At 43.9% G+C, this 72,089-nt stretch overlaps 2 protein-coding genes across 3 annotated transcripts; one reads left to right on the forward strand and one right to left on the reverse strand.

Annotated features, from left to right (window-relative positions):
• Positions 1 to 34,734: 34,734 nt before the first annotated feature.
• Positions 34,735 to 45,696, forward strand: zgc:65811 (uncharacterized protein LOC393524 homolog). Of its 2 annotated transcripts, none has more exons than XM_056287783.1 (9): positions 34,735 to 34,838; positions 35,454 to 35,581; positions 36,845 to 36,950; positions 37,053 to 37,150; positions 41,380 to 41,454; positions 41,560 to 41,658; positions 42,021 to 42,116; positions 42,859 to 42,942; positions 43,833 to 45,696. In XM_056287783.1, exons 2-9 carry the CDS (start codon positions 35,516 to 35,518, stop codon positions 43,923 to 43,925), a joined length of 717 nt encoding a protein of 238 aa, XP_056143758.1. In that variant the 5' UTR covers positions 34,735 to 34,838; positions 35,454 to 35,515; the 3' UTR covers positions 43,926 to 45,696. The 2 variants fall into 2 exon arrangements, with proteins under 2 accessions (XP_056143758.1, XP_056143756.1); XM_056287781.1 differs by lacking the exon at positions 43,833 to 45,696 and adding an exon at positions 43,237 to 43,819.
• A 135-nt stretch (positions 45,697 to 45,831) lies between these two features.
• LOC130119257 (zona pellucida sperm-binding protein 1-like) lies at positions 45,832 to 51,704 on the reverse strand. The gene is made up of 9 exons (XM_056287704.1): positions 51,428 to 51,704; positions 49,792 to 49,890; positions 49,280 to 49,455; positions 49,000 to 49,091; positions 48,069 to 48,199; positions 47,710 to 47,890; positions 47,059 to 47,197; positions 46,770 to 46,839; positions 45,832 to 45,836 (listed from the first exon to the last, which is right to left on the reverse strand). The coding sequence occupies exons 1-9, from the start codon at positions 51,702 to 51,704 to the stop codon at positions 45,832 to 45,834; spliced, it is 1,170 nt and encodes a 389-aa protein (XP_056143679.1).
• Between the last annotated feature and the right edge of the window lie 20,385 nt (positions 51,705 to 72,089).

Here is a 72,089-nt window from a genome sequence, read left to right on the forward strand (position 1 = left end):
TTACGAGGTTCGGTGGGCAAGGCCGTGTCGCCTCCTCACCGAGCATCCACTTCCCCTGAGGTGGTTGAGCGCCGATACCCTCAGAGAGAGAGGGCACCTCCAAAACGACTGTCTTTGTAAGATCAGCCGAGTTCCTGAATAAAAGAGTTCCTGAGAGACTAAATTGTTCAACTCCTGTTCAGAAAAAAATGTGAAAAAGAGTTCCTGAGACTGATATGTAAATGGGCAAATGTGGGTCGAAGTGGGTTGTGTAACCAGTAATGACCAAGTAAAAGATGCTGAAAGTAATTTGCCATATCAGCATGTTTTAGAGTGATAATATTTTATTAGGGGAACTTCATAGTTTAAGGGGGAGGAGTGTAGTAGACCAACAGCGCTACCTAGTGGTGGTTAAGCTAGGCTCTCATATACCCCGGATGTTGACTGCTGCGACAGTCGGAGAGTTACAATAAAGAGGACAAGACGTTGGGAATTGGTCTCCGGCTCAAATCACTGTTATGGATATATTAGCAGTATAAGATACATCCAGATAATATAGCGAATATATTACAGTTTCATGGTATTAATTATTAATTACCTCTGAGTGGCAATTGTGATATTGTTTAGTCAATCCATGCCACGCCAATATCGAACAATTTTGCTGTGTAACTACCAAAATTCCCCCTTTCTCCACACTTCAAGCAATTGAGTTGAGTCAAGTCTGGTACGTTGGCTCTTAACTGTTATTCATTTTGCATCTCCATTGGATGCTGCAGAGGTAGTTATCTCATTAGATGCAGAAAAAGCATTTGACAGGGTGGAATGGGGATATTTATTTGCCATCTTCAAAAAATTTGGTTTTGGGGAAAAATAAACCTCAATGGTCCATCCGCCTTCTCTATTCCTCTCCACAGGTTTGCGTCTGTGCCAATACGTTCTTCATACTTCCCTTTCTCACGAGGAACCTGTTAAGGCCACCCCCTATTGCCTCTTATTTGCTATGGCCATTAAACCCCTCTCCATAGCTCATTGATTAAGGGCATTCGTCGTTGTGGTATTGAACATTGTTTGTTCTTATATGCAGGAGACCTATTATTATGTCACTGACCCTGTTGTCTGTGTACCAGAAATATTAGATGTATTGAAAAACTTTGAAGCTTTCTAAATTAAATTTCACAAAGAGCAAGTGTTTTCCGGTTAACAACTTTGCATTAATGATCAGCCAAGGTGAATTTCCTTTTCATTTTTCTAAAACTAGTTTTAAATATTTTTTTCAAAGACCCTGTGATGGCCTGGTGGCCTGTCCAGGGTGTCTTCCCACCTGCCGCCCAATGACTGCTGGGATAGGCTCCAGCATCTCCGTAACCCTGAGAGCGGGATAAGCGGTTGGATAATGGATGGATGGGCAGAAGTCCAGTTAGAAGATTGTAAGGGGAAGAAGTGCCGCCAAGGTCAAACAAATGGATGTTAACCAGCTGACTAAAGGGTCCAACCTGTTAGCCAACCGGCTAGCAAGTCTACTCATTCATGCTTGTTACAACACTATGATAAGTACACAGAATACCTCACTCCCAAGTCTAACCCAATATATGCCAGAAAATGCAAGTAAACAAGACATTTGAACACATCGTAAACAAGCTAAAACTGTTAGTTAAAAACTGTGGTTACCGGGCATCCGGGTGGTGTAGCAGTCTATTCCATTGCCTACCAACATGGGGATCCCAGTTCGAATCCTTGTGCTGCCTCCGGTTTGGTCAGGCATCCCTACAGACATAATTGGCCGTGTCTGCGGGTGGTAAGCCAGATATGGGTATGTGTCCTGGTCCCTGCACTAGCGCCTCCTCTGATCGGTCGGGGCACCTGTTCGGGGGTGAGGGGGAACTGGGGGAATACCGTAATTCTCCCACGCACTACGTCCTCCTGGTGAAACTCCTCACTGTTAGGTGAAAAGAAGCGGCTGGCGACTCCACATGTATCGGAGGAGGCATGTGGTGGTCTGCAGCCCTCCCCAGATCAGCAGAGGGGGTGGAGCAGCGACCGGGATGGCTCAGAAGCGTGGGGTAATTGGCCAGATACAATTGGGGAGAAAAGGGGGAACCCCCCCCCAAACTGGTTACCCAAATAGTGATGGTCAGAGATCACATTGTTTGCCACTAACTCCCCCTGTGTGCGTGAGAAGCTGCTCAGCCAGGGTACAGAGCTAATACTTTGGTACAGAAAGGCAGCATTCCTGGAGTTCCAGGGTGCCTAGAACACACTGGAATTGTCACCCAGCTGATCAAGAAGGCGCACGAAGGGAAGGGTGACCTAGTTGTGATCTGGCTTGACCTTGCCAACGCATACGGCTCAATACCCCACAAGCTGATCGAGACTACTCTGGACTGACACCATGTACCCAGTAAGATCAAGGACCTCATCCTGAGCTACTACAGGAACTTCAGGCTCAGAGTCACTTCTGGGAACACAACATCTGACTGGCACTGGCTTGAGAAGGGGATCATAACTGGGCGTACCATTTCAGTGACACTCTTCACCCTTGCCATGGGCATGGTGGTCAAGGCAGCTGAAACTGAGTGCAGAGGCCCTCTGTCCAAGTGTGGTGTTCGGCAGCCCCCCATTAGAGCCTTTATGGATGGCCTCACTGTCACCACATCATCGGTTCCTGGTGGTAGGTGGATTCCCCAGGGCTTGGAGAAGCTCATCTCCTGGGCAAGGATGAGTTTTAAACCAGCCAAATCCAGAGCCATGGTGTTGAAGAGGGGAAAAGTTGTGGACTGGTTTTGCATCTTTTTGGATGCCATTGCAATCCCATCCATTACTGAGAACCAGTCAAGAGCCGAGGCAAGGTCTTTGACTGTAGCCATAGAGATACAGCGGCAATCCAAGCTACCATCAAGGAGCTTGAGAATTGGCTCACCACAGTAGACAAGTCTGGCCTACCTGGTAGGTTCAAGGCTTGGATTTACCAACATGGTAAATAATAATAATGATAATTAAAGACTTGAGATGTGTGCTAGCTAACTGCTGCACAAACACACACACACACACACACACACACACACACACACACACACACACACACACAGTTTTTGAGCCTGCTATATTTGATGATTTTGGATTGTCTTGTTTTTATCTGTTTTTAGAATCTATGTTTGTTTATTTTAGAATCTAAACTGAATATAAATTAAATGAAATAATCTAGTAGCCTATGTCTTGGATGAATGAATGCTCAACTTTTTAAATGTTGTAGAATAAAAAGGTTATAAAATATGGTATGGTGTATTTTCTTACTTATTTTCCTTGTTAAATTTTTAAATGTATATTGGCTGATACCATCTGACCCTATTTCACTATTATGTACTCATAACGTTAAATAATGTAATTTTTTACCTGTGCAAAAAACCTGGAAATAATAACTTAATTGAAAAGTCAAATAAACCCAACAAAGAGGTCAATATAAACCAGTAATGGGTTGATAGATCAGACCAAATTTCCGGGTCATTTTAAGCCAGCATCCTTGTCAGAATGAACCAATATTTGGTTTGTTGAGAAACCCAGCTTCTGGTTAAATGCCCATCTCGTTGAGTTCTTTTAACCCAAGGTGTGTTCTGTCCAGTAGTTAACCAGCACCTGGGTTAAAAACAACACAATTTGGGCTGTTTTCAACCCAGCATTATTTAGAGTGCAGATACTTTAATTCAAACCCAAGTGGTACCGATAACCCATAATTTGGGTTATATTTTTCAACCCACTTTTTGGTGGCTTTAATTCAACAACATGGTAATTTTTACTCATGGGTAGAAAAATATAACCCAACATGCTGGGTCAAACCCATAACCCAACCCTGCTGGTTTATTACAACCCAGTGCTGGGTCGGTCCCTTTTTGACCCAGCACTGGGTTACCTAACTCAACAACGTAGTCATTTTTGCCCATTTTTGGGTAGAAAATATAACCCAACATGCTGGGTCAAACCCATAACCCAACCCTGCTGGTTTATAACAACCTAGTGCTGGGGCGGTCCCCTTTTGACCCAACACTGGGTTACCAAAATAACCCAAATTGGGTTAATTTTAACCCAGCAGTTCTTAGAGTGCAACAAATAGTGTCTCTGGACTGTTCTTCAGGAGTTCCTCTTGGTACTTTTTCCTTGCAGAGTCATTTGTTATTTTTGCGGAAACTGTACATTGAGGCTTTTTGTGTGGAGGTGTGTGGAGCCCAAGGTAGGATTAGAGTCATTTGCATATGTGGAGGAGAGGCTGTGAAGCTCTGCTTCCATTGTTGAAGTTTAAGTGCTTTAACACCTCTCCACTTTACACCTCAGGGTTACTTGGGGTTGCGGCCAAGTCTAACGTCATAGAAGGCTTGGTATCCAAGTCTTAGTTTTGTATCCAAATTCCGAAGTATTCAAGGATAACTTTGATATTGTTAACTTTTTGGATCATAAGGTACGCCAAGCCAGCAGTACTCACTCAGATTCAGTGTTATTCTCAGGTGTCAGTTCACCAGTGGAGAATCAATCCTTGAGTTAGTTCCTTTGTGAATCCTTGGTTCAGAGTACCCTTTCAGGTAATTTTATCCAAAAAGTTTTTAACTCCCGATTTTGGATGTGTGGTTGAAAATATGTTAACGTTGGTATAATAGTCTTTAGGTCTTCTCCTGGATCACCACCTTGATATGGTGGAGAAGCTTGCATGTACCAATGATCCCAAGAGCTATGCTGTCTGGAGCTTGGCTCCTGGTAGGGTCATCCAAGGCGGCTTGGTCAAGAGGGAGGTTCCAGATGAAGCGCAATCCAACAAAGCCCTCAATGTTGGAACTGGCGGAAGATTTCTCCTGGTCACAATGGCAGTGAAGGTGGATGAAGGCTGCAACAGAGGGTGGTCCCCAATCGTCTTGTTCTCCATGCCATTGGACTCTGGCCACCCCCTGCCAAGGAGCGTGTGGTGGCTGCAGGAGCATCAGCCACTCCACGTAAAAAGCTGTCACTCGCAGGCGTCCTCCCATTTTGCGGCTCCAAGATCAGCCTCTACACCCACCTGAGGACTCAGAGGGATGACGGTCATACTCGACCCCGAGTGACCGCTGATGATGATGAGTCTTTAAGTCCTTGTAAAAATATCCAGGTTTATTTCACTTTAAAGGTATTTTTTTTCTAGTTTTTCAACAAGATTCAGGAGCTCATGCAAGCATGACCTTTCTCACTCGCTCGCTCGCACGCATGCACGCACACACACACACACACATACTCGCAAATCTATACTTGTGGGGCCCCCTCATTGACTACATTCATTTCCTAGCCCTTAACCCTAACCTTAACCATGCAAACTACATGCCTAACCCTAACCCTTACCCTAACCTTAACCTAACCCTAATTCTAATGTTGCACAATTGGACAAAGAGGGACTTCCAGGCGTGCGTGGGTTTTCACTCTTTTTAATCTGATAATTCAGAGACACAGACACATCGGTCACTCGGTCATTTCACTGCAGGCGATCTGTTTACTGACGCACGCATTCACTTTCAATATCGAACTTTAACTGTAAACCACTCGTTATCTTAACAACGCTCAGATAATCTCACATTTGTCACATCCTGCCATTTACACAACTCATATTTTGACTACACACAGTTTGGTTACACAGCTCTTAGCCGTTTGCTAATATGAGGTGAAGCACCGTCTCCGACATCATGGACGTTAATAAACTGACAAACAGTGATATAAATGTCATACTGTCTTATTAACACCCCACAACCCTTATGAACTCCATATATCTCTGTGTTGCTTCTCTTAAGCCTGTTTTCATCACTTTTGCTCACCTGATAATTCAGAGACACAGACACATCAGTCACTTGGTCATTTCACTGCAGGCGATCTGTTTACTGACGCACCCCGCCTTTACCTGAGGACCCCTGAGGACACCTAGCTGCCCTAAAGTGCCTGTATTAACTCCTCACATGTAACCCACATTCATATAGCCAAATATTAAAGTTGTAATAAATGGTCCAAAAATAAACAAACCAATTTTTTTTATTTTTTTATTTTATTTTAAGCAATATATTTATTGAATTTTGTTTGCAAATTACATCAAAACAAGTAATAGCACAGTCCAGCAAACATTTTCACCCTACCCCCCCCCCCATAACCCTGTCCCTATAACAAGTAATAAAATTCAAAGCAGGGTTAAAGAAGATAATAAAGATAAAAATTCAATTAATAAAAATAATAAAATAAAATAATAATAACAATAATTTCTTTCACAGACTGATTAGAGGGTGTGGTTTTTTTCCAGTTGCTTTTACGCATATAAACAGTCAGATAGAGTTGTTCTACTCCCCCAGAGCTTGTTCTTGATTAAGCAAGTTACCAACATTAGTATTACGTCTTAGGAAGTACAGAAACAATCCCCAGATTTTATCAAAAACACTTTGTTTACGTCTAACAATATACATTATCTTTTCCATTGACATGTTTGAAGCCATTTCTTTAACCCACATACCAATTCTCGGTCCATCAACACTTTTCCAATTAAGAGCAATTACACGTTTTGCTTGTAATATACACATATCTATAAATCTGAACTCATTGCTATGTAAATGTGGAGTGGTAGGATATAAACCAAGAATAAAAAGCTTTGGACTCAATGGTAATTTCTTTGACAAAATTTGATCAATCATATCAACAACATCTTGCCAGAAGGTTTTCACTTCCACACATTCCCATATACAGTGAAACAGCGTCCCCTTTGCCTCACTACACTTAATACAGGTATCAGGAATATTGTCATTAAACTTGTGCAATTTAACAGGAGTTATATATGTACGCATCAGCCATTTATACTGTAGAAGCTTTAGGTTGCTGCTAACTATCTGTCTCTGGGCCTCTTTACATGCCTCACTCCATTCTTCTAAAGATATTTCCTCCTCTATATCTCCCTCCCATAATCTCAGTTTTGTCTCTGATGATTCATCAGATCCAGATACAAATAAGTCATACATAGTTGAAATTAAACCTTTATCATAACAGTGTTTTGTGACTGCAACTTCTAATATAGAAATGGTAGGAATGTCTAATGAATGGCTTTGACAGAATGATATAAAACTCCTTAGCTGAAGATATTTGAAAAAATGATTCCTTGGAATGTCATACTTGGTAGATATTTCCTCAAAGGACATGAATACTTCATCCTCCTCCCTGTACATGTCTTGCACTTTCCTTAACCCCTTTTCAGCCCATAATTTAAATCCCCTATCATTTTGCCCTGGTTTGAAATTGGCATTACCCCAAATAGGACTGAAGCGTGACCGGGACATATTTATATTCAAATACTTACAAGCATCGAACCAAACATCAATCATATTCAATATTATAGGGTTGTCTGTATTTTTCTTCAGATATTTACGGTCTGCTGAATACAAATACAGGTGCAATGGTAAGCCTGGTTTAACAGAGCAGGCTTCCAGATCAATCCAAGCTGGGGGACTTCCAGATGAGAAGTAAAACATAATCGACCTTAATTGTGCTGCCCAGTAATACCATTGGATATTTGGACATTTCAGGCCTCCTCGATCATATGGTAGATAAAATAAAGATAGACGTAATCTAGGACGTTTATTTTGCCAAATAAAGTTGGTAAACAGTTTCTTGATTTTCGTGAACAAAGATGAAGGAGGGGGTAGGGGGATATTCTGGAACAAATAAAGAAATTTGGGAAGTATATTCATCTTTAGGATATTAATCCTGCCGATCATTGAAATAGGTAAGGATGTCCAACGCTCTATCGAAGCAATACTAGCGTCCAGGATGGGCTCATAATTTGACTGAGCAATCTTATTCACCTCAGGGACAATTTTTATTCCCAGATATGTAAATGTGTCTGTTGGGTTGAAGGTAGAAGCATAAACAAGACCATTCTTCCTCTCTGTTTCATTCAGTAACATTATAGATGATTTGGAGTAATTAACTTTATAACCAGATATTTTCCCAAATGATTCAATAAGGCTTAGGAGCGCTGGGATAGATTTATGCAGATTTTTAAGCATTAATATCACATCATCGGCGAAGAGTGCTACCCTGTGCTCCAGATGTCCCTCTCGAATTCCATAAATATCGCTGTGTGTCCTCACCGCTATAGCAAATGGTTCTATTGCTAGGATAAAAAGTAAAGGCGATAAAGGGCTCCCTTGAGGGCAATTCTACAAATGTTAAAAGGTTTAGAAACCTTACTATTCGTCAAAACTTCTGCAGTAAGCCCTGTACAAAGCAATCTTACCCATTTGATAAATGTATCCCCAAGGCCAAATCGTGTTAACACTTCAAACAGATAAGGCCATTCAACACGGTCGAAGGCCTTCTCTGCATCAAGTGAAAGTAAGGCCGTGTCAGGCGCCTCCCTCTGACTGTATAAAATATTGAGCACCCGTCTAACGTTATGAAAACCCTGTCTCCCTTGAATGAATCCGTTCTGGTCTTCTCCCACTACTCTAGATAGAAGATCCTCCAATCTTCTTACGAGAATTTTGCAGAGTATTTTTGTATCAGAATTTAGGAGACTAATTGGACGCATATTTTCACATTTTGTATTTGGTTTCCCCGGTTTTGGGAGTAAAGTGATTAGGGCGCCCCTCATAGATGTAGGGAGAAGACCATTCTCAAAGGATTCCTGAAATATCTCCAAGAGGGGTGGTATTAATTTGGTTTGAAATTTTTTTTATAAATGTCTATAGGGATGCCATCTGGACCCGCTGATTTTCCAGCCTGCATACACCCAATTGCTTCTGCAATTTCCAATGCAGTTACATCTTGATCTAATACTCTACTTTCCTCTTCCGAAATTTTAGGAATATTAAGATTGTCTAGGAATTGTGTTTGTGTGTCCAGATTAGGAGAGCACTCAGAGCTGTATAATTTCCTGTAGAAGTCTCTAAAGGCTTCATTAATCTCTGTCGGGTCCACTATAGTTCTACCACTTGGGACTTCAATACAATTAATAGACCTTTCTGTTTGTTGTTGTTTAATGCGCCATGCTAGAAGTTTTCCGGGCTTTTCCCCCTGATCATAGTAGGACTGTTTGAGTCTCATTAAATCAGCAGCCGCTTTATTAGCTGCCAGTTCATTGTACTGTGCTCTAAGCAGTAGCAGTCTTGTATGAACATCTGTAGGTATATTTCTATTATTATATATTTCTGTTTCCAGTTTTTTAATTTCCTCATCTAATGTCTTCATTTCAAGTCGTGTAGCCTTTTTCTTGGAACTAGTGAAGGAAATGATTTGGCCCCTGATAAAGGCTTTGAAAGCCTCCCACCTTGTGCTAGCAGAAGTCTGGGACTTGTTACATTCAAAATACAGGTCAATCTGCTTATCTAAGAAATCTATGAATGTAGGATCCGCAAGCCACCCGGGTTGAAAACGCCATCTCGGGGGGTCGCACACTAAGTTATTATCTTCATAGGTCAAGGATACTGCAGCGTGGTCAGACAGAACTATACTACTATAATGACATTGATGTATTTTGGAGACAAGTAGCGCTGAAACCAAAAAGTAGTCTATGCGTGAGTGAGTTCTATGAGTACCGGAATAGCAGGAATATTCTACTGCGTTCGGTTTACCATGCCTCCAAACATTAAACAGATTCAATTCCTTCATAAAATGGTGTATCGTCTTTCTGGACTTACTGTGGGTATCATCTAAACCAGTTGACCTGTCTTTTGAAGGATCTAACGTACAGTTAAAGTCGCCAGCTATTATGTATTTCCCAGGATGATTTGAAGCAGTCAAAAACAGACTATTATAGAATTTAGAGTCATCTTCATTGGGGCCGTAAACATTTATCAAAGTTAAGGTTTCAGATAATAACCTACCCTGGACTATAATATACCTCCCTGCAGGGTCCTTAACTACATGCTATACCCGTAATGGAACCGATTTATGAATTAGTATCATAACCCCTCTAGCATGAGTGGTGTAAGGAGCAGACAACACTTGACCCTGCCATCGTCTTGCTATTTTGGGAACGTCCTCATCCACCATGTGTGTTTCTTGTAAAAAAAACGATTTTTGATTTCAAGGATTTTATCCTGCTCATTAATTGCTTCACCTTTGTGAGTTTGATCAAACCCCTACAATTCCACGAAGTAAATTTTACCTTGCAACTCTCTGACATTGATTCCGGTATGTTATATTAGGAACCGTAGTGAAGAAGTACTTTGACAAACCACACCCACTGATGAAAGAATAAATAATAAAATGAAACCACAAAAACCCACCCTCAACCCCATACGAACCTAAAGTCCAGGAACTCTGGACATCCCCTCCCATCCCACGTTTAACTACCGCTAAAACGAGTTTCTCTAACTTTTCTTTTCTTCTCGCTCTAGCTCGCTATCTTACTTTTTCTAAATACTAATCACACATAACATCATTAATGAACTGTTCAACGCCAACAACATATAGGCATATATAAAATTAACCATCCGAGCACATACACAAACCTGGAACCCGTGCATGCAGACTGGAAGGCGAGGAGAGGGAAAAGTCTGTAGCCTGGTCACAAGAGTCCGCGATGCATCGGGCCTTCCGTCCTCCGACAGGCGCATAAACCGATGATGACTCTCTCTGTCACTTAGGTCTAGGCCTACTTGGATGTGCCCATGTCATTTCGGCTGGTGCTTGGACATTGTCTCTCATTCAGGGTTAAGTGCATTTCACAAAAGCTGAATAGTCTAGCTATAAACCACACTCCGTCCAGTCCAGGTAGAAAAATAAAGCCTAAACAAAAACAAAATGGCGACAGCCCGAACACGTAGCTACATCTTTCGTGTAAATGGAAATAAAATAAAATAAAGTGAGCTTAATAGCCTACTGCATCAGTCCTTATCCGAGGGATTGAATAAACCGCTCCACTTCTGCTGGGGTTTGAAAGGTGTGGGGTCTCTCGTCGTGTGTTACCAGGAGCCGGGCTGGAAAGATGATTCTGTGCTTGTGGAGCCCCTGGTCTCTCAGCTTCTTCCGGACCTGGTCGTAGTCGCGCTGCATCTTGTGCACCCCAGCAGAGAGGTCGATGTGAAAACGGACCGGCGTGTTCTTGTAAAGGACCTGTCCCTTGGTTTTGGCTGCCTTTAGTACTCGCTCCCTGTCCTTAAAGTTCATGAACCTCATGATCAATGTCCTTGGACGACCCGTGCGAGAGTCTACCGGAGCGCCGATTCTATGAGCCCGCTCCACTACCAAGCCCTCCCGCGGATCCATGTTCAGAGCCTCCGGCAACCACTTCTCCAAAAATGCAGGTGCATCCTGGCCCTCTTCTTTCTCCGGTAGGCCCACCAACCTTACGTTATTTCGCCGACTCCTGCATTCCAAGTCCTCCATTTTGTCAGTAAGGCTTTTGACGGTGTTTTCCAGCGCGCTAACTCGGGGTGTTAGCTTCTTAACGTCGTCCTCCACGTCAGAAATCCGTTGCTCGGCCTGTTCCATGCGGCCCGTGCATTCCTGTATTTGTTTCTTTACATCCGCAATTGTCGCTTGCACTCCATCAATTTTCTTGTAAAGTCCACTTTTCAAAGACTGTATGGCTTTCATGACATCTAGGTTGCTATTCTTATCTGTGTCTAACATTCCGTCATCTTCCTCGTGGTCGTCTCCTTCGTTAGCCATATTTTCAACCTGCATGGCGTCGCTAACCTTCTCAGCCTCCTCCTCGTGTCGCGATTTCCTTTTCTCCTTCTCTTTTTCTCTCTTTGCCTTTTCTTTCGGGTTTTTCCCTGACATTTTAGTTCTGGGTACTCTTACACACGTATTGCGTGACTTTAGACAAGATTCGGATTAGTATTGTAGGATCAATTTACACGGTAGCTGCAGAGCTTGAGATGTGCGACCCCCTAGTCCCTCGCCATAACCGGAAGTTTCATAAACAAACCAATTAATGTGACCAACAATGCAAACTAATGAAAATGGGGTGCCCCTTGTCCATAACAGTTCCAATATTACCCCGGGCCCCACACTCTCCCCTGCAAAATGAATGTCTACTCGACATTATAAATCTCCCAGTCTCATGTTCTCAACAGGTGAGTTATAGTGGTAGCTTATGGGAGTCAGTCTTTAGGGATACACTCTGTACAACAACAGTCTTTGACCTCACATGCATCTCCCTCTTTATGTCATGGGTCAGCAACAGACACCACTGGCGAGGTGATATCTGAAGTGCTACTCCACTCTTTAGGCAGGCTATGTATCTCTGACTGAAAGATTTTGATCCTTTTTCTACCCCATAACCCATTACACAGACCCACATGTACTGTTATATGCCTCACACATGTTTGAGTATCTTCTATGTGTTAGTGGTCTGAACTCTGATATTGTACTTTTTAAACAAACAAAAATCACTTACTATACTGCATGAATTTTCACATTTTTTCTTCAATCTTAGATACTATTATGAATTCTCTTTTAAATAGTCACAACAATGAACTCAACCTGTAACCATGAACTTGTGTCTTCTACTGTAAACATCATTTGTGTCTGTGTGTAACTGATGGTTGACCTAATGTGTTGTATGTGAGTGTCTTGGATGGGTTTCTGAGTCTCAAAGGATACTTTCTTGTGGGAGGAAATTGTGGCCCAGGGTCCCTCTCGTCTGCTTCATCAGATGACGACTCCTGCTCAGAGTGTGGCTCCTCTGCTTCATCAGATGACGCCTCCCGCTCTGCCCCTGCTGCTTCTCCACTCTCCACCACTGGCTCCATCCTGCGTCCTCATCCTCCTCTGGGTGTTCCTCTCTCTCTCCACCTTGCTCCACTTCTCTGTCAGCTGCTCGTGGCTGGAATTCCTCTGCTTCCACTCTCAGCTGGGTTCTGACCCGGTTGAATGGTTCTGATGGCCGAGTGGTGATGAATCTTCAGTCATTTTCATCCCCTGAGCTACTGTCAGAGCCTCTCTCCTTCTGTTTCACCTGCATTTTCTTCCTCTTGTCTGTAATTGACTTCCTCTTCCTCATTTCCTGCTTGCCTTCTTCAACTGGCAGGAAATCACAGGGCAGTAACAGGTTCCTGTGCAGGACTCGAGTCTTTCCTGTTGCTCTCTCGGGTCGTACTACGTAGACAGGACTATCCTTGTGCTTCCTCTCAATCACCACATAGACTTCATCCTCCCAGTAAGACCTGAGCTTCCCGGGTCCTCCTTTATCCTTGAAGTTTCGCACCAGTACTCCACTCCCTGGCTGTAGTTCCACTCCATATGTCTTCCGGTCATACTGCTTCTTTGCTCTCTTTTGCTCCTTCTGAGTTGTCTCTGATGCCAGCCTATATGCCTCTTGCATCCGCCTTCTCCATTTACTGGCATACTCACTGTGAGATGTGCTCTGATCACTTGGTGTCAAGCCAAACATTATGTCCACTGGGAGCCGAGGGTTTCTACCAAAGAGGAGGTAATATGGGGCATATCCAGTTGCTTCACTGCGTGTACAGTTATACGCATGTACCACTTTGGCCAAGGAGCTTTTCCAATCTGATTTGGCTTCCGCCGTGAGGTTTCTGAGCATGGAGAGGAGTGTTTGATTAAATCTCTCTGCTTGACCGTTTCCTGCTGTGTAGTAAGGTGTCGTGCATGAGCATTGAATGGTGCAGTATTCTTCCCTCTTGGAAAAGAGCTTATTCTCGAACTCTTTGCCTTGATCATGGTGCAACTTGGCAGGAAATCCCAACTTGAGCACAAAGTCTCCAAAGATCGTTTCAGCAGCAGTCTTCGCTGAGTTATTGGTGCATGCATATGTCTGGGCGAAGCGCGTGAAGTGATCTATTACAACTAGGATGTACTCATATCCTCCTCTACAGCTCTCCAGGTGCAGGAAATCTATTGACTCCATCTCAAAGGGGTATGTGGTCACCACATTAACCAGTGGTGCTCTAGTCGGCCTGTTTGGGCGCTTCCGTTTCAGGCAGCTACACATCTTGGTCACATAATGGTCCACATCCCTCTGCATATGTGGCCAATAGAATCGGTCACGGATCAAACTGAGTGTGCCTCCACTCCGAGGTGCCCCATTTCCTGTACAGGATACCATCTTCATTGACATACAGCTTGTTTCTGTCCCTTATTAACACAGAGACGTCATCACGCCGGTCTCTTCCCCCCGGACGAGGCCACTGCCCTGTCATGACATACTCTCGCACCTTGCCAATAACTGGATCCTCTTCTTGTGCTCTCTTTAGGCCATCTGTGGAGATTTCTGCCACCGGGGATGTTATTCGCTCTTGTTCAGCATCAGTACATGCTGCAGTGATGGTGACTGGACACAACCAAGGCTCATGCTCGCGGGACTCAAGTAGGAGTGCCTGTGTGACAGTTGTTATTACCTCTGGCTCCATTTCCTGTGAACATGTGCGCATGTACTGCTCCATGTTGAGTGGCATACGTGACAAACCATCTGCGTCTCCATTCACTTTCCCGGGCCGATACTTGATTGAGAAATTGAAGTCCGCTAGCTCAGCATTCCACCGGTGTGTTGTGGCATTCAGTTTCGCTGTGGTTAGGACATAAGTTAAAGGATTATTGTCGGTATAGACAGTGAAGGAGGGTGCATAATACAGGTACTCACGAAACCTTTCACAAATTGCCCACTTCATTGCTAAAAACTCCAACTTGCCCGAATGGAGGTGGTAATTCTTTTCAGGGGCAGTTAGTGTTCTCGACCCATAACCAATGACAACCAGGTTGCCTTGTTGTCTCTGGTACAGTACTGCACCAAGCCCCTCTTAACAGGCATCGGAATGTAGCACAAATGGCTTCTCAAAGTCAGGATAGCCTAGAAGTGGTGGATGCAGCAGGTACTCTAGAAGCTGGCAGAGCTCTTTCTGGTGTTGTTCTGTCCAGGTGATCAGCTGGCTAGAGGAGAGCTGGTCTGATTTCTTGTGTTTCCCTCTGCTCTTACTTGTACTTGACCTTTGGGCTCCACGCTCTGATGCCTTTTCCATGGATAACAACCTGTACAGTGGCTGAGCGGTGCGTGAGAAATTTAGGATATATTGCCGATAGATGCCGATGAGAGGAAACCCAGCATCTTTCTCAAGTTTCCCACAGTCCCAGGTTTGCGGTCTTTGAGCGCTTGTACTGGTGCTATCTCAGTAGGATCCATGCAGTAGCCATCTTTGGATACAAATTTTCCCAGGAACTTCACTTTATCTTTAAACACATCACACTTCCTTGCTGTTAATTTTACTCCATGTGCTTGATAGCGGCGTAACACCTCTCTCATATCACACAAATGATCATCAAAAGTCTTACTGTGGATAAGCTTGTCATCCAGATACAGCTGTGATGTCTCATCTCGCAAACCTGTGAGGCACTCCTCCATACTGCGCTGGAACTCTGCTGGAGCCGAGGACAGGCCAAATGGGATCCTTACCCACTCGTACAAGCCCCATGGTGTTATGAAGGCTGTCAGTGGTCTGCTGTTCTCCTCCGTGAACCACTGATGATAGGCCTTGCCCTGGTCCAGTACTGAGAACCATGCACTGCCGCTCAAGCTGTTCAACAGATCTCGGACTCGAGGGATGGGGTGGCGGTCAGGAATGGATTTCTGATTCAGCTCACGATAATCCACGCAGAGACGCAAACTCCCATCCTTCTTGCGCATGCAGACTATAGGTGAAGAGTATGGGGACCGGGATTTTTGAATCCATCCTCTGTTCAGTAGGTCTTCCAAATACTGCTTCACCTCTTTGTGGAGTGGCTTGGGCACAGAGGTGTAAGTGCGCCTTACTTGAGTTGTGTCACTCAGTCTGATCTTTAACTGCAGAGATGGAATGCAGCCCACATTGTTCTCATTTTTCAAAAATGCTGCACACTCCTCTCTGAGCATCTGTCTCACCTTTACCTGCTGGTCTGGTGTCAGGTGATCAATGGGCACTGGAGGGTCCCATGAATCAAATGAGCCTGTGTCCAGCTGTCCATTTTCCTCTTTGTGCTTTCCAGCAGCGCTGGCTGTGTCTGCTGTGTTTTTACTCACACTGGATGTTTTGGCTGTGTTCTCACTCATTGTAGCTGGTCTTACATCCACTGGGTAAATAGCCTTGACTTGCTGTAGTTGTCCCAGTACTGTGCGAGGGGTGAGAATAATGTCATGGTGGCTCTCATTGGTGACAGGGATAGCTACCTTAGATAGGTTTCCCTTCTGCAGGCAGATGATGGTTTCCAGGATATTCAACCTCTCCGGCCACTTTGGCACCTCCTCTGGTTTAAAAAAGACTTCCTGCTTTGTGGACAGGGGACCCGTCCTCACACTGCATTTCACCTCCTTAGTCTGCCCTGCAGGGATCACTGTCTTTAATCTTCCCATCTTAACTACACCCTCATCATCATTCTGGTCACTGCTCTGCACTATGTTTATCAACACATTTGCTTTTTTACAATCAATGGAAAAAGCGTCTCTTACTACAGCAGGTGTGACCTCTGGATGCTGCTCCATTCCATTCATCACCAGATGCTCAATAACATTGTAGCTGATGATTGGTGGCTCTGCTACTCCTGGTTCATTAGAGACCAGCACTGGCACGATTAGCTGTGGTTGTGGACTCCGATTTGATCCAAGCTTGAACTTTATCTCAGCCCAACCAGCAAAGGGTATAACTGTCTGATTTGCTGCTTTGCCAATAAGGGTCTCGTTCTCACTCAGGAGTTCATCCAGGCTCCGCAGCTGTATGTGTGGGAAGCTGGATTTCCTCCATCTGTCATTAATAATTGTGACCAGTGAGCCTGTGTCCCACAATGCTTGTGTATCTACACCCTCGAATGAACAATCCACTATACACTTTTTCCCAATAAGGGCCTTCAGCTTGGCCTGGTGGTGTAATGAGAGATGACTGGCATAGGTGGCACCCACAATCTGTTCAGCCTTCCCATTTTCCTCTAACTCCACCTCCAGCTGCCTGATTCTCTCACACAGAAGCTCATTCACCTTGTCATCTGGTTCAGCCTGGCTTGTAGTGAATGGGTTTTTTGCTGCAACAGTCTGAATTGTGGCTTGCATGCTGTCTGGTTTCCCTGTCAGCTTCTTTCGTCCTCTACAGCCCCTTGAGAAGTGCCCTGCTTGTCCACACTTAAAGCAGTGTTCACACTGGTCACCTGTTCTCTCCTCCTGACATGCTCTACATCCTCTCTTGACAATCATTCTCACTTGGTGGGTGGGCCCTTGGGGGTTTATAATGCTTTTCCTTATTTCAGCCATTTCTTCTCTTAGCAGCCTGACCGTTTCATGAAATTCTGATTCTCTTGAACTAGCGACAGCCGATGCCTTACAGCTCTTTGGCTTCATAACTTCAGCTGACTGTTCTTGAACCCCTACTCTGGTCTCATCTGCACCCTGGTCCTGCCGACTGGTCTGCATCTCTGTCTGTATTTCGTTTACTTTTGTGACTTTGCTGCTTGTGTTTTTCCTTTGCTTGGATTGTCGCTCTGATTCAACACTAGCTGCTTCACTCATTCTGTCTATGAGTATGTCCTCTGTCACTTTATGATCATCGAGATAGGGCTTCATCTGAAACTTGATATGGTCACTTAACAGCCCAGTACCCTCTAACCTCAAGAATTTCTTCTGAATGTGCTCAGGACTGTACTGTTCATCTGACCCAACATCTATTGAAGCAAGCAGCAGTCTCTCTTTTAACTCAATGGCTCTAAAGAGGAAGTTTTGAGGTGACTCACAGCTGTCTTGTGTTATATTTATTAGCCTGTGATACAGATCTGTTGAACTGTCCTCTTTGAAATGTCCCTTTAATATGGCCTTCAACTGGGGGAGGGTCAGATCACTTTTTACTTCAAGCATGTCACGAAGACTCAAACCTGGAATGGTTGACTTGATCACAACTTCCATGACTTCAGCCTCACAGTGTCCTCTAGTCAGGCCTCTGTCTATCTGATGCATCAGGTTTGTATATGAGAGTTTGTCCTTTTGTCCCTTCTCCCCAATCTGACCACAGATCTTGAAATCTCTCCTTATTGTCACTTCTGGAAGCTGGTTCACAGCTGTCGGCATTTCATTTTGTGGAGCTGAAGCTTGACTTGAAGGTGCATTGTTCAGTCTTTCACTCAGCCGCCTCACTTCATCCTTTAAGACTTGACTGCTTAGCTGGAGCTGTGAGTATTTTTCAGCTAAACTCATCTCTTCAGCTGTTTTCTGGCTGGTTTGTGCTGTGCCTTCTGTATTATCTTCATCAATATCTCCAGTATTTCCTATCATCTGGTCCACCAGATTCAAGATTTTCCTTAGATGATGTGTTGCAACATCCTGTTCTTCATCCTCCATCACACTGTCCATAGATTCTGTAATTAGTCTGATTAACGCTCGCCTTGTCATGACATCTCCACTCGGGATTTTTGCCTCAGCACACACCTCTTTGAGCTGGTCCCGTTGTAAAAGCCATAGTCTCTCGGACAAAGTCTCTGCCAACTCCTCCAGATCCATAATGTGCCCGCTGTCAATCAAAGGCGATCCGGTGCGCGTCCTTCTCACATTACGCGACGTTAATCATCCCAGCGGTGCCTCCAATATCTGTTGCACACTTGGACAAAGAGGGACTTCCAGGCGTGCGTGGGTTTTCACTCTTTTTAATCTGATAATTCAGAGACACAGACACATCGGTCACTCGGTCATTTCACTGCAGGCGATCTGTTTACTGACGCACGCATTCACTTTCAATATCGAACTTTAACTGTAAACCACTCGTTATCTTAACAACGCTCAGATAATCTCACATTTGTCACATCCTGCCATTTACACAACTCATATTTTGACTACACACAGTTTGGTTACACAGCTCTTAGCCGTTTGCTAATATGAGGTGAAGCACCGTCTCCGACATCATGGACGTTAATAAACTGACAAACAGTGATATAAATGTCATACTGTCTTATTAACACCCCACAACCCTTATGAACTCCATATATCTCTGTGTTGCTTCTCTTAAGCCTGTTTTCATCACTTTTGCTCACCTGATAATTCAGAGACACAGACACATCAGTCACTCGGTCATTTCACTGCAGGCGATCTGTTTACTGACGCACCCCGCCTTTACCTGAGGACCCCTGAGGACACCTAGCTGCCCTAACGTGCCTGTATTAACTCCTCACATGTAACCCACATTCATATAGCCAAATATTAAAGTTGTGATAAATAGTCCAAAAATAAACAAACCAATTAATGTGACCAACAATGCAAACTAATGAAAATGGGGTGCCCCTTGTCCATAACAGTTCCAATATTACCCTGGGCCCCACACTAGCCTTAACCCTAAAACCAAGTCCTAACCCTAAAATAGACCCTTGTACTTGTGGGGCCCCATAAAATTGCCCCACAAGACAGGTGGCTTCTGGTTTTCTATTTTCTATTTTCTGAATGACACACACAGACACACACAGACACACACACACACACACACACACACACACACACACACACACACACACACACACACACACACACACACACACACACACCTTCTATCTATATTTAACATGAGCTTGTGCAGAAAAAGGGATGTGAACGATGCAGCTGTTTTACCTGGGCACATGACATCCTGTAAAAGCAGTGATTATCCTCCACAGGCTCACTACAGGGTTTTGTCCTGTCCCCATATTCTCTACCCAATGACAGCAGGAGTCAGTAGGGAGGCAGGCACATTATTAAGTTTGCTGATGGTTTGGCAAAATGTAAGCTTGCTGCAGGATGGTTGCAGGAGACTGCTCATGGGCCTGTGGTTAACGAGTTTGTGCAGTGGTGCAGTGATTATTTTTTGGGGTTAAATCTCTGAAAAACGAAGGACATGGTAATTGATTTTTGAAGAATACCATTGCAACCACCCTTCAAGACCGGAGTGAAATTTGTGGAGAATTGTCCGCGTCCAGGCATTGTTACTGACTAGGATTTGTGTTTTGACACGCTCACAGTTGTAATCTGCAAGAAAAAAAGGCCAGCAGAGATTACACGGGCTAAAAATGTATTTAATTTCGCAAGAAATTGACAATTTGTATTTTTTCCTCCAGATAAAGAGTGACATTTTGTGCACTAAATGGCTGTGTAAATTGTCATTTGTGAATGGTCAGTGTCTTTTTCATAGGCATAGAGAAAAGTCTGCTGTAGGAAGTTGTGTAAATGGTTGTTTTATTGTTGTCATGAATTACATTTTCTATTTTGATAACCAGTCACACTTGTCACAATTATAGAAAATCACACAAAGTAGAGTTTTAGATGCCATATGTATTTTTATTTAAAAATTAGATTTTTTTTTTTTAGTGGAAAGGAAAACTCACGACTGTCTTAATGTCAGTCCCAAACACCAAGGGATGTCATGTCCCCCCATTCACCTTCCACCCAGCACTGTTTTACATTCAGTTTGTTGTGGTTACACCGCCCCGAGCTGCCTCCCCGGCACGTTCAAGCCACTCCCCCAGCTCGGACGTGCCGGAAACATCCGAGCGCTCGGCTCGCGCTCTGAGACGAGCGCTGCACTGCACCAGGTGTTTGCCATCATCCATCAGGCACACCTGTGGCAATCAGGCAGCCTTCTACAAGAAGCCTCCCAGAACGTCTCTCGGTGCTTCGACGTACTGAACCCTGCGGTGAAGTTCTGATAAGCCCTCCAGCGGTCCTTGCTTTCTGTTTATTCCCCAGTGTCTTATCTTCGTGTCTCTGTTTCCTCCCAAGACTCTCCCTCCGCGATTTCCACGGCTCCCCGCGTCTCCCTCGTCCCCAGCGACCTTCACGTTTCTCCCCGGACCTCTCCTGCGATCTCCCCCCTTGTCCCTCTACCTGGACCCCTCCTTTCGGACTCGACTTCCCGGATCTCGGACCTGGACTTTCTCGGACAACCCCTCTTGGATCACGGACTGGACTTTCTCGCCAGGTGCACGCACATTTCTTCAACACCTCCTGGTCATTTACATACCGCACCACACATTGGCTAAAAACACTCGCACATAGTTATACACGCAAACCACGGGACACCACACATAGTTTATTCACACATCCCACTAACAGAACGCCTTTTTTCACCATACATTTCCCTCCCACAATAAAACCCCCCTTTGTCGACTTAGAAGTCATCTCGTGTCTGTCTGTCTTGGGTTTCGCCACACGGGTCAGGTTCTGGTGCGCGAGCATAACACAGTTATTCTTTTTCATTCCATAGCACTGTATTTGACAATGATGGAACCAATTGGAAATGTCCCAAATATTCTTATTCACATCGTAATGGTTGCCCGACACAAACATTACATTACAGTCATTTAGCCGACGCTTTTATCCAAAGCGACTTACAATAAGTGCATTTAACCTAGGAAATCAGGAGAACTACTTGTCATAAGTGCATCTAAGAGCAAAACCAGTGCTAAAGTAAAAGTGCAAGAAAGAGATTTTTTTTTAAATGAGTGAATACAATAAGTGCTAAGAACAAGTAACAGGGTAGTAGTTCTTAAAAAGGTAAGTTTTCAACCTGCGCCATATCAGTACTAACCAATAGTCATTCCTGAGACAACTCGCAGGAAACGTCATTTCTGAGCAATAGCAGTGGAAAGCTTTTACCTAATCTTTGTGACAACAGACATATACTATATTACAATACCGTCAAATCTGCATTTTGCATGCATGTTAAAGAGTCATTGGAGCCAAGATTCCTGTGCCCCAGATCATAGGCCAATTACTTACCAAACAATGCTAAATGTATGGAAGTTGAATGTAAATTGACGGATATTGCTGAGTGAATAAGGCATCAGTCAGCAACCATCACTCCTCCAGAAGAATGCCCAACCTGTGTGTATGGGTTTCTGTGTCGACGTGTGTGTGTGTGCGCGCGTGTGCGTGCGCGCGTGGTGGGGGCTATGATCACTCTAACGCAATACTAATTCTTTTTTTTTATTGGAAACCAGTGTTTTATATAGTATATATGTGTGTGTTAGACACAAAGAGTGGATCAGTGTTACACAACATTTCCCCTTTTTTTTTGGTGTGTTAGAACAGAAGTACAACACCTTGTTCCAACCCCCCACCCATCCCAAATTCTCAAAGAAAACCGGGAAGAAAGAAGAAACAAAAAACAATGAGCATAGAGAACTGAATACGTAAATAAGACACATGTATACACACACACACATACAGAGAGATGATGAAATAAAATAGGGAGGTCAGTGCAATAAAAAGGATGCTCGGGATGCCTCACCCCAAGGAATAGATTCATTGATAATCAGTTGGGGTCCAGAGAGGTACAAGAATTTACATATGAGATAATAGGCTGCCAGCTCTTATAGAACTTAGCAGTTGAACCTCTTAAGGAATACTTCAACTTCTCTAATGGGAGAAATGACATTAAACCAGGGGGTAGCGGAAGGTGAATTTGGGCTTTTCCACTGTAACAGAATGTGTCTATGGGCAATGAGTGAGGCAAAGGCAACATCAGAATTTTTCTTGGTAAGACTGGTCGGTATAGGGGGTACCCCAAAGATGGCTATCAAGGGGCAGGGATCTAATGTGATATTGAGGGCTTCGCCTATCATCTTAAAGAAACAGGACCAGAACTCAACTAATTTTGGACAGGAGAAAAACATATGACTATGATCAGCCGGTGATGAGCCACAGCTATCGCAGGTATCACTCATGCCTGGAAACAGCCTACAAAGCTTAGCTTTTGTAAAATGAACCCTATGCAAGACCTTTAACTGAATTAAACTTAAGAGGGGAACATGAGGATGTAGAGTTGACTCTGGCTAGTGCCTTGTTCCACCTGTCCCACCACATTGTGTCACATTACGTTCAAGCTCCTTTTCCCAACTACCCCTAACCCCCGCTAGAGAAGTGAAATCCGAGGATGATATAAGGTCATATAAAATTGAGATCCTGCCACATGCCCCGGGGAGAGAAAGTACCTTAGAGACAAGAGAGCATACTGGAAGCTGAGGGAAAGAAGGACATGTCTCACTTGTTCCCCAGGCCTCTCTCTGTCTCCACAGATTGAAAGCTGTATTGAAATTAGGAGGAAACAAGTGGTTATTACAAATGGGGCTGCATGGAGTTGGGGCAGAAAGTTTGAAATGTTGCCTAAATTGTTTCCAAATTTTCAAAGTAGAGAGTACAATTGGATTTCTAATGTATTTAGGACAACAAGAAGCCAGAGAGGCACAGACCAAAGTTCTCAGAGATGAAGGACGGGAGGTGTTATCCTCCATTATGCACCAATCAAGGTTGGGAGAGTTACACCAAGCATGAATTTTTTGAAGGTTGGCCGCCCAATAATAAAATAAAAGGTTAGGCAACGCAAGGCCCCAGTCCCGTTTACCCCTCTGCAACACCGATCTACGAGCCCTTGGACTCCTGCCAGCCCAAATAAACTGTGGAATTGTTTTGTCTAACATTTGAATAAATGATTTTGGCAAAAATATTGATAGGGACTGGAAAAGAAACAAGAGTCTGGGCAGAATGTTCATTCTAATAGAGTTGATTCTGCCTGTCAGAGAGAGAGGGAGCGAATCCCAGTGCTTCAAATCAGATTTAATTTCCATAACCAACTTCATGCAGTTATGTTTATGGAGAGAGGGGAGGGAGTGAGCAATGTTGATATCCAGATAACGGAAACTGGTGAGGGCCAATTGGAATGGTAGGGTATCTGGTGAGATTTGCCTCACCACCTCATTGATAGGGAAACACTCTCTTTTGCTAATATTTGACTTGTAGCCCGAAAACGATCCAAAGGTCGTCAAGATTTGTAAAATATCATCCGTGACATAGAGCAAAAGGTCATCAGCATAGAGAGAAACGCGATGTTCCAGTCCAGCCCTGCGAATACCAGTGAAGAGTGGGGAGGATTTGAGAGCAATGGAGAGAGGTTCTATAGCTACTGCAAAGAGCAGGGGAGAGATTGGGCAATCTTGACTTGTACCTCTTGCTAGAGGGAAGTAGTCAGATCTTGCAGATGTCATGACCAAGCCTGTAATGAAGTTCAAGATCGAAAAATTTGTAAGATATATGTTTGGGATGTAAATTGTAAAAAGAAAAAGAAAAAAAGAAAAGTAAAGTAGCCTACTGTATGTAACTACCAGACATATTGCGTTGTGACTATAGTCTATGTTTTGTGACTGATGTGTACAGTATAGAGCAAGTGGGGGTGTTAACATATTGGCTAAACATTTCTGTTTGTAAGGCAATTCTAGAGGCTGCAAAGAAGTCCATTCAGATGAAGGGCGGTAAGCACAAAAGGAAGATTGTACCATGGTGGACAAAAGGATGTGATAAAGCAATTAAATCTAGAAATGAAGCTTTTAAAATGTTGAAAAGGAATCACAATTTTCAGAATCTTATGGAATATAGAAAGATGCAAGCAAATGTAAGAAGAATCATAAAAAATGCAAAGAAGGACTTTTGGAGGCCATTTTGTAACTCGGTGGGAAGGGAAACAGAAAATTGCTAAAATTTGGAGAATGAAAAAAAGAATGAATGGGATCAAAAAAGGATACGGGTATCCAGTATTAAATGATGGTGAAGTAAAAGCAGTGAGAGTTGAAGAGAAGGCAGAGATGCTGGCAAAAACTTTTGTTAAAATTCACAGTTCCAACAATATTAGTGAAGAAGGGAAAAGAGGAAGGGAAAATACAATAGCAGAGAATGAAGAGCTATTACAGCTAGAAGAAGACTCCAATGACCTATTAAACAAGCCATTTACAAAGACAGAACTGGACTGCTCTCTTTAGAAAACCAAGATGTCAGCACCAGGAAAAGATTGTAATATTTGCTAGTAATATTTGATTTGCTAATGTCCCTTACGGCTTTCCGTAGCGCCACAACAAAGTCACGTGATGTACGTAACAACGTCAGTCGGAATCCGGTCGGTGAATAAACACCCAGCACGAGAGAAGTCGTCCTTGCTTTATTAATGTTATAAGTTAACATAGCCAGAGGGCACAGATCATTACATGGTGTCAGAGTAGCGGAGTTTAAATACCCAATATGGATTCGTACGGCGTTCCAGCTCCACGGATGGACTGGGAATCGGCGAACTTACCTGAAGCATGGAGACGATTTCGACAAACAACGGAGCTAATGTTCACGGGCCCCCTGCGCGGGAAGAATGAAGAGGAGAAATGCAGCTACCTCCTGCTCTGGATAGGGGAAAAAGGGCGCGATGTGCACAACACTTGGACACTCAGCGGAGAACAAGCCAAGAAGCTAGAAACGTACTACGATAAGTACACTGAGTACATCACCCCCAAAGCAAACCCGATTTATGCCAGATATAAATTTCATGAAAAGATGCAGGGAGAGAGTGAATCCTTCGAACGATTTGTAACTGAGCTAAAGCTCCTAGTCAAAGACTGTGGCTACCCAAATGCCGACGAGATGGTCAGGGACCGCATCGTGTTTGCCACCAACTCACCCAGAGTGAGAGAAAAGCTACTTAGCCAGGGAGCTGAGCTAACGCTAGAAAAGGCCATAGATGTAGCCCGCTCACACGAGCTAGCAAAGCAACAGCTAAAGTCTATGGGCCAGGGCAGCACACATGAAACGGTGCACGCAATAGGCAGAAAGACTTACAAACCGAACGCACCCAAAGCAGCTAACGCTAACTTCAGACAAAGGGAGGGTAACGTTAGCACCGCCGCTAGGGCGTGTAGCTATTGTGGAGGGCTACACGGCACTAAAGCCACTTGCCCAGCTAAGGGTAAACAATGCATTAAATGCAAGAAGCTCAATCATTTTGCTAAAGTATGCAAGTCTAGCTCCCAGGGACAGACAAAGTACTACCGCGGCACAGTACATGCCGTCGGAGAGAACCCAGAAGAGTACACCACTGACAGAGAGCAGGAAGAACTGTACTTCGACAACATTACAGTGGAGAGCACCGCTGTGGGAGAACAGACAGAGCTGTACATAGACTGCATCTCAATAGAGAACAACGGAAAAAGCAACGAGCAGGCTTACGTAGAGGTTGGAATTGGCACACCTCCACAGAAGGTAAAGTTTAAACTAGACACTGGGGCACAGGCCAATACTATTCCCACCAACCTGTTCCAGGCGCTGTTCAAAAATGTGACACTGAAACCAGCAATACACAGACTCACTGAATATGGAGGAGGCGCGCTGAGCGTGAAAGGCACATGCAAACTCAAATGTAAGTACAGAGACAATGCAATGATGCTGGACTTTTACGTCATTGACACAAACGCCCCACCAGTCATGGCAATGAAAACATGCCGTGACCTAAACTTGGTAAAAATAGTGATGGCTGTGAGCGAGGAAAACAATGTCACATCACAGAGCATAATGGATGAGTATGCAGATGTTTTCCAAGGAATAGGAGAGTTCCCAGGCGAGTGCACCTTCCGCGTCACACCAGATGCAACGCCGGTCGTCTGCCCGCCACGCAGAATCCCCATCGCCCTACGCAGCAAACTGAAGGACGAGCTTGACAGCATGGAGAAAGGCGGCATAATCTGTAAGGTAACAGAACCCACAGAATGGGTGAACGCACTCGTCATTGTTGAGAAGCCAAAGACAGGCAAACTTAGAGTGTGTTTAGACCCCAGAGCTCTTAACAAAGTGATACAACGACCTCACTACCCCCTCCCCACGCTGGAGGACGCCACCACAAAGCTTGCTGGAGCTGAGTACTTTAGCGTGTTAGACGCGCGGTCAGGCTATTGGGCCATCAAACTGAGCACTGAATCCTCAATGTTGACGACATTTAACACAGTGTTTGGCAGGTATCGTTTCCTCAGACTGCCATTCGGAATCGTGTCCGCTCAAGACGAGTTCCAGAGACGCGTGGATGAAACATATGAAGGATTGGACGGTGTGACGGCCATAGTGGACGACATACTAGTGTTCGGCAAGACTAAAGAGGAACATGACCAGCGTCTCAGAGCGATGCTGAAGCGCACAAGGGAGCGAGGGGTGCGGCTCAACCCCGACAAGTGTCACATATGCGTGTCCGAGGTACGCTACTTCGGCCACACGCTCTCACACGAAGGCATCAAACCAGACCCACACAAGGTCAAGGCGGTCAAGGACATGCAACCCCCACAGAACAAAGCAGAGCTGGAGACAGTCCTCGGCATGATCAACTACCTCGCCAGATTTGCTCCACACCTCTCACAGATAAACTCACCCCTCAGACAGCTTCTGAAACAGGACAGTGAGTTTGTGTGGGATGCAGTCCACGACAAGGCGTTCCAAGAGATGAAGAATCTCATTACACAGCACCCAGGTCCAGTACTCTCATATTTCGACCCGCAGAAAGAGCTGCGACTCCAAGTGGATGCATCCAAAAGTGGCCTTGGGGCTGTCATGCTCCAAGATGGCAAACCAATTGCCTATGCGTCCAAGTCACTCAACAGCACTGAAGAAAACTACGCACAGATAGAGAAGGAGCTCTACGCTGTGGTCTTCGGCTGCAAGAGGTTCCACGAGTACATGTATGGACGAAAAGTGATAGTGGAGTCAGACCACAAGCCTCTGGAGGCAATACTAAAAAAGCCACTGGCAGCAGCACCACCCCGGCTGCAACGGATGATCCTGGCGCTCCAAAAATACGACATCCAAATCATCCACCGCCCCGGTAAGGACATACCGGTGGCCGACACACTGTCACGCAAGTCAATAGAACACCACGACAGTGACCTACAGGAAGGGATGGAGGCCCAAGTGCACACAGTCCTCAGCAACATCCCTGTGAGCGACACAAGACTCACAGAAATCAAGCAGGAAACAGCGCAAGATCCACAGCTCACCGCACTCAGACGAGCCACACTCACTGGCTGGCCAGACACAAAGAAAAAGTGCCCGCCCAGCATCCAGGAATACTGGAACCACAGAGCAGAAATCTCAGAAATGGACGGTATCCTGTTCAAAGGTGAGAGAATCATTGTCCCCCAAAAGCTTCGCAAGGACATGATACAGCGCATCCATGCCAGCCACCTTGGCGTGGAAAAAAGCAAATGCCGAGCAAGAGACTTACTGTTCTGGCCTGGCATGGGGAAACAGATCGAGGATGCGGTAGCAGACTGCAGCATATGCCAAGAACGGCGCAGCGCAAATGCAAAGGAACCAATGATGTCACACGCCATACCCGAGCGGCCGTGGCAAGTGATAGGCACAGACCTATTCACATGGAACTCACAGGACTTCATAGTCACTGTGGACTACTACTCCAGATTCTTCGAGCTAGAGAGACTTTACAGCTGCACCTCATCTGCCGTCATCATGAAGCTGAAAGCAGCAATGGCTCGACACGGAATCCCCGAGACTATCATCAGCGACAACGGTCCGTGCTACAGCTCTGGTGAGTTCCGCAACTTCTCACAGACATGGGGTTTCTCACACACCACCACAAGCCCCCACTACCCACAGAGCAACGGCCTCTCCGAGAAGACTGTCCAGACGGCCAAACGCATCCTGGACAAAGCCAAAGCTGAGAACAAAGACCCCTACATGAGCTTACTGGAGTATCGCAACACACCGGTGGACAACCTGAAATCACCGGCACAGCTACTGATGAGTCGGAGGCTGCGGTCCATTCTCCCATCAACAGCAAAACACCTGCAGCCACAGATCGCCAGTCAGGAGGATGTTCACAAAAGGAGAGAGGTATGTCAACAGCGCCAGCAGGCATACTACAACCGAACAGCCAAACCTCTGCCCCACCTGCCCGCAGGCACACCAATCCGCTTCCGGCAGGAGGATGGATCCTGGAGACCTGCAACTGTGGAAAGACCAGCGAACACAGACAGGAGCTACCACATCCAAACCAAAGAAGGTCAGATCTACCGACGCAACCGTCAACACCTGCGACAAAGCAGAGTGAACACTCACACTACACACACACACACTTCACAGCAGACTGTTACCAGCGCTAACAACAACACACAAGCCCATCAGCAAGAGCATGCTGAACCTCCAGACACGAACAATCAGCGACAACCAGACACACAGCCTGGTTACACCACGAGGTCAGGTCGCACGGTCAAACCAAGACAAATCCTTGACTTATGAATGTAAAAAAAAAAAAAAAAAAAAAAGATGAAATGTTATTACGGTGTCACATTTAGACAGGGAAGGAAATGTTTTACACTACTTTGTTGCAGTCCAGTTATATAAGAGTTCCATTTTCATATTCTTTCTTATTAAGATTGTATTCGTTTATAAACGTGCTCAACGTGGTCTGTATCTCTGCAGAGAAAGCAGCACTTTTCAGAAAAAGGGAGATGTAATATTTGCTAGTAATATTTGATTTGCTAATGTCCCTTACGGCTTTCCGTAGCGCCACAACAAAGTCACGTGATGTACGTAACAACGTCAGTCGGAATCCGGTCGGTGAATAAACACCCAGCACGAGAGAAGTCGTCCTTGCTTTATTAATGTTATAAGTTAACATAGCCAGAGGGCACAGATCATTACAAAGATCAGATCTGTTATTTAATGATAAATCATCTTAGCGAACTATCAAAGGGTATTTTATTGGAATTATATAATAAAGTTTGGGAGGGTGGGAAATTGCCATAAAGCTGGAAGGAGGCTGTTGTAATTCCAATACGTAAACCAGGAGAGGATTGTACAAACCCAGAGAATTAAAGACCAATTGCTTTAACATCAAACATATGCAAAATAATGGAGAAAATGCTAAATGAAAGGTTAACATATTATAGAGAAAATAAAGGTTACATATCTAAATACCAGAGTGGCTTCAGGAGAGGAAGAAATGCCATGGATCCAGCTGTATGTTTAGAATATGAAATTAGAAAAGCACAGATAAACAGTGAAAGTGTAGTGGCTCTCTTTTTTATATAGAGAAAGCATACGATATGATGTGGGGAGGATTATTAATCAGGCTTTGTAAATTAGGCATCAAAGGTGAATATATACAGTGCTGCTTGAAAGTATGTGAACCCCTTGAGCAGTTTAGATGTTTCTGTTGTTTTACCATGATTTTCTTATTTTATCATCACCAGTTTTTATATATGAAATGTCAGATATATGTTTATCAACTGCATCTACTTGTTTAGTGGGACTTGTTTAAGTAGCCATAAAACTACATGAAACATGGAATTAGGGTATGTGCAAAAGTAAGTGAACCCCCAGCCGCATTGGTTAAGTCAAGCAGGTAACAGACTTAGGTGAAACACATTTGGGTGCTTAATTAATCATTTAAGCAGACCAATGAAATGAGACATCCTTGGGAAAGGGTTTGGCCTGCACGAATTAAAAGAGAGAGGAAACCAACCAAACCACTGTGGTCCCATACAAATCAACAATGCCGAGAGCAAAGGTGATATCCGAGGACATGAAGAAGAGGGTAGTGACAGCCCATCAGTCTGGGGAGGGCTATAAGACCATCTCCAAAAGATTCCAGCTCCATCCATCCACTGTAAGACAAATAATTTACAAATGGACGGCCGTCAACATGACAGCAACTCTGCCTAGAAGTGGACGCCCATCAAAACTATCCCCCAGAAGCACCAGAAAAATAATACATCAGGTAAAGGCCAACCCACACATCACCTCTAGAGAGTTGCAGACCTCTCTGATAGCATCTGGGACAAATGTGCATGCGTCTACAATCAGACGAAAATTGAATAGCCATGACATTCATGGGAGGGTTGCTAGAAGGAAACCTCTGCTCTCAAAAAAGAACAAAGCTGCCCGTTTCAACTTTGCCAGAGAGCACTTGGACAAACCAGAGGCCTTCTGGAAGTCCATTCTCTGGACAGACGAGTCCAAAATAGAATTATTTGGTCACAATCAAAACCAACATGTTTGGAGAAAAGCCAACACTGCATATGAAGAAAAGAACCTCCTCCCAACAGTGACGCATGGTGGTGGAAATGTGAAGGTCTGGGGCTGCTTTTCTGCTTCTGGACCTGGACGACTCCATATTATCCAAGGAACCATGAATTCTCCGGCATATCAACAAATTCTTGACCAGAATCTCCTGCCATCAGTCAGGGAGTTGAAGCTGGGACGAAAATGGATTATGCAACAAGACAATTACCCAAAGCATTCCAGCAACACTACAAAGGAATGGCTTCAGAGAAAGAGGATTCGTACTCTGGATAGGCCCAGTCAAAGTCCGGACCTTAATCCAATTGAAATGTTGTGGCAAGACCTGAAGAAGTTGGCACATACCAGATGTCCCTCCAACCTCTCTCAACTGGCTGAGTTCTGCAAGGAGGAGTGGCAAAAATCCCCATAAACAGATGCGAGAGACTGGTTAGTGGTTACAGAAGACGTTTGGTTGAAGTAATGGCTGCAAAAGGAGGAGCCACAAGCTACTAATACAAGGGTTCACATACTTTGGCACATGTTAAATTTTCAGTTTTTGTGAAATAAACCACCTTTGTTGAATTAAATAATGAAAATATATCGCTTTTTGTGTGTGTGTCCATTATTTGGAAGGTGTGCTTTACAAATTGGGATTTGGATGTTATGTGTAATAAGCTTATTTTAATGTTTTTTACAAAAACAGTGACCCTGTGTGGAGGGTTCACAAACTTTCAAGCAGCACTGTATATGGATTAAGGACTTTTTGCAAGCAAGATCAATACAAGTTAGAATAGGAAAGAAATATACAGCAAATGTTGTTGTTGAAAATGGAACGCCACAAGGAAGCATAGTAAGCCCTTTACTATTTTCCCATAATGGTAAAAGATGCCCGAACCATCTGATTAGGATGCCTCCTGGGCGCCTTCCTTTGGAGGTTTACCGGGCACGGCCAACGGGGGGGAGACCCGGGAGTAGACCCAGAACTCGCTGGAGGGACTACATGTCCCATCTGGCCTGGGAATGCCTTGGGATCCCCCAGGAGGAGCTGGAGGGCGTTGCTGGGGAGAGGGATGTCTGGGGTGCCCTACTTAGCTTGCTGCCACTGTGACCCAACCCCAGAAAAGCAGCTGAAGATGAGATGAGATGAGATGGTAAATGATGTATTCATGGGAATGGAGAATGAGAAGGGCCTTTCGCTTTTTGGAGATGGGGCAATTTGGAAGAAATGTGGAATTCATTGTAAAGAGACTGCAGGGGGCTATTATGAAAGTGGAGGAATGGTCATATAAATGGGGTTTTAAATTTTCAGTTGATAAGACAAAGACAATGTTCTTTACAAGGAAAATAATTGATAACGAAATAAAACTAAAATTATATAATCAAGATTTGGAAAGAGTGAAACACTAAGTTTTTAGGGATATGGTTTGATGAAAGACTTACATGGCTTATACATATTCAGAAAATAGTGGAAAAATGTAAGAGGGTACTAAATGTAATGAGGTGTTTAGTTGGAAGTGAATGGGGGGCAGTTAGAACTGCTTTGAAGGCCATATACAGAGGTTTAATTGGGTCAGTATTAGATTATGGTTGTGTGGTGTATGTATGGGTCAGCAGCAAACACTTCTCTAAAGAAATGAGATAAGATACAGTATCAGGCTTTGAGATTATGCACAGGTGCATTTAAAACAACCCCAATAGCAGCATTACAGGTGGAAATGGGAGACATGCCACTAAAAATGAGAATGATACCGCTATCCTTGATCTACTGGGTTAATTTACAGGGTCATAGCCAGGGTCATCCAACGCTGAACACTTTAATCCCTTGTTGGGAAAAGGAGGGGAGGGAAACAAAAAGCTTTGGATGGACAATGACACAGAAAGCAACAGAACTTCCATCCATCCATTTTCCAAACCACTTATCCTGCTCAGGGTCGCAAGGATGCTGGAGCCTATCCCAGCAGTCACTGGGCGGCAGGCGAGGGGACACCCTCGACAAGCTGCCAGACCATCCCACGGGGCCGACATACATACACACACACACACACACACACACACACACACACACACACACACACACACACACACACACACACACACACACACACACACACACACCCACCCACACACACCTAGGGACAAGTACCTGGTGTGATAGGTGGCTACTGAAACTGAATCCAGAAAAATGCAAACATTTACACATTGGGAAGACAAGTGCGAACTGGGTTAACTACAAAGTAGGAGATTTAATGGTTCAGCAAGTGGAAGAAGAAAAGGACATTGGTGTCATGGTCTATAGTTCAATTGAATTTCACATGCACATTTCTGAAAAAAATTAAAGCAAACTGCATGCTGGCGATAATTAGAAGAACTTTTCTAAATTTGGGTAAGGAAATAGTTTTACCATTATATAAATCCTAGGTGCGATCTCATCTTGAATTTGCGGTCTGGTGTCCTTATAATGTAAGATATATAGAAAAAATTGAGAGGGTTCAGAGAAGAGCTACTAAACTAATCCCAGGCCTGAAAGAGATTTCATATGATGAGAGGTTGAGAAATGTACAATTACCAACTCTAGTATACAGGAGACATAGAGGAGACATGACTGAAGTCTATAAACTTGTACACAAAAAATACGATTTCACAGCTGAGCCTGTTGTCTATTTGTGGAATAATAGGTATGAGTTAAGAGGGAACTCCTTAAAACTATTCCCGTTAAAGTGTCGCTCTGTAAAGAGAAAAAAAACTTCTTTACAGTTGGTGCTGTAAGAGCATGGAACGAACTTCCAGAGGATGTGGTGCAGGCTCTTTCAGTGAATTGTTTTAAAAATAGATTAGATCAATTTTGGTCAACAAAGGACTTTTTATGCGATTATCAAGCTGAGTTGTGATCATTGTGAGCATTGTGTGACTATGATTATTTGTGAGACTAATGCATTTGAGAGACTGTTGTATTTATGTGATTTGTGATTATTTGTGATATTATTGTGATTTTAATAACTATATTGTGGTTCTTTTTTTGTATGGTTGTTTGTTTTAATTTGTCGAGTGTGGTGTAGAGGATTTGTACCCTGTGCCAGAAAAAAATGTCATTAAATTTCATTCATTAAATAAGGTAGTGATGCCAGCTATGTTTTATGGTTTGGAGATGGTGGCCCTGATGAAAGGAAAGGAGGCAGAGCTGGATACATATATTACTGATACTTGTGTTTGGAAAATGTTGTAAAATGACAAGTAAAATCACAGAGATCATAAAGGTGAGCACACAAATCAACTAGACTCTGCCGTTTTAGAATTTAAAACAATGTCTATCCTAGACATTTTTTTAGGATTTAAAACAACGTTTAGTAAGGCCTCTTCATCATGCTTATCATACCACGATTGTATTGAGTTTATGGCGCAATATATTCTCTAGGTTTCGTTTTCGTTTACTGTACGTGTGTGTGTGTGAGTGTGTGTGTGTGTGTGTGTGTGTGTGTGTTTAATCTCAAAATAAACTTGATAATGAACACCTTCTCTAGAGGTGTCTGTGGATGTTCTCATTCATCCAGGTCATGGTTATCCAAAGGAGTTGAATCAAGTGCAACTGGACTTGGTATATATCCATGAAGACGTTTCGCCTCCCATCCAAGAGGCTTCCTCAGTTCGTGCCTTTGTGACTGGACCAAGCTGGTCTGACTGGCTGAGGCACGAACCTTCTCTAGAGACTTCTCACAATTAAACATGTGCTCCGGAAATCGCAAAACGTTTAAAACGGAGGACGCAAATAGCAAGAGGGTATAGATGTTGTATCCTGTCGACGAGGGCCAGGTGTGTTTGCCAGTGTCAGAACATAACCCGAGCAGGTCCTCAAGGTTTCGTTTTTCCTCAACGCACACCCCCGACCGACACTGCCAAACCTGTCCGCCTACCTCGATTCCCGTCAGTCAAACCGTGCGACCCAGTGAAATCACGCAATTGCTGAAAGTGGGCGTGGCCTGGGTACAAACGGGACCTGTCCCATCTCTGCGCCACAGTCCGGGGGAAACTGCCCTGTGCTTGTTGTCGTCCGCGTCGGAGGACTGGAAATAAGGAGGTGAGCGAAGCTCTCGCATTTTAACTTACTGTTTATTCGCAGTGCGTATTTCAGCCGATGCGGTGTTGTCGCTGCAGGCTTTACCGTTGTTTTTTTGCCCCTTTCCACGTGTAAGACGGCTTCATCAAAGCTAGGAACAGCTTAACCCAGGGGTCCCCAATAGGCGGCCCGCGGGCCACGTCCGGCCCGTGACGGGTTGATTTATGGTCCGCGAGAATTTTTGGAGAAATGCCATAAGGAATTTTTTTTTTATTTCCCTACCCCCAAAATTTTTTTTTTAAATTTCTATCGAAAAATAGATGAAAACTCTCTGTTTAAATTATAATACCTGCAACGTATCGACACCAAAACAAACTAACGAACAACATGCTGCTGGAGGTTGAGTGGCCCGTGGTTTTAAAAGTGGCCCGCTATGAAAAGTAATTGGGGACCCCCGGCTTAGCCTATATTTGCAGTTAGACCAGTGCAATTGTTGTCATCTGTAGTCGTTTGCATTTCTCGTGGCCGTCCGCCCGCCCGGCCGGAGTTGTTGATGTTGTGCAGCTGCTGTGAGTGAATCTCCTCTCCGCGCGGGCCCACGGGTGTAACAACTTGACTCACTTCTAAACCTTGCAGACTTCACCACTTTCGTCTGTTGTCGTGTGCCGCCGCCAAAACAAACCCCACTGAATAGCACAATGGCTCTGGATGGACGTGGCCAGCTGTGCAAATGGATCCTCATCTTGTTCAACATCTTGTTCGCCGTAAGTACTTCATGTTAAATATTTCATATGGGCGCGACTACGTTTCGTTCGGGTTTTTTTTGTTTATTTCGAACGTTAGAATGTTTTAAAATGTATAATAAAAGAGAACAAAAGAATAAAAACAAACAAGCAATGTCGTCATCGTCAAACGTTTGTTTTAAATCTCGGCGGTTGGAAGAGGAGTAGGCAGAAGTTAAAAAAAAAAGTCTGGTCCTACCTACCCCCTTTTTCTGTTTTAGTATTTCAACAGTGAACTGTGTGATTTCAGTGGTAGCTCAGTCATCTGCCACCGGTGACCGCGGCGTCTGTCTAGTAAACCATATCCATTCAACGCAACAAGAACAAAGCAAGCGGCAGAGCAACGTCAAAACACCTCAAGAACGCCTCGCGCAAGATGACGTCACAGCTCCGTCCCACATCCGTTCAACATATTTTTAAAGAGTCTTTTAAATGTGATTATTGAGTCACATGTTTTCGTTTCATCACTGCCAACAACAACATACATATTGATGATGTATGTTGTTGTTGGCAGAAATATTGCCTATACGTCATTATTACACCGTCACCCCTGTCGTTGTCTCTAAAACAACAAAAGTAAAAGGTTCTCTCTTAAGGGCACAGAAAAGTGTAATCCCTGGGCCGTTGTCCATTTGCGCCTAAAATCCAAACTGAAATGAGATGTATGATAATCCAACCAGGAACGCCGCTCTGTTATCATGCAGGTGGCTGCAGTGGTGGTTCTGATGGAGTTTCATTTCACCTCTCCTCACCAGAGTTTCATTTCTTGGTCAGCCACATGAAACCAAAACCGAGCAGTTGTCATCATGGCCGAGATTTTTTAACAATTTACCACGTTTTTTTTTTTTTTTACCCAAGTGCTCTTTTATCCTTTGCTCTGCTTCTATGGGCTTTGTCATTATTATTATTATTATTATATTCTATGTTACTATTTTATTTTTTTTTCTATTTATTGAAAGGAACTCCCAATGTCTTTTTGTTTAGTTGTTTATCATGAGTTATTTTATCCTATTTGGAGATCGGCTTTATTGCTCTTTTTTTTCTATGATTGAAAATAGTTGCACACAGGACACATGTGCGAGTTAGAATACATAGGGGTAATGTCAGATTTGCTAGGTTTTCTTTGAAGATGTGACACTGGTGTTTTGCCAAAAAAGAAAAAAGAAAACCTTCAAAGTATATATGTGCCACAGAAGTTTGTATTTATTCTGACCGTGCTGTGTTGTTTTGTCTCCTCTCTGCCAGTTGGTCGGGTTTGCCATGCTGGCACTTGGCTTGTGGCTGAGATTCAGTGGTGTAACCAAATCAATCTTTGAAATGGAGAATGACAGCCAAAGTGCATTTGTCATAGGTGAGCACGGCCTTTTTGTCTATCTTCCCCAAGGAAAAAAAAATATGCAAGGAAACCGTCTGGAGTCACTGAATTGCGCTCTCTCTCCCTCTTCTCTATTAGCTGTGATAATGCTGATTTTACTCGGCACAATGATGCTGGTTGTGGTTTCCTTTGGAGACTATGGCGTCTGCTGCAAGAGCAGGTGCTCCCTGCAAGTGGTGAGTTTCATTTGCTGCATACTAAACTCCCGATTAAGTCAAAAGCTTCTTTCCATTGTTTTTAATGCACATTGTTCTTTTAATGGCACACACAATTGACGTACAATTATGGGTGAGGTTTTTAATTGACTTCCCCTGCATTTACTCCGTCATATCAGAGGTCACAGAATTGAATGTCGTTTTTGGTATGGTTTCATGAATCAACTGATGTCGATAAACTTTGTTCATCACACTGCCTTTTGCTTTGATTCAGCCAAGTTTAAAAAAACAATTTTTTTTCAGTGGTTCACAGAAAATGAATGGGAGAACATATAAAGAACATGGTATGCAAAATCTGCAAGGACACAATGATAACTATAGATTGCAACAGTCTCTACAAATCTGTACAGCCTTATTTCGCATTGTGATGAAATATGGGATGCCCGTGGAAAATGGGATGGTACATGCATTTTTGGCTTCTGTGGCTTAAACTGGGATAAATCTCCAAGACATGTTGTTGGCTAACTCCTCTGCGCTACTTCATACAACGCACCTACTATACTTGAACATCCTGCCATACAAGATTTACAGGTTTTCCTTTGAGGAGAGGTGGTACATAGCGGTGATTTAAAGGCATTAGTGGCCTGGATGAATACAAGAGTTCAGGAATCAGTTCGGGGCGACTACTACTCACCCTTCTACTCTCATTATATTTTATTGGTCTAACATGCTGGTCCCCTCACGCGTTGCCTACATCACATTGGTTGGGGTGTCATTGATGCCCTCATATGACGGAGGTAAATGGGGGGGGTCTATTGTAATGTGCATTTTCCCCACGATGGCAGCACGGTGGCGCAGTGGTTAGTACCGTCGCCTTACAGCAAGAAGGTCCTGGGTTCGAGCCCCGGGGTTGTCCAACCTTAGGGGTCGTCCCAGGTCATCCTTTGTGTGGAGTTTGCATGTTCTCCCCGTGTCTGCCAGGGTTTCCTCCAGGTGCTCTGGTTTCCTCCCACTGTCCAAAGACATGTAGCTCAGGTGAATCGGCCATACTAAATTGTGTCTAGGTGTGAATGTGTGTGGGCCCTGTGATGGACTGGCGCCCTGTACAGTGTCTCTCCCCGCCTGCCGCCCACTGACTGCTGGGATAGGCTCCAGCATCCCGTGACCCCGGTTGGGCTTCGATAATGGATGGATTCTCCCCACATATGCCAAAAAAAAGAAAAAAAGACTACCATCCTAGGCCTATACCAACATGTTTTCAGCTCAAAATGTAATACAAATTATTACTACCCTATTAAAACAAGCCCCAAGCAGTTATTTTGATTCTCATCTATTTATTCCAACCTTAAGTCTCAGGATTTTTTTTACTTTTCGGGTTTTTTTTTAATATCCTTTTGAAATTGGTTTTCCATTGTCTAAAACTTCATTCTATCTCGAATTAAAATGCTGAATGCCTTAAAAACCCTTTCAGTTATTTGGCCCAAAGCCTGCAGGCACCCCGAAAACTGATCCACTGTAGTTTCCGTAACCAAAATGCCCTCAGTATTATCAGCTATGCGCCAGTCACGTGGCAGCCAGACTGGGATCCGTGCGAGGGAGGATATGGAGCGCAGCGATCCTCCTCGGCTCGACCTCTGCACTGCATTTTCTTCTTGGACTCCGAGACTGGAGGAGATCGAGGGGGGTCCCGGCCCACAGGCTGTGGGGAAGTTCACACAAATTCCTGAATAGCTACGTAAAGGCCTGAGATAACAACTACTAGCTTGTTTCAGGGGGAGCTGACCAGCGGCTTTACGTCCCGTCTTTTGCTGACATGTCCCTCTCAATGACCAGAGCTGAACTTGCCCCGGTTTTTACCCCCCGAGAAGATCGTGCCGTGACATGGCCTTTTCCCAGCACGTTGTATTCAGTAGTCCACGTCTTCAATCAAAACAGCATGGCAATTTGCAGTGCATAAATGTGACACGGTCAAGATGGCGGCCTGACAGGACGCGGAAGCCGGGCAGGCTAAGCTAACTGCTAGCCCATGCAGATCGGCAGTTCTGACAGTCATCCTGGCATTCGCTGTCTTGGACAGTGAAAAATAAATATATACACTACCGTTCAAAAGTTTGGGATCACATTGAAATGTCCATATTTTTGAAGGAAAAGCACTGTACTTGTCAATGAAGATAACTTTAAACTAGTCTTAACTTTAAAGAAATACACTCTATACATTGCTAATGTGGTAAATGACTATTCTAGCTGCAAATGTCTGGTTTTTGGTGCAATATCTACATAGGTGTATAGAGGCCCATTTCAAGCAACTATCACTCCAGTGTTCTAATGGTACAATGTGTTTGCTCATTGGCTCAGAAGGCTAATTGATGATTAGAAAACCCTTGTGCAATCATGTTCACACATCTGAAAACAGTTTAGCTCGTTACAGAAGCTACAAAACTGACCTTCCTTTGAGCAGATTGAGTTTCTGGAGCATCACATTTGTGGGGTCAATTAAATGCTCAAAATGGCCAGAAAAAGAGAACTTTCATCTGAAACTCGACAGTCTATTCTTGTTCTTAGAAATGAAGGCTATTCCATGCGAGAAATTGCTAAGAAATTGAAGATTTCCTACATCGGTGTGTACTACTCCCTTCAGAGGACAGCACAAACAGGCTCTAACCAGAGTAGAAAAAGAAGTGGGAGGCCGCGTTGCACAACTGAGCAAGACGATAAGTACATTAGAGTCTCTAGTTTGAGAAACAGACGCCTCACAGGTCCCCAACTGGCATCTTCATTAAATAGTACCCGCAAAACACCAGTGTCAACATCTACAGTGAAGAGGCGGCTGCAGGATTCTGGGCTTCAGGGCAGAGTGGCAAAGAAAAAGCCATATCTGAGACTGACCAATAAAAGAAAAAGATTAAGATGGGCAAAAGAACACAGACATTGGACAGAGGAAGACTGGAAAAAAGTGTTGTGGACGGATGAATCCAAGTTTGAGGTGTTTGGATCACAAAGAAGAACGTTTGTGAGACGCAGAACAAATGAAAAGATGCTGGAAGAATGCCTGACGCCATCTGTTAAGCATGGTGGAGGTAATGTGATGGTCTGGGGTTGCTTTGGTGCTGGTAAGGTGGGAGATTTGTACAGGGTAAAAGGGATTCTGAATAAGGAAGGCTATCACTCCATTTTGCAACGCCATGCCATACCCAGTGGACAGCGCTTGATTGGAGCCAATTTCATCCTACAACAGGACAATGACCCTAAACACACCTCCAAATTGTGCAAGAACTATTTAGAGCAGAAGCAGGCAGCTGGTATTCTATCGGTAATGGAGTGGCCAGCGCAGTCACCAGATCTGAACCCCATTGAGCTGTTGTGGGAGCAGCTTGACCGTATGGTACGCAAGAAATGCCCATCCAACCAATCTAACTTGTGGGAGCTGCTTCTGGAAGCGTGGGGTGCAATTTCTCCAATTACCTCAACAAATTAACAGCTAGAATGCCAAAGGTCTGCAATGCTGTAATTGCTGCAAATGGAGGATTCTTTGACGAAAGCAAAGTTTGATGTAAAAAAAATCTTATTTCAAATACAAATCATTATTTCTAACCTTGTCAATGTCTTGACTCTATTTTCTATTCATTTCACAACATATGGTGGTGAATAAGTGTGACTTTTCATGGAAAACACAAAATTGTTTGGGTGATCCCAAACTTTTGAACGGTAGTGTATATATATTTTATATATGTTGGCTATGTATGCATTTTGTAGTTGTTTTTTGTAGTTTGGATATGTGTTTTGTCTTTGTGTTGCACTGCTGTGGGCAGGGGGAAACGACATTTTGCTTCATTCCATGTGCACGGAATGAAATGACAAATGTTTCTGATTCTTCTGTGCGGTAATCCACTGCACAGGCTAACCCCACGTTCATCTGTTACGACTGAATCTAACTTGCGCCTTTGATACATTTCTTGCTAATCCGTTACCAGTTGGCCAAATTTTGGAATACACCGATCCCCCTCCCAAAATCTTATCAACTCAGAATGGGTAAAAACTTCTCTAAAATTTTTTCTCTCCTCCAAATGAATTACAAAACTAAGTGAAAACGGCTGAAGGAAATGGTGCCATATCACACAGATATTGATGACGCCTGTGTGTGTGTGTGTGTGTGTGTGTGTATGAGAGATATGTCAGAGGTTGTGTGTTAGTTATACAGCTTGCTTACCTACACCTGTGCTTTATGTCCCTCATGTACCTGGGCTTCTCAGTTCTCTGCTCTGCTGGCTGTTATGGCTGGAGCTGAAATCGGAGCCGGGGTGATTGCATACATGAGACGTAACGCGGTAAGGAGAAAGACTGGAAAACAGGGCTAAAACTAAAGCACATATGATGGATTTTTTTTTAAGGCTTTTACTCCTGCTGAATTACTTGTGTTTCCCATGCTCAAGGTTGCCTCAGGCCTTGCGGAGTTCTACAACAGGTTGTATGTTGCTTACATCGACGGAAGTGACGCGAGTGACATCACTCTCAGATTCTTCCACACCATGGTAAGCAGTAACCCCCTCCACCCACATATACATTTCATTTAATAGACAAAAATATGTAACACTATAGGCAAGAGTTGTTGGGTAATATTTGCAGCCATCAAAACGGTGGAGATGGGAACTGTCCTCACAAGATAGATTTGTGACATTGGAAAAAAACAAAAACAAAACCCTAATTCATTATTCACATGGACTCGTATGGATTCATATGGCCTGGTGGCCTGTCCAGGAGGTCTCCCCCGCCTGCCACCCAACGACTGCTGGGATAGGCTCCAGCTTCCCCTGCGACCCTGAGCGGGATAAGTGGTTTGGATTATGGGTGGATTCATTCTTTTTTGTTAATTTCCCTCCCCTTGTGTCTCCAGTTCGAGTGCTGTGGACTCTTGGGGACGACCGTATTTGACTTGGCTAAAGACACTTGTCCCAAACAAGATGGGTTCCTCGCGAAGTTCACCATACCTGTAAGTAGAGTCTTAAGACTTGGAATCATGTCAGTGAATGTCAGCAACATTCCACTGTAATTTTTTCAAATGTTAACGATTTTCAACATTATCTGAAGCAAACAATCAGCATCATAATTATATATTATTATGTTGTACACACACACACACACACACATATATATACTCGACTGATCCATTGTTAGACGAGCCATGCTTATAAGAATAAAGAAACTGCTGGCAAATATGAGAAATATCACAATAATCAGGGGATTTTACACTATAGATGTATATCAAGATAACCGCTTACATAAGGAGAAATATCACGTTTAAAAATCCAGCTGAGGTCCACCACATTGAATTGTTAATGTAAGTATGTACTGGATATAAGCATAATATTAAAACCAAAACTGGTTTACAAATAACTCCCTTCAAATATTTCATACCTCCTATTTGTAAATTCTAGGACTAGGTGATAGATTAATTAAGGCAACAAAACTATCATGAGATGACAATATCTGCGTTTCATTCCAATACAGTAAACATGAAAGGCGATAAATAAAGAATTGTATCGAGTAAGTGCCCAGCCCTAAAAAGACACAGGGCAAGATAAATACTTCTAGATCAACAACCCTTCTTTGGCTCGCTCTGTAAATAAGGGCTTGGCTGAAAAAGAAAACCACGTGTCTTGCTGACATTTGTCAAGCCGACGAGCATCTCTGCAGATCCCGGGCTCAAACAGTCTCGCCTCTTGTCTCTGTAGGCATGCCCCCCTGTCATCTTAGAGGCCTTTGAAGAAAGAGCGCCACTAGTGTTGGGTACTTTCGTCGGAACTGCAGCTCTTCTGGTAAGAAACGACAATTTATTGCTATGGTTTATTGTACACATACCCACATTGTGTTGTACACAATGCTTTTAAGCTGTACTGCAGATATTATAAACACGCATCTTCATCAGCAACGCATCAATAAACTGAATGACAGGTGAGGCTTTTAACTGAGATGCCTCATTCTGTTTTTCCTAATCTAACATTCCCATTTCCTACCCCTACCCATCAACGCCACCCCCCCCTCACCCCTCATCCCACAATCTCATCTCTCTGCTTCTCCTAATCCGTCTATCTACCTATGGGTCCTTGTAGTTGTTGGCTCTGCTGTGCAGTGTAACCCTCACTAACAAGATCCGTCTTTCCAACCAATCGTCGCAGCACATTTTGCATCCCTGCATCCCTGGCCTCTTTACCCCCTACACTTATTCCCAGCATAACCTGGTTTCCATCTCTTATCCCGACCCTGACCAAGACCCAGTGGTTTTTACTCCTCTCACTGAGGCCAATATTCCACTAGTTTTGACTTAAAGCAGCCCCCCCCCCATCATTATCATCACGGCATGTTGGCTTCTTTCGCTCATTTCCTCACCTAGAGAAGGTATTTGCATTGTTGTTTCCTCTTCCTTTCACTGCTGAGCACGCTCAGGACCTCGCAGCTTGGTCGCTGCGGCACACGCCTCTCCTCCCATAAAAGGTGTCTTTCGGTTGTTTTCAATTTACTCTTCCAAATATCTGGGTGAGAGAACGCAAAGGCTCTTTTCCTCTCGAGTAGAGCTTCTTTAATCCTAGTAGCCCCCCCCCCAAATAGCATGGCGCTTTATCTCATTTCTATTTTCCACTCAACTTCTACCTTTACTCTTCTCTCCCCGCCCCCCCCCTCCCTTCCCCATTTTGGATCTGGATGACAGATCACTGCTCTGGTGTGCACCAGTATATTGATGAAGAAGATGAAGAGAAACCAGTACGGGGGGCCTGTGCATTTCTCAAATGTGCAGTACTGATAAGGGAATGCTGATGACCCCCCCCCCCCCCGTCTTCAGTAGCACAATAACAAAGCAACGCTGGAAATAAGGATGAGCCACGGTACTCGTTTGAATGCAGACGACTGATCAGACATTTTTTTATTAGCATTTTTCTGACCCTTTTTCTTGTTTTACCCTTAACATTGTTTTACTAATAAGTTGAACCAAATAATAGATTTGGCAATACAGAGGTCCAAAGACTTACATTTAGAGTTAACCATTTTCCAGTTTTTTTTGTGTGTGTGTTTTTTTTTTTTTTTAAATAGTTAAGTCATTGTCCTGGGTGAAATTGGTGTTCTTCCATCAATATCCATGATTCATCTTGTTACAAGCTGTCGGAAGCCCTGCGGCATTTGTGCCCCAGCCCGTCGGGTCTCTTTAATCATTATAGAGATGTTCTTTGGGATTTGAGGACGACAGCAGCCCGTCCATTTTATGACGTTTCTGCAGGGAAAAGAACTGCAGACATGAAAGCAACGGGCTGCTTGTGAATGTAAACCTTGCACTGAAGTAGAGATCAATATTTTTCCCCTCTCCATCTTAATTCATTCAGCTCAAGCTGTTAATATTGAAGCTGTGGTGTAGCACTGTTACTCATATTAGCACTGGTAAGTCTCGTTACGTTGCAATTGTAACTCCTTTTGCGTGTATGCATTTCAAAAATGGGACCATTTCAATTTAAATTTTGCCCATTTAACATGTATAAACTCTTATTGGGTCAAATTCCTGTGTTTACAGCTAGAAAGTGGGGGGGGGGGGCATCTCAACACTGTTGTCATATCAGTTTAACCATCTACTGCCAACATCACCCATGTCCAAGGAGACGTTTTCACAGGATTGTTAAATTGTCGCATATTAAAGCTTTTTTTTATATATTGAGCACATTTTAGCACAAATTGCACATTGCTTGGATTGTATTTTGTGCTTGCCATTTTATATATATATATAGTTTATATTGAGAGATGCATGTCTGCTGGAAATGAAGCGTCTCGCTAATGGTGACAGGAATTGTAGATGTCCCAGTCATAATTACAACACTGATAAAATGCATAAATGCTCTCTATGTTAGTTGTGAAGCAGCTTTTAAGCCAAAGCACTTTTTTGTTATAGTTAGCTTCAGCCCCCCCCCCCAGTCCATTATATTTCAGCATGTTTCCTCACTCAGGTGCCAGGTGCCTGCTGTATGTGCAAGAAATGTTCTTTAGTGACCAAACCTAAGTGTCTTAAAAGGGGGGGGGGGAATCTTGTCTTTGAAATTTCAAATTTTTTTTAGAATTATTATTAACTGCTTGCAAACGTTCCACCTCAACATGTACTTACTAACTGGCTCTGTGCACAACTGTAGTCCACTGACTTCCGTTTTCTACTGCAGCGGTAATACCAGTTTCCTTTTTGTTGGCGTGTGCTATTGACAGTGGCATATCTTTCGCGATGCCTGTAAGATTTACTTTACCACGGATAAATGTCAACAACATGCACAGAACAGTTCTGTGCATGTCGACCTGCACCTACAAGCACACAGGTGAAACGTTTCAAGTTGTACATATCAAGTTACGTCCACAGTTATGAGGATGAGTGGATGGACGGACAGAATTGTGGGCGTAACTTGATATGTACAACTTGAAACGTTTCACCTGTGTGCTGGTAGGTGAAGGTGAAGGTTTGTCGACAATTCTGTGCATGTCGTTGACACTTATCTATGGTAAACCTGGCAGGCATCGTGAAAAATATGCCGTCGTCAATAGCACACACCAACAGACAGGAAACTGGTATAACCGCTGCAGCAGAAACCGGAAGTCAGTGGACTGCACAGAGCCGACTGCACTACTGTTCTGCTTATTAAAGTGAAGCATTTGCTCCCATCATCCAAGGCCCGTGTCTTCATTTACACTGAATGACAGAGAAGCAAGAGACAAGATATGTGACAAAATAATATTTATTTCAGTGCTCGCTCGTTGGCCCTGGGGGGGGGAAGAAAACACACACACTGTCAGAATGGAGAGAAGATATGATCATAAACAGGCCTTTGCGGTCTGAGCTACCAGGCTTTAAAGTGCCGAGTCCTGAAGATTTGAGTTGAGAAAGTTCATTTTTAACCTTCGACAAATTTATAGTTGGGTCTTAAGTATTTTTTGCGGCGTGCTCCATAAGTGCTAAGCATCAGGGATGTACAGTAGGAACCACTTTTCAGAGAAGTGTGCGTTGTGAAACTAATTCAAACGAGATGGTAAAACCAAAAGACCCAGGTTGTGGTTTCCTGCATCATGCATTGGAACAAGGGGAAGATGTTCAGAAACTGGTAGTCTGCTTCATTAAAAACACTACACGGCAAACAAGAATATTAAGCGGTTATTACACACTACCTTAGCCCAAAACTAAGATTTAAACGTTTTAAACTTTAATATCTTAAGTTTTACATTTACAAATTCCTAATGATTTGGCCTGAAACCCACAATTTGATGTAAACATTACAATCATCCCCAAAAAATGAATAAATAAAAAGGAGGATAATCGCCCTACTGTGTATGGGAGACTTTGAACCCAGATTTTTTTTTGGGTTGAAATCTTCACATTGATGACAATGCCTTCAACAGTAAAAAAAAAAACGCCACAAAATTTGTCCCAACTGTAAAGGCCTATGTCTGTCCTTCACAGGAAGTCTAAAAATGAAAACATATATATACATATATATATATATATAATATATATATATGTGGTTTGCTTTTGAGGTCCCCCCCCCCCCCAAATAATGCATTTTTTTCCTGCTACTAAACTGACCCATTGCTCGGTTTGTGTAATGTGTGCCTCCTGGGGAGGACTCACCGCTGAGGCAGCCGACGGTGCAGTCACCATCCGCAGAAGAACAAACATCTGTGGAGCACAAAAAGTGGATCTGGGAGGAGAGACAACAGGAAATGAGATTGTCAATGGCAATACTGTACAGTGGCCATAGTACCATAAGAGTTGACGCAAGCTTTGTAGGAAGTAGAACTTAAACCGCCCTGAGCTAGGAAGCATCCCAGTAAACATCACTTCAAAAGCTCAGAAGAAAAAAAAAAATCGACATTCATTAGTGTAAAGAGAATCTGTAAAATAAATAATAAAATAGTACCTCTGGGTCCTCTAGTTGGAAAAAGCCTCTGTTATTTATTTTTGAGGGCAGAGAAGAGAAGCTGGTGACTGTGAGCCTCTGGGTGTGAGGTGGTGCAAGAGGCTGAGATAGATGCAGGGCGTCATCTCGGCTAGGACAGCTGAGAAAGGCCAAATGGGAAAGGGATAATGCCGTGATGAGGCTCAATTTCGACAGCTTTCCATACAGTAAAACACTGCAATATACCAACACACTAAAATCGCTGCAATTCACCATAATATATATCATGCAGATAATGATGAGGCTGGGGATTCACACCCCGATTCAGTACCATATTCTGTTGCTCATTACAGACCTGCGATGCTACATCAGTCATGTGCAAACTGAGCAGTCCACCTGCGGTGGGGATGCACATAAGTCTCTGGTGACCAGGTCGGTCAAGACTGGCACTGATCTTTATCACCATTAGCCTCTCATTTACACAGTTGCACAAGTTATGTTAAAAGCAATGTTCAACCAAGTCTAGTTCCCAGTCTGGTTTGACCGCTCAGGCTGCTTAAATCTGCAGTGTCAAGCCACAGGGTTGGTTCCATCAGATCCTACAGCACGCAGATGAAAAACAGTCATCAAGTCCATCATACATTTGCTGACATCGCTAATGATTTGACCCACCCGTCATAAATGAGCATCCAGCTGGCATATGGAGGGTGGGTGTAAGCCAGGCAGTAGTGAACCAGCAGCACCAAGCCAGGCTCTGGAGGATTCAATAAGCTCACCTCCAAGTACAGTGGTCTGCCTTGAATGAGGCCGAGGGGCAGGTGAGCCTCTGGGTAGTATTTGGTAAAAGAGTTGTCTAAGCAAAAAGGGTTGATATTTCAAAATTAAAAAGATGCTGCGGCAGGCCAGGAAACAAATACATTGAACACTCAGCCATCGCACAGAGATGAAATGTGGACAGGGTGATTTTTCGATTTACTATGGATCAACTGCGGTGTCATTTTAGAGAGACTACGGAGACGAAAACTGCTAACCTGTGGCGATTCTCAGTTGGACGGTCACTGTGGCGGGTGTAGTTTGAACAGGTGGTGCCTGAGATGGACTCATGATCTGAAATTTCACCTTACCTGGAGAACCTGGCGATGACCTACATTCCACCATCAACCTGCTCGTTCAAACAAAATTAGGGTTACTTTCATATCAGACTGCTGCATCACTTTAAAGATATATAATTACTAATGACACCAATATCTTTATCACAAAACAGCTACAGCTGCTAGTTAGTCGAAACAACAGAAACTGTACCGGTGCTAATAATGACCAGGTAATATTTTTTTTCTTTTTTGGATTTTTTTCCTCCCCAATTACCCCACACTTCCGAGCCATCCCGGTCGCTGCTCCACCCCCTCTCTGCCAATCCGGAGAGGACTGCAGACTACCACATGCTTCCTCCGATACACGTGAAGTCGCCAGCCGCTTCTTTTCACCTGACAGTGAGAAGTTTCTCCAGGGGGGACGTAGCGCGGGGGAGGATCACGCTATTCCCCCCAAAAACAGGCACGCCGACCTACCAGAGGAGGCGCTAGTGCAGCGACCAGGACACATACCCACATCCGGCTTCCCACCCGCAGACACGGCCAATTATATCTGTAGGGACGCCCGACCAAGCCGAACGTAACACAGGGATTTGAACCGCTGAGCCCCATGTTGGTAGGCAACAGAATAGACCGCCACCCCACCCGGACGCCAATGACCAAGTAATATTTTGACACATTTTCCCCCAAATATCCTGTGAATCAGGAGAATGCATACATGCCAACACCTCAGACTGCACTAGCATAGTCAATTTAGACATAAACAATACTTTCAGACATGGAACAATACTATGGTAAAAACAATGCCACGTTTAATTCTAATGTGAATCTGGAAAGATGTGCTTTCACTTGCAAAAGTTAACACCATCACCTGACAGGAGAGACGTCATTCTTGGATTGGTCGTCGTAAGGAACCTGGATACCATGGACTTCTAACAGGTGAACCTCTGTCTGACCAGCCACCTAACAAGGAGATAAAAATCAACTGGAGGAACAAGGGAAAGGATGTCAACTTTAACGGTGTCAACTCAATTTTGTGTTGCAATTCACATCATTTGAAGTTGAGGGCATGTAAAACTACAAATATTTATATTTCACAAGGCTCAGTTTAAAACAACTGGAACGGAGTCATCTGGGGAGGAGTGCCTCACATGTCTGTGAACTCCACAGCCATCCAAGGGCACAGTGTAGAGGTCAGGGTTAGAGGTCAATCTCTGGGGTGTGCAGGACACATCACCGTCCCTAGAACGGTGTCGAAGTGAGGCCCCTGTTGGCTCTACCAAAGGGTCAGGGACCATAAAGATGAAGTGCTGTCCCGCTGTACATTCTGTGGACACACACACGCACACACAAACCTGGTTGTCATTCCAACACTTGGCAGTTTTGACCTTGTACACAGTAGAAACATTAAGTCTGCTTTCCCTTCCTTCCCCCAGGAAATAATCTTTCAAAGTGCATTATCTGCCTAGAAAATACACCCCCCTCTATATAAACAACCTAATATTCAGCAGGGTACCCCCCCCCCCATTTCTGATTCTGTGGTTTGGGAGCGGCCTCTTAGCCTTGAAGCTCATCGATGGTCTGATATTCAGACGTCTTTTTTGATCGCAGTTCTCTGTGCCACCCAACATGTGCTGACAAGACTCGATTGGGAGGGACTTACCATTCACCGGGTAGGAACAGCAACCCAAAGAGCTGCTGCAATCGTGGTTTGACAGCAGGCCAAGGACACAGGGAGTGTACACATTGGCCTCGAGGCGATCTAAGTACAAAGAAAAGAGACAAAAACAAATAGAGCTGGCCAATAGGTAAACCGGGACCACTGGAGACAAGCGAAACACAACTTCACTTCGAATCAAATTCTTTCGGATAACTGATTAACAAAAGCTAATGTTTTGTGTTCAGCCATTCTGGTGTTACACCAAAGTCTGTGACCCGCCAGATTATGCCAGCCAGCCCTTAAAACGCTCTATTTCGGCCACCCCTAGATTCGAATCTTATTCTTTATCACACCAAACCCACATCTAATAAAAACGGTCTCCAACCCAAGATCTATTTTAACCATCTTGGACTTTATGCCTACACTTAACCTTACCTAAACTGCCGTTTCTTGGCTGAAAGAGTGTTTTAGTGGAAGGTCACATAATCTGAAGGGACACAGATTCTGATACAACACTGGAAAACAGGAGAAATGTTCTGCCACCCTGTGGTATCATTTAGAATAAGCATCAACACTGTCCTATAAAAAGTATGACAAAGCCATAAAAGGGCCTAAATAAAAAACCTATGACATTGAAAATTGAATAAATTGCAGATTATGTTCAATAAACTGTGTAAGGGAAACAGACTCCACCCAAAAGCAAGGTACCCACATGTGCTCGGAAACCAAAAAACTAGGTTTTCCAGCCACAGGAAGTGATAAAACTGATTAAGTATCCTGACAATGCTGAGGTCTTGGGAAACTGTAAAGTTAGATTTTAAAATTGTGTTCTTTTTCATGCTGAGACTGCACATTTTTAGTGTAATTTTGAGCTGAGATTGTATATTTTCAGCTGATCCAGCCACTGAGGATGCACAAGCCAGTGCATTCTAGAAATGGAAACGGATGATCCGGTGTGGCAACCCCTTACAGGAGCAGCCGAAAGTAGTAGTAGTAGTCGCAGTAGTAGATTGTATATTATCAGCTCTGTTTATAGCAAATCAGTGTTTGATGTTTAGGAGGCATATTCAGTGACCAGTTAATATATAGATACACTTTATACTGTCCATTTAAAGACTGGTGGTGTTTTGGTAGGGGCTGGGGGTGTCAAACATCACACCCACATAAACATATCCCAAGTTCAACGTCTTTGTTTCTGACTGTGAGAAATATGTCATAAACTGTGATGATCAAGGAATGGTTTGTGTGTGTGTGTGTGTGTGTGTGTGAGAGAGTGAGTGAGTGAGTGAGTGAGTGAGTGAGTGAGTGAGTGAGTGAGTGAGTGAGTGAGTGAGAGAGAGAGAGAGAGAGAGAGAGAGAGAGAGAGAGAGAGAGAGAGAGAGAGAGAGAGAGAGAGAGAGAGAGAGAGAGAGAGAGAGAGAGAGAGAGTCATTTAGTCAGTCTGTCTATGGAGGTTGTAGTGGGACTTCTGCTGAATGTCAGCACTGAATAATATGACCTTCTGTGAGCAACGGCTGTCATGTTTATCCATGCACAAGTCTTGGAAAATATCCTTGAAAAGTCCAGGAAGATTTCCTAAAACGAGTGAGAACTCTGAAAAGAAGTGAACAGCTCCTTTAATTTCTCTATCACCATTTACCTGCCATTTCATTGACCAGCCTCTCCTCCGCCTCTTCAGTCTGTAGATGTGGAGTGAACTCATACGACTGTTGCTGGTGAACATTATGAGTTGAGGGAATATAGAAGGGTTTGAAACGTGGCTGCTCTATGTTTGGAGATCCGGTCTTGTCATTATAGGCAAAGGTACTCTTTCCATGGTGGGTAGCCTCCACAGGAACTTGTATTTCTGCCTTCGATTTTGACTCCTCAGGATGTATACTGCTAATAAGGTGTGGTTCCTGGTCGTCTGTGGACATTCTCGGCTGATAGTAGTAATGGTAATAAGGGAGTGGTGGAATATTTTGGAGATCATAAGCTGGTTCTGCGGTCAGAGTCGTGGCTTGGGGTCTCTTATCCGGAGGAGCATCAAGATTGGGGTTATGATCATGGAGATACCAAAAAGGCAGCTCAAGCTGATGGTGGTCATTGTAGTATGGGTAAATTGGATGCTGAGGGGACTCAAACACTGTTGTGGCAGGAGATTGAACCTCTGGGTCTGAAGTTTCTCCAGATGGAGAAATGTGACTTTCAGCATTTTGTAACCTCTCAGGTCTGTAATACATGTGATAGTAGTAATAATATGGATGGTAGTAGTATTGGTTGGGGTGAGGATTTGTGTTGGGTGACTGAGCGGCAGAGGAGGGTTGCTCTGGAGGAGGAATTATAATGGGGCTTGTTTTATGTTGATGGTTGATTTGAGATGATTTAAGGGGAGGGTAATGGTAATTGGGAGGGAGGACAGGCTGGGTTGCAGGGAGCACAGAAGCAGGTGGTATTTTCTCATCATTTAGGTCCACTTTAACTTCATCTTCAGATAGAAGTTGATGTGGGATCCATTTCCAGCGGCCATGCAGCGGCTCAATTGAATCACCAGGTCGAGTTGCAGACAGCGATTCACGTTGGTCTTCCAACTTTTGTTTAGCTTGAGATTCAGTTTTTGGATTAATAGGATGTCTTTGGCTTGGTTGGACTGCAGATGGTTCGAAGTTGTAGAAAGTGCCGTGGATTGCAAGTTGGGGTAAGCTAGGAGGTGGGCGAGTGATGGGACCAGACTCCTCTGTTTTAGGATGGACAGGCAAGCTTGTGGTGGTAGCAGGGGTTTGAATGGGATGGTCCAACATTTTGACACCTCCTTCAGAGACATGTTGGAATTGGTAAAAGTATTGGTCAAGATAGGGCTGTGGATAAAAGTGTAAACCAGGTGGATTGGCTCTTTGATACCATTCAGGGGTGGTGACCAGAGGGGGAGAAGGTGGAGGGGGGGTATCTGTCACAGACTGATGTGACTGGTCTGAGGTAACACTGCCAGGAGTGTTTGGCTGGTAGATATAGTGTAGCACCCCTGGAAATTTAGAATTATGGGGAACGGGGAAAGGCTTTTCGTCTTCATATTTTTCCTGAGCGTTAGTCTCGGGACCCGAGTCAAGGTGATGAGGTGGGTAAGGGAGAGGGATTTTAGGGTGATGGTAGTAATGGTAATACTGATCGAAGGGGTGGCTGGAGGGCTGGAGAGAAGGTCCCTTGACTTGTTCTTGAAATCCTATGTCAGATGACGGAGTACGTGTGGCATCATGGTCTCCAGGGTGGTTCAAGGTAGAAGTGTCTTGTTTTAACAGCTGACGTAGATATGCCTCTTGTGACTCTACCAATTCATCCGTCTTTTGTAGAGAACTTGGGAGAGTGAAAGCCTTGTATGGTTCACTTGGAGGTATTTGATAGGAGTAGTATGAAAAGACTGACTGCGACTCAGAACTGGAATTAACAGGTTTTGCCACCAGGTGAGTTGTAGTTTTGGGAGCCAAAGATGGGGCAGTAGAGGATTTGTATCCATCGTTTTTATCAATACGAAGGTGTTTGTAAGAATAGGTAGGATGGGGGTAGTAAGGAGGAGCCAGGTAGAAAGGGGGAACCCATGGTAAAGGTTGCAGGTTCTCTGTTTCAGGTTCATTGGACTCTGTAGGAAGGTAATGGGCACTTTTAACGGTTGATTGATGGCTTTGAGGGAAATCATCTGGAGAGACAGGGCAGGCCAATGTGACTGCCTTTTGTCCCATTTGGAGAGAAAGGGTGTGATTTCCATCCTGGAGAAAAACAGAGGTCCATGTTGTAAGGTTGCATTTAACAATGAAACACCAGAGTAGCATCCTGAAAATGCCAGCCAAATTTAATTCACTTAAATCAGCATCTATAGTAATTCTCATCCAAGACATACCTTTACTGTGATGCCACATGACATGAAGGGAACAGCTATATGGAGCTCTCCATCCCATCTCTGTAAAGTATATCCACACTGTTGGGCTTGCTCAGCTAGTGGTGTCCATTCTCCTCGCACTGCCCAGGAAAAAAAATATTGCATACATATCCAAAAAATAAAAATAAAATAAAAGCAGGATTCAGGAAAACAACATAAGTAGATGAATTGTTTCCATTAAAGCTGAAATCCAGGATTTTTCACCATTAATCACTAGCCATTTTATCCATCTGGACCATGGAGTCAGGCTGAGTAATACTAACGGGCATCTTTACTATGGTTGGAGACACTCCATAATCCACCTGTTTGACCTGGTGCTACAGGACCATCAAAGAACGGACCACCAAATTTAAAAACGGTTTCTTTCCCTGGGCCATAAGTACACTGAACTCCAGTAAGCACTGAATGACTCCTCATGTGCAATATGTTGACTGTCTTTCTAGGGCAAACCATTCATTCATACTAGTGCAATTATAATCGTACTAGTGCAATAACTACATGTATTCAAGTATAAAAATCACACTGTATTTACTTGTTTCTTATTCATTGTGGGAAGATGTGTTATTCAATGTGGGAAGATTGTGTCACCCAGTGTCATCATGTGAAGTTTTTATTTTGATCATTGATTTTTTTCCAATGACTGGGAGAGCTGGCGTTGGACTGGCTGAGGGAGCCTGGTCTGCTGTGTCTGGTGGGCCCAAGGACCATGACCCCTGCCCGGAGCTGTGCCCGAAGAAGAAACACCGAGGGCAGTCTGACAGGACGCAGAAGTGGGGCAGGCTAAGCTAACTGCTAGCCCATGCAGACCGGCAGTTCTGACAGTCATTCTGGCTGGCGTTCCTTCTTTGGACAGTGGAATTTTTGGACTATGTTGTTAAGTTTTTTGCTTTGTTTCGTTTTTGGTGGCGTCATTTTAGGACATTTTGGATACGCATTTGTCTTTTGTGTTGCACTGCTGAGGACTGGGAGAAACAAAATTTTGTTTCTTTTGTGTATGCAGGTACAGGATTGAAATGACAATAAACTGTCCCCGATTCCTGATTATTTTAGAACCTCTGTTGTTGACTGTGGTTGTTTGGATACTGCGGGGGTTTTTGTTTTGTTTCCCCGTGTCTTCAATGCACCAACCAGGAGCAGTGCTCTTAACGTCATTGTATTCTATACAAGGAAAATAAAGGCTTTCTTCCTCTGAAATTACATTTTTGACTGGGTAGGATGAACACTGGTGCAGCGGCAAACAATGATGTGGCCGTGCTTCTGTTTGACAGGCAACCTACCAATTTTACAAATCAATATTACAATCGAAGAGTGTTTCCATATAGTTTGATATATTTTGTAATAGAAAACTGTGTTAGCTTCAGTTCAAGGATTTTTTTTTACAAGGGTGGGAACAGTTTACTGCCAAGCTGATGGCAAAAAAGCGACAATGGCTGCTACACCTCATTTGTAGCTCTGCCTCGCTGCACAAGGGAGGAACAGATTGGGTAAATCATGGATTTCAGCTTTAAATCAATTGTGCAAGTATGAGGAAAGCGTTGACAAGATCACATCCTGAGAGGAAAACGAATTGTGCAGTAACCAGCAGAAACAGTGCAACAATCGAACAGAAAATGAAGACTTTTGATATACTGAATATTTTTTGTTTTGTTTATTCAACGATGGTCAGCATGAATGATAAGTTGTGGCATTTACCTTTCACTTTGAGCCCTTCTGTGACTGAGGGATCCTGAAAAATGACAGCCATACCATGGGGGGAGCAGCACAGGGAGGACAGGCCCAAAGTGGGAGGCAGGATTTGGGGGACAGGGCAGGACATCTTCACAGGGGTATTTCTCCATAGCAGGGGCAAAACATAGTTATCACCCTGAGGACACGAGTTCAGAAGGCGTTCTTTTGCAGCATTCTTTATTAGGCTGTTTTTCCCAGAAGACGAAACAGTTTCATCTGAAAGCTGGCTATCATGTTCATTCCTCAAGAAATTTATTCAGTGTAACCAATTGCACTATTACTGTTTCGCTGATAAAGAAATATGAATTCACAGCCAACTCTAAAAAAAGGTCATGCACTCCAAATGGGTATGGGGAAACAGAGCTGACAAATACACAATTGCAGATCATTACAAGAGAATTCAAAACACTCAGCATGTATATAATTGTGTGGTATTCAGTTGCCATCCTGCCAGTGCCATAGTAGATGGCATGGGAAAGAATAAGTAAGTCACAGATAAGTCACTTTGACTCAAAAGATGCAACTCATTTTGTAGTGCAAGTCAAAGGAGTATTGTGTCTTGAGCCCATTCTATTGTGATTAGCATAAATACTTGAAAGTTTTGTACTGGGTTGATACCAAGCCAGAATAAGGTGCTATACTAGGAGTAATATCTTCCCCCCACATATATGTTAAATCTCCTTTTCTAAAATAGAGATTACGCCACTTTTTTTCCTTTAATCGAATGAATTGGGATAGTCTACTTTTCTGTTCAGCAGAAATAACGGGGTTACTATTTAGTATTTGCCCACCAGTGACAACCTTTGACACCATTGATCACTACATACTATTAGAATAAATTGTAATTTTGGCGTCTCTTGCTTAGCTCTCTCTTGGTTTAAGTCCTACTTATCTAGAACACATTGTGTCTTCTATAATAATATCACATCAAACTTCTGACATTAAATATTATGTACCTCAGGGCTCAGTTCTTGGCCCTCTACTGTTCTCTCTATATTTCACCTCTTGGCCAAATTAGGAAACAATGGAACAATGGAACATAACAATGGAAACTTAGTCATGGACTAAGTTTCCATTGTTATGCTGATGATACTCAGCTGTATGTGCCTATAAGGGTTGATAATCATACTCAAATGACTAATTTAGAGGCCTGCTTGGCTGCTGTGAAAAAATGGATGCAACTAAACTTTCTGCTTTTAAATTCTGATAAAACCGAGATGCTGGTCATTGGCCCTGCCAGACAGATCAATTTGATCAAGTAACAATAACAATTGACAGCTCTGATTTCACAAAGTGTGGCAACCAAAAATTTTTGTATTACATTTGATCCCAGCCTTTCCTTTGATAAGCACATTAAAAAAAAAAAATCACCAAGACTGCCTTTTTTCACTTATGTAACATAGCTAAAATTCTGTCTTTCCTGTCCATGGCTGATGCAGAGACTAAAAAATATATTTGTTTCATCCAGACTTGCTTACTGTAATGTTCTGTTTTCAGGCCTGCCACATGCGAGTACTAAAAGTCTTCAGATGATTCAGAATGCTGCAGCTAGAATCCCAACTAAAACTAGAAAATTTGACCATATTACACCAATTCTTGCCTCCCTTCATTAGCTTCCTATCCATGTTAGATCAGACTTCAAGGTGCTTCTGCTGACTTAAAAAATCCTGAATGGGCTTGCGCCATCTTACATTCCATCTGGAGCTCTTCGCTCTCAAAATACAGGGCTCCTTTGTCTACCCAAAGTTAAAAAGAAGTCAGCTGGTGGCAGAGCCTTTTCCTATCGGACCCCGTTCTTGTGGAATAACCTGCCTGCTGCCAACAGACAATCAGTCTTGAGTCCTTTAAATCCAAAGTTAAAACTCACCTTTTTGCCTTAGCCTACAATTAGTTGCCTTTAAGTTGACTGCTTACTGTATGTATATGTCTGTATGCCTGTGCTGCATGGTGGGGCGGTTTCTGCCTCAGTGAATTTACCAAGCACTGTTCTGCTGACGAGATTATAGCATATAGATTATTGCAAACTGTTCTCTTCTCTCACATGTCTTCTCTCTCTCTCTCTCTCTCTCTCTGCAGGATGTCTTCTTTCTCTTCTGCATGTATGAGAATGGTGCAACATGAGTATCCCTTGTGTGCATGTGCAGTCTGTCCTCCTCCCAGGTCTCCATGGTGATCGCCACCTGGACACTGCTTGGCCTCCCCTTCATCACATTTTCTTTTTATCTTATAAATCCATAATTTTGTTATCCTGTTTTAATGTTATAGCCTTCTCTCACTCAGACATGTGACTAATGTGTGTGCTTTTTTTGTGTGTCTACATGGTGATGCTGGTCATGTGGCTCAGGTCCTGGGCTGTTCCAGTGGCGTCTGGACACTGCTTGGCATCCTCCTCGTCATATTCTTCATATATTTTATAATTCCATTATAGGATGTCTTCTTTCTCTTCTGCACAACGCTACAGCTGAAGTCAACATGTGAAAAAGTACCAATAAGTTCTCAGAGGCTTGCAACAACTTCGGCCTCACCATCAACTTAAAAAAGACTGAAGTACCACATCAGCCAGCTCCAGGCAAGCCTTACAATGTACCCAACATCACCATAAATGGGCATCGATTAAATGCGACCGACAAATTCACTTACCTGGGCAGCTCTCTCTCCAGATATGTCACCACTGATGAAGAGATGACTGCATGACTTGCTAAAGCAAGTACTGCTTTTGGCAGACTCCACGAGAATGTGTGGAACAGGAGAGGCATCACCCAGGAGACAAAAATGAAAGTGTATCGGGCCATAGTTCTCACCGCACTGCTTTACGGCTGCGAAACATGGACAGTTTACAAACGCCATGCAAAAACACTAAACCCCTTTCACACCACATGCTTCAGAAAACTTCTTGGCCATAAAGTGATGTGACAAGATGCCTGACACAGAGGTCCTCACTCGCTCAAGACTGCCGAGTATACACACCATCCTCATGCAACCACAGCTTCGTTGGGTGGGCCACGTAGTTCACTTGCCAGACCACCGGCTCCCAAAGAAACTGTTATATGGTGAACTCAAGCAAGGCAAACGCTCCCATGGTGGTCAAAACAAGCGTTTCAAAAACACCTTGAAGGTTTCCTTAAAGCCTTCACCATCAACTACGACACGTGGGAACAGAAAGCTCTGAACAGAGGAGAGTGGCGTGCAGCTTTCCGAAATGGTGCGAACACATACGAGGCCGCCAGGATTGCTGCAGCAGAGAGCCGCAGGCAGGCCAGGAAAGACCGTGCCAGCAACCCTCCAGCTACTCCCACTATCCCATGCCCACACTCCCAAAGAACATTCAGGGCGCAGATTGGACTAACCAGCCATCTTTGCACCCATAGAATTCGGCCCCTACAGGATGACTAGATGGTCCTCGTCGCTGCGACGGACGAACAACAATTCCATTATAATTCTGTTATACTCTTTCAGTGTTGTATTGTGTAAATTGTGTAAACACAACATCCATTGCATGTTGTCCACCTTGGGAGAGAGATCCCTCCTCTGTTGCTCTCCCTGAGGTTTCTTCCTATTTTTTCTCCCTGTTAAAGTATTTTTTAAGGGAGTTGTTCCTTATCCGATGTGAGGGTCTAAGGGCAGGATGTTATATTGCTGTAAAGCCCCCCGAGGTAAATTTGTAACATTTGGCTATACAAATAAAATTGACTTGACAAAGGGGTACCTGTGCAGAGTAGTAGACGCGTACTGTGATGCTACATTACCTCCTGTGTGACGTGGCAGGCATCATAGGGAGCCATGAGCACCAGGTCTCTCCATGAGGTCTTGACAGAGTAGCCACACTGGGGGGGTGGCTGGGACAGGGGGAGGGCTGAACCATTTGCTGAGACACAAAGGAGGAGGAGGAGGTGGGGGTGGGGTGAGGTTGACAAAATAGGCAATTCTTAATTATGCCTCCTTGTTGAATATTCAAGTATTAAATTGAAGCCGGACCAAAATTGAAACACGCATCTTGCGCTCTCTTTCTACTGAAAATATATAAGAAAAAGGTAGAATTTATTTCTTTTTGTTAATAAAGAGCTCCCCCTAGTTCAACTTCTCAGCCTGTCATTGTTTCCTGAGCCTCATGATGTCATCAGACACTCATTTACATACAGCCCCAGGGGTCACCACAGCAGATTTGATAGTTTCTATCGGTACCCTGTGAGGGCACAGCACCGATGGCGGTCTCGCCAATCCGCATAATGATTTGGCAAAATTTTACATCGGATGCCCTTCCTGACACAACCACTAACCCTATGGACGGGGGCACAGATAAAGCGCTGGATGCCATCCCAGCATTCATGGACACCAAGTCAGGTCAAATCATCAATCTATGAAAAAACCTGCCCACTCTTGCTTGGACTTCTCACTTGACAGTATTTTGATAATAATAATAATAACTTTATTTATTTAGCCTTTTTCTAAAACAATGTTACAAAATGCTTTACAAAGAAATAAAACCAGACAAGGCAAAAATAAGCGTAAGACCAAATAAGTAAGAGTAAAAATAAAAACAGTATAAATAAATAAAAACAAATATCAAATGAAACAGTTATGGATGTACTCACACACACACACGCACACACACACACACACAGACACACACACACACTATAAATCATTTACAGATAAAATATTGCAGCTGAATGTGTTATTATGCTGCATCCAAGGTTTGACATGAAAAGTTAAATCAGAACTTACTTGGAAAAATTCCCTTGGCATCACTATTGGAAAAATACAGAATTCCACAAACCAATTCTCTTTAAATACTTCAAAATCTGATTAATGTACTGCTGTAACTCAACTTCAACATTACAGCAGGAAAGAAAGAAAAAAAATCACATCACAGAATAGAAATCAAGGATTTCAGGCATGGTTATGCCATTTTATCTCTCATTTTATCTCTCACTTATTGCTGTTTCACAGCAAGAAGGTCCAGGGTTCGAGCTCCGGGGTTGTCCAACCTTGGGGGGGTCGTCCTAGGCCTAGGTCATCCTCTGTGTGGAGTTTTGCATGTTCTCCCCGTATCTGCGTGGGTTTCCTGCGGGTGCTCCGGTTTCCTCCCACAGTCCAAAGACATGTAGGTCAGGTGACTCGGCCATACTAAAATTGTCCCTAAGTGTGAATGTGTCAGCCCTGTGATGGACTGGTGGTCTGTCCAGGATGTCTCCCCGACTGCCATCCAATGACTGCTGGGATAGGCACCAGCATCCCGTGACCTCAATTGAGATAAGTGGCTTGGATAATGGATGGATGCATAAATGATTTTTCACTATCCCCAACACTAACAGACATGCTCTTGAGGGGGGGGGTCTAAGTTTTTCCACTGTTATGTCACAATTCAAGTCAATCTGGGAGTGAGGTGTGGACTCACCACGGTCCAGCAGTAGCTGTGCAGCTCGTCTCCTCCTGACAGTGAGGATCATGGCATCATTTCCACACTCCACCACAGGCACCAACCTCCGCCAGCTCTCCTCTTGGTTGTTGATTATTTTATCTCTAACCTCCGCCTGACCTCCTTGGGGGGCCCGGGCTGGTGACAAAGCACAAAAATGAAAGTAATCCAGGATGACATGGAAAATATTACAATACTCATGGGGGGGGTACATTATAGATACATGATATATATACACACACACACACACACACACACACACACACACACACATATATATATACATACATACATACACACATATACATATATACACTCACCGGCCACTTTATTAGGCACACCTGTCCAACTGCTCGTTAACGCAAATTTCTAATCAGCCAATCACATGGCAGCAACTCAATGCATTTAGGCATGTAGACATGGTCAAGACGATCCGCTGCAGTTCAAACCGAGCATCAGAATGGGGAAGAAAGGTGATTTAAGTGACTTTGAACGTGGCATGGTGTTGGTGCCAGACGGGCTGGTCTGAGTATTTCAGAAACTGCTGATCTACTGGGATTTTCACGCACAACCATCTCTAGGGTTTACAGAGAATGGTCCGAAAAAGAGAAAATATCCAGTGAGCGGCAGTTCTGTGGGCGAAAATGCCTTGTTGATGCCAGAGGTCAGAGGAGAATGGCCAGACTGGTTCGAGCTGATAGAAAGGCAACAGTAACTCAAATAACCACTCATTACAACCGAGGTATGCAGAAGAGCATCTCTGCACGCACAACACGTCGAACCTTGAGGCAGATGGGCTACAGCAGCAGAAGACCACACCGGGTGCCACTCCTGTCAGCTAAGAACAGGAAACTGAGGCTACAATTCGCACAGGCTCACCAAAATTGGACAATAGAAGATTGGAAAAACGTTGCCTGGTCTGATGAGTCTCGGTTTCTGCTGCGACATTGGGGTGGTAGGGTCAGAATTTGGCGTCAACAACATGAAAGCATGGATCCATCCTGCCTTGTATCAACGGTTCAGGCTGGTGGTGGTGGTGTAATGGTGTGGGGTATATTTTCTTGGCACACTTTGGGCCCCTTAGTACCAATTGAGCATCGTGTCAACGCCACAGCCTACCTGAGTATTGTTGCTGACCATGTCCATCCCTTTATGACCACAGTGTTCCCATCTTCTGATGGCTACTTCCAGCAGGATAACGCGCCATGTCATAAAGCTCGAATCATCTCAGACTGGTTTCTTGAACATGACAATGAGTTCACTGTACTCAAATGGCCTCCACAGTCACCAGATCTCAATCCAATAGAGCACCTTTGGGATGTGGTGGACCGGGAGATTCGCATCATGGATGTGCAGCCGACAAATCTGCAGCAACTGCGTGATGCTATCATGTCAATATGGACCAAACTCTCTGAGGAATGTTTCCAGTACCTTGTTGAATCTATGCCACGAAGGATTAAGGCAGTTCTGAAGGCAAAAGGGGGTCCAACCCGGTACTAGCAAGGTGTACCTAATAAAGTGGCCAGTGAGTGTATACACACACACACACACACACACACACACACACACACACACACGTATATAACTTCATTAAAAAAACTACTCAATGGTAGGAAAAGTGCTCAACAAATAAGGAGCAAAGTAATCCAACGATTCAAGTAAATTCTTTAATAGACAGTACAAGCCTATTTCAGGCTTGTGTTTTGTTTTGTGTTTTGACAGATGATGATTGCTTATGGCATGAAATAGGCTTTACTGTCTATTAAAGAATTTATTTGAATCACCGGATTATATATATATATATATATATATATATACGTATATATATACATACACACACACACACACACATACATACATACATGCACACACAAACACACACACACACACACACACACACACACACACACACACACACACACACACACACACACACACATGGTCAAAAGTATGTGATCACCCGAATATCATACCCATATGTGCTTGTTGAACATCTGATTCCAAAACCATTTCACGCCGTGGCCATCTTGGATTTTAAAAAAACCAAGTGGTGGGAATTTAGCCACGCCCCCTTCTTACTCAATCGGAAATCAATGCAGCCGGGGGCAGCAGCAAACATGGTTTGGACTACCAACCTCGAGCACCTACCGTCATTTGCCACAATATGAAAACTAAGCTGGATCTTTTCTTTATAGAGTACTTTCTGCCTCTCCTGTGCCAGCGAGGAGAGACACACACACAGGGCTGTATTCAAAGAAGCTGTTTAATCACAATAAAATAAAAAATAAGATACATTTCATTTTTATACTGTACATTCAATATTTATACATTAGATTGTCCCATCTACAATATTTTTATTCTTTGTCCTTTAACTTTAACAAAACTGTTGGTTCATTTTAAACTAAAATATGTTCGGTCAACTGTCATTCTGTTGTAGCAATAAACTGGAACTCGCTACCAACTCAAATCATCAATTGTTTACTAAACTAAGATAGTGATTGCTCATCTCGAGGTGTGGGCTAAAAATGGGACTGTACTGAAATGAAGTTAAATATGTTTCAATCTATCTAAGGTTTGTGTGCACTATTTTCTTGTCAGCTGAATTTAACAAAGGTTTAAAACAGTGGTCCCTGAAAATGTGTTAGGAGAGCACACACAGTCCACAGTTGGTTGACTGTTCCACTTAGTGAAAGGGGTATGACTCCATCAAAAATGTGGTACTCCTTTATGCGTCTTATTGACCGTTCGACGTGTATTCTCAAGCCAGCAATACTCTGTGTCTGTGAGCTCATCACAGCTAAACTGTCCACTTGGGCCTAAAAATGCAGGGATGACAACTTTTACATCTATTTCATCGAGCAGGTCTTTGATAAGGAAGCCCTTATCAGCCATGACCTCATCACCTGACCTCTTAGTTGTCTCCTTATCAGAAATACATCCTGTGTATAGATTACTTACCAGGCTAACTGACCTTGAGGGAGTGATCCCAATTAGGGATTTCAGTGTAGTGTTACTTTTATAATGGGAGTATGTCATGGCGTTCAAAACCTTCGAACTAGCTGTCTCGATGCGGATCCCTGTGCAGTCTAGTATCACTCTTGTGTTTGGGTAGAATCCCCTGAATACTGGTGGCATTAGCTCGTCTACTGCTGCTCTACTAGGCCATATTGGGAGGGTCCCTAACATAAAGAGCAAATAGTGGCCCATGTCATACAGTTCCTGCTGACTGTGGCTGGCGACACATTGAATCGTACAGATAAATCCAGAGCAAAAAAGCCCTGCCTCACACGGCACAAGAACAGGAAAAACTGATCAATCAGCGATAAATGCTCTGCATGGAAGCCAGACACAGAAATGTGTTCTAGGTTATGGCTGTTCCTTTGCATTTGAGTCCATTGCACCATGGACTCTGCAGTAGGCTGTAAAGCTAGGAAGAGTGCTTTGAGGGTGTGGTAATCCTTAAAACCAGTGTAAAATCTGATCAGATTGGGCGCACACTGGAAGCGTTCTAGACCAAAACGCTCACTTTTCAGCTTTTTATTTTCATCCTCCAGGAAAGCAATGCGTTTCTTTACTGCGTCAAGCTGGTCTTCCACAGAAAGGGGCTTCACGTCGTAGTCATGATCAGGTAGAGTCGCCCAAACCTCACTGGACACATGAGGATATGTCATACATGTGGGACGCAATATAAATCCACACATTTTCCTGTTATCAAGATGATGTGTCAGAACAGAGCTATCCACTATTGAAAGATTAGTGAATATATATACATATATATACAGATTTATCTCTTTCCCTTCTTTGATAGGAGTTGCGGGATGGTACACAGCAGTACGACATGTTGCTTCCAGCAGTGTTTTCAATGAAGTAAGAAGGGGGCGTGGCTAAGTTCCCACCGCTTGATTTTTTTTAAATCCAAGATGATCGCGGCGTGAAATGGGCGTATGGACTTGGTCCCCACTTTGCTGCTATAACAGCCTCCACTCTTCTGGGAAGGCTCTCCACTAGATTTTGGAAAATGGCTGCAGAGATTTGCTCCCAATCAGCCACAAGAGCATTAGTGAGGTCAGCCAGTGATGATGGGGAAAAGGCCTGGCTCACAGTCAGCATTCCAGTTCATCCCAAAGGTGCAGGCCAGTGAAGCTCTTCCACACCAAACTCGGCAAACCATGTTGTTACTCAATTTCCCCTCGGAGATAAATAAAGTATTCTGATTATGGACCTCGCTTTTTGCATGGGGGGCATTCGTCAGGCTGAAACAGGAAAGGACCAAACTGTTGCCACAAAGGTGGAAGCACGCAGTTCTCTAAGATGTTGTTGTATGCTGTAGCATTAAGATTTACCTTCACTGGAACTATGGGGCCTAGCCCAAACCATGAAAAACAGCCCCTGACCATTACTCCCTCTCCACCAAACTTTACAGTTGGCATTATACATTTGGACAGGTAGTGTTCTCCTGGCATCCACCAAACTCAGATTCATTCATCAAACTGCCAGATAGTGAAGCGTGATTCATCACTCCAGTGAACTGGTTTCCACTGCTCCAGAGTCCAATGATGGTGTGCTTTACACCACTCCAGCCAACGCTTGGCATTGCACATGGTGATCTTCGGCTTGTGTGCGGCTGCTCGCCCGTGGAAACCCATTTCATGAAGTGCCTGACAAACCAGTTCTTGTGCTGACGCTGCTTCCAGGGACAGTCTGGAACTCGGTAGTGAGTGTTACAACCGAGGACAGACGGTTTTTACACACTCCATCACTCAGCGGTCTCGTTCTGTGGTCTTGTGCGTCCTAACGCTTCACAGCTGGGTTGTTGTTGCTCAGAGACGTTTCCACTTCACAATAACAGACTTTGACCAGGGCAGATCTAGCAGGGCAGGAATTTGACCCACTGATTTGTTGGAAAGGTGGCAACCTATGACGGTGTGACGTTGAAAGTCACTGAGCTCTTCAGTATGTCCTATGCATCTACCAGGCAGTGTGCAAACTATACCATGGCTTTCGGGAGCTCACTTTTTTTCCTTTCTTTTTTTTTTTTACCATGGGGGGGGGGGTGCTTGCCTCCAAGAAAGGGCTGACTGTGACTCTTATTGCAAAAAAACATTTATAGCTGTAAGCATCTAGGCCTACTTGCTTTATGTCAGCACATCTGATATCAGAATACTTTATTCATCCCCGAGGGGAAATTGGGTCCTATTACAGACACTCACGTAAAGAAAAAACTAACAAGATAACAAGAAAATAGAAACAAATAAATAGAAATAAGAACAAATTATATAAACATATGTGCACTATGCTGGAGCATGGTGCACATAACACCCTATCTATACTGCACTACTGCAGCACGAAACAGCACAAACAAAACCCGACAGGGTAAAACAAGTCGAAGGGCCAGCCCAATGACCCATTAACTCCGAGTGTCTGACACTCTGAAGGAGGAGTTATAAAGTTTGATGGCCACAGGCAGGAATGACCTCTTGTGGCGCTCTGTAGTGCATTTCGGCAGAATGACTATTACTAAAAGTACTCCCGTGCCCAACCAGCAGGTCATGGAGTGGGTGGGAGACATTGTCCATGATGACACATAACTTCAACAGCATCCTTCTCTCAGAAAGCACCGTCAGAGAATCCAGTTCCACCCCCACAACGTCACCAACCTTGTGGATCAGTTTATTGGGCCTGTTTGCATCCGCATACATACAACAGCAAACAGGAGAGCACTGGCCACCACAGACTCCTATCACATTAGTCTGTATAGGGATATATATATATATATATATATATATAGGGAATGTGAAGGTACATCACCCACGTTGTATGTTGCGATGGGGGCCCCATGTTGTTAGGGATGCGATCTGTTAGGCGTGTAAAAAAATGTAAACAAGAGCCTTAACAAAGCAATCTATGAGTGATCCGTTCATCGAAAACACTCTAAATCTATTTTGACTCATGTAATGTGGTCTGGCTTTATTGTCTTGTAGTTCCATATCATCTGGATAAGGTGAACAACGAATTCAACAACAGCAACTTAATCAGTTAATGACCACATCAAACCTCCACACGGGTATCAGAACCAGTCGTGTGCTACAGTACGCCCAACTAAAGCAGGGCACAGTATACTCTGCAGTTTCTCCGCACAAATAAGACACGGATAGGTCAAATGGCAAAACGGCCTGCAAACACACAAATGTATGAGCGCTGAATGAAAAACAGAGCATGCCAGCCTGCCCACAGGGGATTGAGTCCTCATCAACAACAGTTAAAGTTACCCATCACATACAGATGAGCACAATAATTTCTCGGTACAGTTAAGACATCAAATGTGAGGGTCACGTATCAACAAACCAGCCTATAACAACATACACATGCATGAGCATTGTAAATACCAACAGAAATAGGCCAGGTTGCTCACAAGGGATCCAGTCTTCATCATCACATCCAATACAGTGCTTACAGTCAATAATACAGTTAATTGGGAATAGCCCTTAACTTAAAAAATAAGCGACCACAGAAGCCTGGGGTCAGCTGGTGTTTTAAGCCCCCAACGTACTCTTCCAGGCAGCGCTGCATGGAAGGCACTCCCCGCCCCCTACAGTTTCAGCCAATCACAGCACTGGTGCTCAATGACATATGCTTTGAAATATAGCCAACACTAGCTGCTAGGGATTTTCTTTGCTGAACGGACACCTCAGCTAGCTAGCTAACTGTAAACAGATTGCAATGGTAGAGTTTAGCTAACTATTTTAAGCCAAGGTTAGCTCAAATGCAGTCAATCTGTTCACATAGCTGGCAGTGGTGAGCATTCAGTTTATGTTGGCATGTACTACTTTTAAACTTATCCGTGCAGGACAGAGTTTACTTAGTAATGGGCTAGCAGTTAGCGCTAGCTAAGTTCCAGGCAGCCAATTCATTTTTTGGGTGGTTATGAGAGCGACTGAGTAGTGCTATTGCTATGTAGTTAGGCATTAGCCTATGTCTCCCATTCTGCGTATTTAAACAACTACGAGACAACCTAGTTTTAAGTGAGCTGCACAAAGGCATGGTTGAGTGAGTGTCTTTCCAAAACTCCTTTAGGCATCCAGTTGTTGCTAGATAAGTTGTAAGACATCTAGACATATCATCTAAGTAAGTTAAAGCAAAACTGTCGCCAAAATGCAATCTAGGGTCTTTTTGTGAATGTACACGAGTCAAACTTTCGTTTAAAAGGATATTTATGTCAAACGCTGCACTTTTAAGATTGACGTTTGTTTGAGTCGAACTCCTTCACTGCAGAAAGAGGGGGAAAGTTGAAATCTAGTGCCAGTGCTGTGATTGGCTCAAACTGTAGGGGGCGGGGAGTGCCTTCCATGCAGCGCTGCCTTGAAGAGTACGTTGGGGGCTTAAAACACCATGGAGCTTTACAGTTAGTCCAGAAGCCCATGATGTGGATTTGTGATGATCCGATTTAATCCATGATGTGATAAAGGATGTTGGGTTGAATCTCTCCAAAGCGGGTCCATTAAGAGCCACAAAAAGGAGTGATGAGAGGCTGTTCTCAAGCAACCTACTGCAGGTCTTGCTATCAGTATTATTAACTGCAGAAACCCCCCCTCAGACGTAGATGAGGTGGGAAGGTGTGTCCTGCTTGCTGTACAAAGCTTTTCCAGCATTTTGCCTGGTGCTTTAACTTGCAACTTTCAGTCGCGGAACTCCTCAACCGCCTCTCTGGCTGGTTCCCCAAGTGTTTTAGCAAGTGCCAGAACCTCATTTTGTCCATACAGGATCAATGCATTGTGGTCCTGTGGCCAAAAGTGCTTATCCAGAGGTTTCAGCATCTGGACAAGGTCCGATTCTAGCATTCACTTTGTGAGGTTGTCAATCACAGATTGATAAAACTGACTCCGGTTAATCTTGCCCCTGCCCTCAAGGAGTTCAACATCTTTAAACAGGCCCAGGGACGTGCACTGTTCGGCCTTCAGTGTGGATTTTCCTCCACTCGCTTTCATGGCTGTCAGTATATTATTAGTCTGCTAAATTTGGCGACTGGCATCCACTGGAGACATGTCTCTTTGCTGAAGTTTCAGTGAGAGGCCCCGCAGCTCACGGAGTATCTCTTTCATGCAAGCCAGATCCAGTAAAAACCCGGAGTTTGTGAGGTGTTTGTGTAGCCCCAGGAATTGAGTCCTCTCGGTGTCACTGCGAGATGCATCCTCGCTTGCCGTTTTGAAGTGGCGCGCTAAAGCAGGGTAGTTATTCCAGACTGCTTTTACAGTATTAAAACTGCTCACCACCCACCGGGTGTTGAATAGCTGTCTGATTCTCAAAATTTGCATATTTAGATCTGCAGCTGCTTCCTCAAGCAATCTTGCGTTCTTTGCAGACTGGTGGTACAGAGAGGACAGCTTGGAGTTAAAACTCGAAGTGGTTACATCCAGCAGCCTTTTTGAGAGAGTCAAGGACTGCCAATTCAAGGCGGTGGGCCAGGTAAAACGTATGGACTAAAATGTCTGGGAAATCGAGTTTAAGCCTTGCAATCACTCCAGTGGTCTTGCCAGTGAGAACTGAAGCCCCAGCTGTGGCAATGCTGATGAGATGTTTCCCCAAAAACTCATCATCTAATCCCGTGTGGTGAAAGCTCTGTCTCAATCTGCTGTAAACTGATTCTGCAATGTTTAAAAATACACTGTCCACATCTCCTTCCCCACTCACATCACACGTATATAAACGAGATAAGCACGTCCGTGTACTCTGGGCTTTCAATGGTGATGCTGATTTTTGAATTGACCTCTTTAATATTTGAAACAAACTTCTTCCGCATTTGCTGTGCAATATGGCCTACAATTTCAGCGCAGGAGCGATCGGACTTGTGTACAGTGTCTACTTTTGCGCCATTGAGCTGCTGAAGCTTCATCAAAGGAAGGAGATTTTTATAAGCCCGCCTTTCCTTGGCCACCACACAGGCGGCTCTGACTGAAGTTGCCGTTTCTTCCATCAACTTGGAATCGATCTCGCGTACCTTGTTCGGCAGAATCTCCTTTTGCTTGGTTGCTGCCGCTTCAGCGGCATCAGCGGCGGTTGTAGAAGACGCCTCTTGCTCTGGTTGCTGGCTTGAGTCTTTCAGTAAATCCAACATTTGCGAGTAAGCTCCCTTGTCCTCTTGTTGACATGGCTATCTGTATGCCGACTACAAAATAGAAATGAATAATGGCGATTTGGCGCGCAGACTGAGCGGGACCAAGAGAGCGTTTTTTTTTCAGTTTGATTTTTTGTGGGGGGGGGGGGGGTGGGGGGGTTCCGATTGCGCCGCCACGCTTCGATGGTGATGACAAGAATTGCATGCATGCCGGTATCTATTAAAAGTGAATTAGTCATCCTCATGGTTGAATCATGCATCGATAATAGCCTAATTTTACGCATGATCCATGATGAAGACAGAAAAATAGAAATGCATAGCATATTGTCAATATTTTAGAGACACCCCCCCCAAATTTTTTCTTTTCACAAATCAGGTTTTCAGGGGAGCTCGTCTTATTAAGAGCTCCCCCTGGCTCCCCCGTAGTTTGCACCCTGGATGTGGCAGAAATAGCCAAATTCACCCATTAGAAGGGGTGTCCACATAATTTTGGCCATATATACAGTATCTGCTTTCACATGCAAATACATTCTATAGTGGTCCTATCGACTGCAGTGTCCTTTGTCTACATTGTTTTTAATTGTCAATAGTTGTTTATTATAGTTTATATTGATTTTATAGTGTTTGAATTGGTCATCTCGTGTCATCGGTGCAATGCTGCAACACTGATCGCTCATTTGCGATAAATAAAGCTGAAACTTGTTATTTTCATTAAGGTTCATCACATTGAACTGTTTGGTAAAGAATGATACCAAGCAACAAAAAAAAACAACAACTAGATTTCAAATAATTCATTTTGTGACACTTGAAAAGACTCGTTACCATGAATTAAGGCAGCGAAATCGTATATCACGATATCCATCCATCCATTATCCGAACCGCTTATCCTGCTCTCAGGGTCGCGGGGAGGCTGGAGCCCATCCCAGCAGTCATTGGGCGGCAGGCGGGGAGACGTTTTTGGACTGTGGGGGGAAACCGGAGCACCCGGAGGAAACCCACGCAGACACGGGGAGACCATACAAACTCCACACAGAGGACGACCCCCAAGGTTGGACTACCCCGGGGCTCGAACCCAGAACCTTCTTGCTGTGAGGCGACCGGGCTAACCACTGTGCCGCCCTATATCACGATATACGGTTTCTAAAGCTCATCCAAAAATGACGACATTGAAATATCACTCAGCCCTACTGGCTGTTTAAACATGCCTGAATAACAGATTATATGTAAAAACAACATTACAAGAAAACATGGCCTTGTTTTAGGCCCAAGCCTTAAATTTTTTTTTTAATTTTTTCCAAAAGTGAACTGGCTTACCCGTAACAGCAGAATCTGATTGGTAGCCCACGTTAGGGAGTCTTGCTTCCAGTTTGCCAACAATATAAAACAGACCACTAGTCTTTATCTGCCCTGGATTACAGACGTCACTGACGGGAGAGCCCGTCCACTTCCCGGCGTACTGCATTGCACCGTCGCTGTTGTGTTGCAAAGTCCCCATGTTTGATCCTAACGTCTTCTGATGAGGCGCAAGTCCCTCCTCGGCTCCTCTGTGCTCCAGGTATTGGGTGGACCCGGGGTTGCCCCATGTCTGCAGCCCATGCCGGCCTGCCCGGTTTGGTTGATGAATCGGGACGTGTGGGTGTTGGGGGTCACCTGACTCACCATGTGGGGAGTGAGCAGCGGGTCCGCAGTGGCCCATCGGAGCTAATAAGGCTGCTGCTGTGATGGTGTAAACGAGAAAAGCGCCGCAAGGGCACTTCTTGTGTTTCAAACGCATCGTCGACATGAGCTTCTCTCTGTGTACCGGAAACCCGAAAGAGCCGTGACCGCCCGCGTTTTGTAGACTTCCTGTCAGCACACCTGTTCGAGACTGCAAATTAGCCTTAATTGGCCAGCGGCCATTTTGCCGTATAGCGTGAATGGCGTCATTTACAGCAAATGCAACTTGGAAGATATTTCAGCAAACGGTGCTGAGTATTATTACACCCTGATAAGGAGAGATGAAATTATTCATTTTAATATACTGTGTGACGACAGAATGTCTTGATGCATGCTCAATCATCCATCCATCCATTATCCAAACCGCTGAATAATGCGCAATAATCCGGGTCAGAACATCAAAGACGCTTGGATCA

This window comes from Lampris incognitus, chromosome 10 (genome assembly GCF_029633865.1).
Source record: "Lampris incognitus isolate fLamInc1 chromosome 10, fLamInc1.hap2, whole genome shotgun sequence".
Classification (NCBI taxonomy): Eukaryota; Metazoa; Chordata; class Actinopteri; order Lampriformes; family Lampridae; genus Lampris; species Lampris incognitus.

What these genes read in the sequence shown, in the direction of transcription:
- zgc:65811 (XM_056287781.1), top strand. Translation starts at nt 35,516, where the DNA reads ATGGCTCTGGATGGACGTGGCCAGCTGTGCAAATGGATCCTCATCTTG. An exon ending in TGTTCAACATCTTGTTCGCC is followed by an intron (nt 35,582 to 36,844) that starts GTAAGTACTTCA and finishes CCTCTCTGCCAG; the next exon opens with TTGGTCGGGTTTGCCATGCT. An exon ending in TCGGAACTGCAGCTCTTCTG is followed by an intron (nt 42,943 to 43,236) that starts GTAAGAAACGAC and finishes GGGTCCTTGTAG; the next exon opens with TTGTTGGCTCTGCTGTGCAG.
- LOC130119257 (XM_056287704.1), bottom strand. Translation starts at nt 51,704, where the DNA reads ATGTCCACAGACGACCAGGAACCACACCTTATTAGCAGTATACATCCT. An exon ending in AATGACGTCTCTCCTGTCAG is followed by an intron (nt 48,200 to 48,999) that starts GTGATGGTGTTA and finishes TTGAACGAGCAG; the next exon opens with GTTGATGGTGGAATGTAGGT. An exon ending in CCAACTGAGAATCGCCACAG is followed by an intron (nt 47,891 to 48,068) that starts GTTAGCAGTTTT and finishes CTTTTTGCTTAG; the next exon opens with ACAACTCTTTTACCAAATAC.